The sequence below is a fragment of the Ambystoma mexicanum genome, chromosome 8 (genome assembly GCF_040938575.1).
Source record: "Ambystoma mexicanum isolate Mex_15411 chromosome 8, UKY_AmexF1_1, whole genome shotgun sequence".
NCBI classification, from domain to species: Eukaryota; Metazoa; Chordata; class Amphibia; order Caudata; family Ambystomatidae; genus Ambystoma; species Ambystoma mexicanum.
Genome location: NC_090929.1, coordinates 639,875,936 through 639,948,024, shown reverse-complemented (window position 1 = coordinate 639,948,024; position 72,089 = coordinate 639,875,936).

Below are 72,089 nucleotides of genomic sequence, written 5' to 3'. Positions count from 1 at the left end.
GACCGGCTTGACACCTCAATCATTTTGGACGAAATAGTTGAGGCCATATCCAGTTTCCCTAAGGGAAAGGCGCCGGGCCCCGATGGGCTAAAGGCAGAATTTTACCAGGAGAATGTGGCTATACTAGCCCCCAGGCTACTGAAAGTATGGAACAAATCGCTTTGTCTAGGGTCCCTTCCCCCAACACTACGTGAGGCCATCATAACGGTCTTGCTCAAGCCCGGTAAGCCCAGCGACGAGTGCGGCTCCTACAGGCCCCTCTCGCTAATGAATCTGGACACTAAAATCTTTACGAAAGTAATTGCCACTCGCTTCCTTCTGGTCACGTCATATATGGTCCACGATGACCAGTCAGGTTTCGTGCCCGGAAGGTCCACGTCCCACAATATTAGAAGGCTGCTTAACGTTATGTCATGAATTGACCAGGGTATGAGTGCGGTTGCAGTCACACTGGATGCCCAGAAGGATTTCGATATGGTGTCCTGGAAGTACATGTGGCTAGTATTGGAAGCTATGGGCATAGGGCCCAATATGAGCGCTTATATCAAGCTCTTATACACCTCCCCTGTGGCCAGGGTACGCATCAACTCCCAGACGTCTGGTCTGATCCCCCTATTCCGAGGCACCCGACAGGGCTGTCCGTTCTCCCCGATCCTGTTTGCCCTGGAAATCGAGCCAATGGCGGACCATGTCAGGGAGCACCACTCGCGTAAAGGGATATGGCTGCAGGGCGCTCCGGAAATTATTTCCCTTTACGCTGATGACATGTTATTGTTCATTAGAGACCCCGTGGCCCACTTTGACCCAATCCTGCGTGACATCACCCGCATAGGCACATACTCCGGATCAGGGGAGTTGCTAGGTCTAGAAAAGACCCGGGGCTAAGCTGATGTCAGAACTGTTGGGACTGGGGGCTAGCTCGTCTTTTGGCTGTAGCTCCTGCGATTCTATCTGGGGCTACAACCAAAAGATCAGGGGCTGTAGCCCCCTTAGCCCCCCCTAGCAACGCCGCTGCTCCGGATTCACTATAAATTACACTAAATCCCAGCTTTTTCCTCTCACCAGCTCCACTTCACAACTTGCTACTGAGTACCGGCTCCGCTGGTCCCCTAATGGTATTAAGTACCTAGGAGTTCATGTGTCCCTGACCAAAGACACGATGCTAAAAGACAACTACCTGGCCGCGGCTGAGCAGGCCGAAACCAAAATGACGTGCTGGCGCTCACTTACACTATCTCGAGCTGGGAGACTTTCACTTGTAGATGATACTGCTCCCCAAACTGCTGTACATATTCACCAACGTACCTATTTGGCCCGGTAGGCGATACTTCACAAACTTACATAAGCTGTGCGCTCAGTTCCAGTGGCACTCTGGCGCTGTGCGTAAAAAATGGTCTGATATGACACTCCCCTACGACAAAGGTGGGTTCACCGCGCCCGATATGCTACGGTACTGGGTCACAGCACAGGCACAGTTCGCTTTCTACTGGTACCCTGGGCCCTCTCCACGGCCCAATGTCAAACTGGAAACCCTGGCTGTAGCAGGTATCAACACTTTGTCATTAATATTACACCGGTGGTATGAGCCGGACTCGCCCATTGACCCGGTCCGAACCACTGTGCAAGCCTGTGGTAGGATATTTGAAACATGCGCCGAACAACATCCATATTACAAGTGGCTCCCCACCTGGGGATTTCCCGGGCTGGAACCCACACATGACACAGCCCTGATACAGCATTGGGAGACCTTAGGATACCTCGCCCTAACCGATTTTTACCCAGATGGGCAGTTCATAACACCACAGACGTGGAAATCGGGCCATTCTGGCTCAGCAGTAAAATTACTGCAATTCTATAGACTTCGTGCCGCCTTCCGAAATGCCTGGCCCGACTTCCCCAATGAACCCCCGGACTCCCCTGGGATTGCATACATCGCCAATTCGAGCGGCGCCCGCGGTGTTGTCTCTTCACTCTACAAACTCCTACAGGTTGCTGCTACACCCCAACCCTCCAGGGCCCGGGACAACTGGGTGACTGAGCTGGAACTAGAGCTCACCGACCATCTATGGGTAAAGATGTGCTCTCACACTAACAGAGTCTCCCTAAATTTCTATTATCGCACCATACAGTACAAACTGTTGAACAGGCTGTATTACCCCCTGCGCAGGATCTCTGAGTTTGCGCGATCTGACCCACGGCCCTGTCCTCGCTGCGGCGCGGAGGGCGCTGATCACTTACACATGTTCTGGGACTGTCCTAGGCTGCCCGTGTTCTGGGAAAAGATCCTGGAAACACTATCCAAGATCAGTGATGCTGTTGTTGACCCCGACCCAATGGGAGTTCTGTTTGGAGTGTGGCAGTCTGAGGGGGCTAAACGCATGGCCAAATTCCTGAATGTGAGCTGTATAATTGACAAAAAATGTATTTTTACAGAACTGGAAGTGCTCCCCCCCCCGCATTCCAGAAATGGTTAAACTTACTCACATGGTCCCGTAATTGCGAAGAAGAGTTCCTTAATACAATTCCTGCTCACTCCCGCCCCTGAAATATATGGTCCGCCTTTAACAGCTACCTGAATAGATTGGACGAGCACTCTTCTGCGGACAATTCATCCCAGACTTCTCCTTTTAGTGTTGAAATATTAGATGCCCCATGATGTCTTATTCCCCACCTACTGATGTATTATTCCTTTTGTATACCATTGTACTCATCTCTGTATATACTGGAAGTATTGGTTGCTCTGATGTCTGTGTATGCTGTATGCCTCTGCCAACAAAAATACAAGTTTAAAAAAAAAGAAGAGGGACAATCACAAAGCAACTCAACCTACTCGTTCAGGTGACTGAGAATACATTAAGAAGTGTACAAATCACAAAGGAACTCAGCATCCTCGTCCCAGTGAATGTGAATAAATTAAGAAGAGTGAGAATCACAAAGGGACTCAGTCTACCCGTCCCAGTGAATATGAATACATTACAAAGAGTGAGAATCATATAGGGACTCACCCTACTCATCCCAGTGAGTGTGTACTAAGAATGAGTATCACACAGGGAAACAGTATACTCGTCCCAGTGATTGTTTAAATAATAAGAAGAACACTGTTCAGGAACTCAACCTACTTGTTCCAGTAAATGGAAAGCTTATAATAGAAGTGAAACAGGTCACTGTGTACATCTCAGAGATCCCAATGTGAAGATAAGAATACCAACTGGGGTAATAAATATGAATCAAGGAGCTATGCAATTGGAGGAATTGGTGTCAGGAAAAGAACAGTTTCCAACAACAGTTGAAAGGAGGAGAGTAAATAAATATTCAGAGGCCAGAGCGCCTAGCGAGAGGAACTTGAGAGCTCAAACAGAACTAACGAAAGAGGCAAGAAAGAATTGTACGAACTGGTACAAGAAATAGCAAGAAAGCTATTTGAAGACCCTATACTGAGAAAAACTTGCTGGAAAAACAAATCCAGGCGAAAGGAGTCATTCTCCTGGTCTTTGCTTATTTGGGATAAGTGGTAGGGTCAGTAAGGATTAGATTTTGGATGGAGGACAGACTTACTTTGGACTTTACACCAGACAACGAGCACCTTAGTTTAGTTGTGTTAGGTAGGGAAGCCCTTAGAATCGAGAAAGCTGGGCATGTTTCTATTGTTTTAAATTAACATCCTTTAAAATGGAAAATATTGGTATGCCTCCCTCTGGCCTACCATAAGAGACTTGGGAACGTTCAAAGGCACAGACATATGGCAATGAATGATTCATTTTCTATATGTGTCAGTCAATCGAGCTAATTTATAAAGAAACCATTTCTAGATTATGCACAGGTTATATTGCACCTTGCTGAAGCTACCAAAGGTTTACAAGACTCAGAAGGTGAGGTGCAAGAAATGTGTTCTGGAAGAAAATGAGGAAATTCACATATTCATGATTTGTCCCAGGCTAAAGGGGCTTTGAAATATTGTACATAAATGTGTTTCCAGGTGACTTTGGGAAACTTGAGGTGACTCTTTTGGTGATATTGGACATTTCAATTAACAGAGAAGAGTATGATATCATTGATTTGTGTTTGATTTTTTGTATGGTACTTGCAAGAATCTATATATGCATACATTCAGTTAAACGGGAGCTGACAACTGTAAACACCTCACTAGACAATGTATTGAGGAATATGTGTATTGATTACAAAAATACAGCTTTGAGACAAGACAGGATTTTTAGTTTCCAGCCTTTCTGGTGTCTTTCTTCATATCACAGACAACGACATCGAGGAAGAGGTTTCTTTTTTATTATAGTGCGGTACAGTTAAACATGTTTTTTAGGGTGATTTGCTGAAATACATTTCCTCAAAGGAGAATTAAACAAATTTTGTTTTTTTGACAGGTTGATTGTGCTGCATATATATGCAGAGGCAGACCCCCACAGATCCCCCTGAAACACCCTACATTCATTATTTCCCTAAAAGACCCCCACATATATATGCATCAAAATCCATTGCGAAAAACGTGACGAATTCTCATTCGTCAAAATATATTGAGGCAAAACCTCTGATTCTCGTTTAAAGTAACTTTTTACACTGACAAAACAGAACAAATCACTTAAACAACATACATTATCAGACCAATAAAATATATAAATTCATATTAGGTTATATCATCAACTTTTTATACAATGTCTAAAACACATGAATAATATCTTTTGCCCTTCAGGTATAAAATTCATCATTATTATTGCCTCACATGAAAATTAGCTTGCAATTAATTATTCTATCATATATATTTGAGACCTGGGCAAAATATTGTGTTAAAAATCTAAGCATATATCTATCCTTTACTGTTCATCAATGATTCCTATAACATACGTCCATAAGCCACATAAGGCGTTGGATAAAATTATCGAACCACCAGACACACAATATGCCCAGAAAGCATAAGATTCTATATTTTGAATATCATGTACACATTTCTTTGAGAAACTATAATATGCATCTCACAATGATGGGCATTATGAATGAAGATGTCTGGTAGTCTTAAGAACAGTGAGCGAATCACATACTCTACATAAATGTTTAGAACTTGGGAGCTGAAGACTCGAGCCAGTCACCCCCAGCAATGGTAGTTGATTAAACTGTAGCAGCATTATTTATTTATTTATTTGAGATTTATTAAGCACAAACTATGGGCCAAAAACATCAAGGGGCTGAGGTAGAGCAGTTTTACAGAAACAAGACCACGGCCTAAGGAGCAATGAGGAGACCATGAATCTGCGTAGTCTGATGTAAGGTACAACACTTACATAACTTTGCGGACAAACATGTTTAAAACCTTGAGTAGCATACTCAGCTAAGGTGACTTTATCAGCAAAATATTGAATATTATTTCTTCGTCCCATAACAGAGCTTTCTTCTTCAGTTCCTTCAGATCACATTTTCAGCTGATCTTAACGTGTCCGTGCCTGATCAAAGTCGTGAAGTAGCTTAGACTTTCTGGAATTCTGTCTCAGAATACACCGAAGCAGATTCAGAATTGGATCATCCACTTCCAAAAGCATTTTAAGATATAGTACACTTTTCTTAATCTCTAAGATCATATTAATAGAAGCCTAATTTAAACCTAATGGGCTATATTGCAAGGCAAGGCCGGAGTCCTAACGTTGGTCTCCATAACTTGCTGTCCATATGTGTCTCCCGACTGTAGAGTATCTCAGGTACAATGCTTGTGTTATGCAATTTAATTCGCCCCGGTATGGAACATTCACCCTTATAATTAATACACTTCTTTGCTGCCATGAATTCGCTCACTACACTTGCGCATATCGCTGATTGAACATTAGTGGCTTAGTTGTTTGTGCTAATTATATCTCCTAAATATTTAAAAACCTAAACTTGTTCCATCTTTTGCCATGCTGATTTAAATTTCATACAGGCATTCTTAAAGGTAAATATTTTTGTTTTACCAAGATTGATTTGAAGACCATAAACTGTGGATTAAGTGGACAAAGCATTTAAAGAATTTTGCAGTATGACAGCATTTGATCCATTAACACAATATCATCAGCATATCCAAGACATGGGATATGCCTAACTCCTAATTTGGGTAGAGAACGGTGTGCCTGCATTTGTGTGTCAAGTAGATCAGCTGCATATAAATTAGAAATAAAAAGAGGCAGCACACACCCCTGTTTTAATCTCTTGTTGGTACGTATGGATTTAGATAAGGTACTGTCGTTATCAAGGCAAACTTAATCTATAAAAGGTAAATACTACGTCTGACCGGGAAAGCTACTTGCTATCTCAATCATTTGTTATATTCTAAGGATATTGTGTAATGTTCCAAAACCTGGCCTGAAACCTGTCTGAAAGGTATATATTATCATTGCTTTTTTCTCTCTCAATCTCTTAACTCCTTTAATAAAAAAAATTGGCAAAGATCTTACTTGGCACATCTATTATGGCCAGAAGACTGATTTTCCTTTTTAGACCTGGAACCATTCTTATGAAATGAGACTATTTATTTTTATTTTGCATAGAGTGTTATAGTTATGACATACCTTTCACACAATTAATACTCATTAAGAAAACATGTTAAAATCGCAAACAAGAAAATAACATAATAAATCACAAAATAATTTAAATAAGTACAACATTATCTAAAAATCACAACCCAATTAATATGATTAATCTTGTTAAAGCTTTATCATGCATAGCTATTCTAAAGGAGTTCATCTACAAGGCAAGAATCTGCTACCAGTCTTCTAACTAACCGGAGATATACTTCCTATTTATTGAGCAATTTGGCACCAGCAACTTTCTAAACTTTCACTATTGCTAAAACCATTGCAGGACTGCAGCCTGAGACAGATGTGAAAAACCTGAAGGTGTCTCCCTGTCTAGTCCCTGGGGATCTGTCATCCAGGTGGTCAGGACACGGCCATCGCTTTTGGAACCAGTTCTTGGAGGTGGACCAGTACATAAGCATCACCAGGATGGAGGGTCCTGTGGGAGTGGGTCCTCCTGTGATGGGTGAAACGCGTTATCCGCCTTCTTTGCACACCGTTTCCTCATCCTCTTCTGTAGGACATTCAAAAACACTGCCCCCCCCTTTTCTTACATGAACACTTTCGCACAACAGGAAAGACAACGGACTAACACCAGAGCCGTCTCCATGACGTGTCCTAATACCAGGGTCAGGCAAAGTCAGGCATTTGACCAAATTCCCACACACCTGATGGCCCTTCCCTATCCCCACAGGGATAAAAGGTGGAGCAACAGAGCACAGTACGAGCAAGGCAGACTACACGATGAGACAGCTAACCAGGCACGGCAGTTCAAGAGAAGGAGAAAGGCTGCGGGAATAGAGAGGGTGGTGAGGAGAGAAGCAACCTTGCCCTTTTCATCCCAGGCCTGCAGAACCTTCGTGGAAGAGAGCATAAAACTGCGAACAATAGCTCAAGTGTCTTGCACCAGATGTCAACGGTACACAGGACAAGCCTATGCTGATAAGGAGGAGCGAGTAAGATTCCTGCTACCATGGTATCTGCCTTGTCTCCAGAATGAAGGAAAGCCCAGCGGTGCATCACAGCCGGTGAGTCGGAGAGAAGAACGATAAGAACCGAGCTGTGTTGATTGAAAGTCACTAAAGGGACAACTTGAAAGAAGTTCACGAGAACTGTAACAATTGTTAGAGGGGAGGACCAGCTACAGAAGGAACTGGCACCACGTGGGTGATAAGTAGAGAGACTCTGATCAAACCCCATATCGATGGAAACTACAGATACCAGAAGGCCGTAAAAGAGCTGCCAAAAGATAGGTCAAAGTGGTCATATAGGAGGTCAAACAAAATACCCATACAGTCGAAAGCCTTTGACCTACGAACTGTAGTGAAAGCTAAGGGAAGTAAATCCTGCATGTTGAAATAGCACATTAACTCTGTTTCATGGAGACTAGCTAGATTGAACCCGGCCAAGGCATGCTAATGGAAAGGGGCGAAGTCTAAAAAGCCCATGAGGAATTGTTGATGAAGATTTGTGCAAGCATGAAGTATTGCATTGGGGTCCGAGACCGACTGAGGGAGATCAAGGGGTGGAAAGTCACCACCTAAAGCTCATTGAGAAAGGAACTGTTTTGGATAAAGTTGTTGAACTTGACTTGCGAGGATTCTGCGCCGATAAGAGGGGGACCCAGGGGTGAAGCCATACCCCAGTTTATATTTTGGAACAAACTATTATTTTGTGTCACTGAGACATCCGGCCCTCGATGGCAAGAGACTCTTGGGAGCAAAGGGACTTGGCCCTTGAGGACCTGATACCTGAAACAGAACTGTCGACTCGTGCTGGAAAGGCTTGAGTGTGTGATATGCTCCAACGTCCCACTTTGTCCTGTGCTAAAACATGAAGAAGGGAGACCTCGAGGCAATCACATGCTGACTTCTTTGTGAACACTTTTCTTCTTTATTTTGAATACCCTATCCCACACTCGTTTGTACTTAGTGTAAGGAATTGGCAATAGGTTTTTCTTAGTGTAGGCTCTTTTATTTTGACACAATGCCACTAGGACTGCCTTATTTTCATTTCATGGTCAACGCTTGCTCCCATCTTAGATTTAGGTTTAGTTTGGGCGTTTTTCCACCCTGCATTTATAGTTCAATAAACACCCTTGAACTGTGATCACTTGTGTATGTCTTTACTGTTGTCACCATGGGTTCCTTACACACATCTCACCCAGAAGTTCTCACTTCTAATTACCTGCATGTGCTCCACATGCTTACTGAAATAGTGTACATATATCCTCTGCATAGCATGACATAATGTTATTACATGTCTAATTGTTTCTATTTGGTGTTGATCTCAGCACGGCCTGCATGTGTTTTTACTGTGAAGTATGAACAACTATGCTCTCCTATCAGCCAATACCTCCAGTTTGTTGAGCCTAATCAGCATAAAAGTTCTTCTCATTGAAGGAGACGGGAAATGAAATATGTATCTTTGGGGCTTTTTGTAAGGGAAAAACATTTGAGAAAAAGTAAGACGAGATTTCAATTTGGCTATTTTCTCATGGTTAATATCCCGGTCCCATTTTTCAGCACAATTCTTGAATAAACTCTGTGCTATGCCATTACCATGCTCATACTATGCCCACAGCAGCCACTAGCCTCTTCTTCCCTTTAAACAGCCTCGTTCTGCCATCTAACTACCTGGTGGAACGCTAAGCACACATGGAGCACTCAGGTAGTCACTCCAGCGACTTGCACCTGGAATGAACCCGGAAAATGGCCCAGGTATTGCACTCATATGAGCTTGGAGGGCGGCAATGGATTGCACTTAAAATGTACCTTGGGAACTCACGCTGATCGTGCTGTAAGAGGACAACCAGGCACCTCAGACCCCTTGCTCAATTTTGGGCATGACAGGTACATCTAATGCACAGGATGATGGGCCTTGCCACTGCATTTAGTCAGGAAACTGTGTCTTTGTCCTCGCACTAGAAGGAATTGGGGATGGGAATCTCTATCTCTGAGACACTCTCGGAGGGAGAATATTATGCATTCATCAAGCAATTAAATTTCCTGTGAGACGCACCATAGTCCTTGTACATAGATGGAACCCAGGAATTAGTAATTGCTGCTTGTACAGCTAACCCATTTCCTCCCTGGCAAACTGCACCTTTGCAATTTAGTGGAAGGCACAGCTTCACTCCACAGACTCTGCACACACATACAACACAAACACTATTGCACATCACCTCTGTCACAAGAATTAAGCTACTTTTAATGACTCTACTTTGAACTCTAACTTCCCTCACAATGCTCTATCGCCGTATACACAATCCCCCCTTTACTCCATAGTATTCCTCCGCTGCACCCATACACACTCCATTGAGACATGGGTGACTAACAGGGTCTTGGCCACCCTCGCATTACTTTAATGGGTGAAATGCACACACGCATAATAGCTCCTGCCAAATTTTCCCTAATGTTTGGACTATGTTTCCTCCAAGGGCCTTCAAATCAAAGGCGTGTTTGGACCATCATTATAGTGAATGGTTCTTTAACAAAGTACAAAATGAATAATTGAATACTCCCAGGCTGGGCTCCAGCCAATGAGTTTAAAGATCTTGTTCAACCTTTTGAAAACTTGCAGCACAGTACTCTTTTTTTACACAAGATGGCTGATTTCATTAGCCACAGTAAAGTACCTTCCCCAGCGCACATGATTTTAATGAATAGATTACCTTGATTAATCTTAATCTGTGTAGACAAACACATTAGACCTAACCCTAGTTTTATATCGTCAACAGAGGCAGAATTAGACAGTCCCAAAACTTTTCTCCACACATATCCCTCTACTTTATTTGGCCAGGTCATTAAATCTTTATAGGATGTCGCTAAGGCATACAAGATGGAGCTGACCGGTTGCTGCCTGTAAATTCGTATAATTCCAATAAGGCTTTAACCAGCAGTGTGTCTCACAAATTGTTTAATCGCCCTCATTATATCCAATGCCTTAGTGCATCTTTTGCAAAGAAGTATTTGGTCCACTCTTCTGGTCTCTAGCTCGTATCCCCGATAGCTTTCAACCTTCTCAATAATTCCTTCCCTGCACTGTGTACAATTCATACTCTTCTTTACCCTACCAAAAACCATAAACAAATGTCCATCATGTTTACCTTTCGCTCATTGATTTCAGGATATTCAAGGATGGCCTGGGCACTCCGGCTATTGCCTATAAGGGTTCTATCATCAGCTTACCCAAGCGATCTAATCTTTGTGTTGCCCAGTCTGGGGGGAGCATTGTTAATCACCTCAAGAGTGAATCATATCGGCCACAGACAAATTAAACAGAAGGGGGCCAAGGCACACCCTTGTCTGACGCCCCGACTAATAGGCACCAGGCCAGTATGCTCACCCATTTCATTCACGATAATACAGGCTACATTATCATGGTACAGTATTTGACAAGCGTACAATAATCCTAGATTCATCCACAGTTTTGATCTGTCGATCATGTCAAAAGCGGCTGGGAATTCCACAAAGAGGGCATACAGTGGTAATGAGTCCTTGGTTTTTGCTTGCTCAATAAGCGAGTTAACTAAAAATATATTCATAATCGTTGAAAACCCTTTTCTAAAGTCAGTCTGCATGCAACTCATCATCGATCTACTTTCTACCCAGGAAATGTATTTCTCCCAATAAGCAAGTTGAGAAGATTTTACTGGCGCCGTCCAGCATGGCCAGTAGCATGTAGTTCTCTGGGTCTTCTATCTTGCCTTTTTTGAAGGCAGAGATTAAATGAGACATTCTCCAAGATTCGGGCACTTCTACCCTCGTTACAACTTTTTCAAACAACCTGATTAGAATCTCGGACCAAAGTATGGTATTTGCCTTCATGACCACATTGCAAACTCCACCGAGGTCTGGAATGCAAGACTATTTAAGCAAGGCCATGTATGATTCTAATCAGTTTGTTCTGATCAAACTTCAATGCAACATCAGTTTGTAACAGTTCAGGTTGCTCATCAGCAGTGCATTTCTCAATGAGATGCCTGCTACAAGTTTCTTCGCTAATACAGCAGGCTAATGCAAGGGACGACTCTTGGGTTGCCCTGCTAAGTGTTAACCAGAGCTTTTTAGTATCAACTGAGTTCTCAATCCCGTACATTTGTTGCCAGGCCCATTATATAATAAAGCTTTATGTCACTTAACCCAAGTCCTATACCTGTTTCTTGCTGGAACGGGACTATAAATGTTTGTTTCCATGAAGTTGGTATTTTCATTGTAGCAGTGATCCTTAGATATATCTTATGCAGAATAAGAACCCAGCACCAAGGGCCCTTCTTAATGATGGGGTTGGCGAGTCTTTGTGATCCAGGTGTCCTTGATACCTTAGATTGTTTAATCATACATACAATGTCATCCTCATAATAGTGAGAACAATGATTGGCGTTGGGAGCTGGGGATAACACCCAGTCACATTATTCCTCATAAAACCTTTTACTGATATATTGCATCCCACTAGATTCTGATATGACGTTGATATCCTTTGGGCTACCTATAGCCATATATTTATTATACAGCAGCCAAAATTTGTTTCTGTCATTTTCTTTCCTGATATTGTACATGAAATGCTATTTGGCCGTATGCAAAGATGCTTTGTGGTAACAAATCCAGTTCCTAAAATGTCTTTTTAACTTAGGGACCAATTCAACTCGAGTCCTCGGGGCCATATTCGGATCTTGGTTGATTCTTCTAATTGAACTATGAAGTTTTCTTTTGTTAACTGCAATTATAGCGTTGTAAGTAACAGTTGTTTTCCACTGATTAACAACTACAATTTTGCACATCAGTTCTCTGTGGCATTGTGTCAACCCAGAAATTATGTCAATGACGTAATCAAGACTCAAGCATTTGACAGACTGTATTCACTTTTTCTGTAACTTCAATACGCATGCATTTAGTTTGCTGGTGTCTACGTTATTCCATATAATGCGGGACCCATTTGCCGAGATAATGAGGGTACCTTTTAGGCCTAGCCTAACCTTAATATTCCCAAAATTCATTTTCATAGACAGAGTTGTATGATCACTCAAGGTATTGTGTTGCACCAGCAAATCACTACTTGATTGACTAATACCATCATGCACATGATTTGGATGACAGACTGACCCAGGGAGGATATCCACGCCACATCATATCTAAATTCAAAAAACGGGCCAGATTTTACAATAGGGAGGCACTACTGGCACCTGAAACCAAACCTCCTGATGCCCACCCCAGGATCACCTGTGTCATTACACATGGCACCCATTCCATAAAAATTAGGAAACTAATCTCTAAATACTGGCCGTTGACTCGCCTTTGCTTGCAGGATGAGCCAACCCCCAGATTTGCTTTCAAGCGTGGCAAGAATTTAAGAGACCACCTCGTACATTCTAGGTTTGTTAAACCTGCACCTAGAGTGGATCTATGGAACCTAAGAAGCACAGTGGGCCACTTTGCATGTGGCAATTGTACCGCGTGCAAGTTTAGAAGAAAAACTAAAGAGTTTTTGGTGAATGGCAAACCTTGGACTCTTCACAATCTGACAAACTGCAAAAGCAAACAAGTAGTGTATATCATTGAATGTCCATGTGGTCTTAGATATGTGGGTCAGACTATGCGTGCTGCGCACATAAGAATTTGCGAACACAGGTCAAGGATTCGCTGTAAAACCATGAGTGCACTATTGGTAAGTTACTACCTGGAACTCCATCATTCTGTCGATGACATGACTTGGTGGATCGTTGATGTTGTTGTCAACTCCTCCAATGCCCTGACAAGCCTTTTGTCCAAAGAGGCCAGATGGATCCATCGACTTGATACCTTTCGCAATGGCCTCAATGAGGAATTCATACCTCCAATATAACAAACTGTAATCTTTAATTGGGACCCTTGTGGTTGCACATATGCCCCTGTGATTATGAGCCTGTACCTCCTCCAGTTTCTCTGACTCAAGCTCTTTGAAGCTTGCACGACCTGAGATGGCTGCCACAATATGGCCCCCTTTTTCTTCTCATTGGCTCTCCAGCATGAGCCTTCTCTCTGCTCCGAGCGCCTAGCCCTGGACGCTTGATGCACCCTCTGTAAGGGTTATTCCTCGTCCTCCTTCCCCCTTCCACCCTCCCCCCCACCCCACCACCCCCAACTACCCTCTAGCAACTTTTCACTTCTAAGCAGGGTCCCAGCTACACACAGCTTTTCTTCAGGAGGGACTTTGTTTACTATCGGGGCCGCTGCCCTGCCCTCCTTCTCATTGGCTCTCCAGCTTGAGCCTTCTCTCTGCTCCGAGCGCCTGACGACGGACGCTTGACACACCCTCCGTAAGGGTTATTTCAGGCTCGGAACGTGGTTGCCGTGACAACCCTACCGCGACGTGCAAGCCGGCTTTCACCAGCCCCAGCTGCTTGTCTCGAGAGGGTCTCATGGTAATCCGTCTCCCTGAAGCATGACGCAGCATTTTTTTCCCGCTGGCTCTGACTGCGCGAGCCCTGCTCCTTGAGCCCCCTTTAACAGCTACTGGTGAGTTGTCAATTACACATGCCACACGGATCTCTTCGCCTCAGGTCCGGGGCCAGTTTCAGCTCTATTCTGGTGCCTAATCCTGATAGCGCCGTTATATGTTTTTTACATGCTGCCATTTCCCACGCCTCATTTTTGCTATGTTTGGTGTGCTTCCTTCCACAGCACCCATTGTGGCGCCTTCTTTTGACCAACATTTACCATACCAGCGGTATTTTCATTCCTATCTGATTCCATGGACCAGCCCCACCTGGAGTACAATTATATAAGGTATCCCTCAGGTCTATTGCCATTCCTTTGGGTCTCTCTCCTTTTTGCACACTTTACACTGACTTTGGTGTTCACTATTATATATATATTATTTTTTTGAACAGTCACAATCAATTCTTCTTGATTCTAAGTATAGGCAGACGATTCTATCCACCTGTAATTTACATGCCGTAAGCTTTTATGGCCTCTCTGCCCTGCAGCCCACCGTTCCTGTTTAATTTAATTTAATTTTGTTTATACAGTTGGCAGACTCCCCCACAGCGAGCCTAGAACCGTCAATCAGGTTCACTCTCTTCTTAATACCAGGTTGCACTGTTATTCCATGCAAGAAGTTTAATAAACTGGAAAAGTAGCTCCCACGGACTGCACCAGGTCTTCTCCAATCTGTACTGGGTGAGTGTTCCGCATACTAAAAGACAGCTACTCTTGAACTTTGATATTCCTTTGAAGTTGTCCCAACAGAAGCTTGTATGTATAATCTATGTCCCCTCTATTTCTGCCCCCTTTAGGGTGATTTTATCAAATTACTCCAACCCTGCCCTGAGGAAGGCCTCTACTATTGATGCCAGTCTGGCACGCCGAAACGTGATATCTATGTGTGTTGTTCCCTTTGGGAACGAGTTTATGATTTCCTCCTACACGTTGGCAGATAAACATGCGAATTTAGCTAATTGAACTTTTTCTCTACACCTACCAGGGTAATTTTTCATACACCCTGGAAGGCCCCATGCTGCAGGAACAATTGGTATCCTGCAAGAATTGTTTTATTCTTCTCATTAAATGATCTTGAACAATCCACGTTTGCGATTTGATGAATATGTTGTTCTTTTGTACTCTATGTATTCATGATGAATGTTATGTTTTATGTTTTTCTTCAATTTTTTCCAATTGCTTTTATTCATTTTTGTCAAGTATATAAAAATTCTGATCCATTAAAAACTGTGCTTTCAACAATAAATGTATTGTCAGCATACTTTAGACTTCTTCTTTGGAATAACGGTGCAACCTGGTATTAAGAAGAGAGTGAACCTGATTGGCGGTTCTAGGCTCGCTGTGGGGGAGTCTGCCAACTGTATAAATAAAATTAAATTAAATTAAACAGGAACGGTGGGCTGCAGGGCAGAGAGGTCATAAAAGCTTACTGCAAGTAAATTACAGGTGGATAAAATTGTCTGCCTATACTTAGAATCAAGAAGAATTGATTGTGACTGTTCAAAAAAAATAATATATATATAATAGTGAACACCAAAGTCAGTGTAAAGTGTGCAAAGAGGAGAGAGACCCAAAGGAATGGCAATAGACCTGAGGGATACCTTATATAATTGTACTCCAGGTGGGGCTGGTCTATGGAATCAGATAGGAATGAAAATACCGCCGGTACGGTAAATGTTGGTCAAAAGAAGGCGCCACAATGGGTGCTGTGGAAGGAAGCACACCAAACATAGCAAAAATGAGGCGTGGGAAATGGCAGCATGTAAAAAACATATAACGGCGCTATCAGGATTAGGCACCAGAATAGAGCTGAAACTGGCCCCGGACCTGAGGCGAAGAGATCCGTGTGGCATGTGTAATTGACAACTCACCAGTAGCTGTGAAAGGGGGCTCAAGAAGCAGGGCTCGCGCAGTCAGAGCCAGCGGGAAGAAAATGCTGCGTCATGCTTCAGGGAGACGGATTGCCATGAGACCCTCTCGAGACAAGCAGCTGGGGCTGGTGAAAGCTGGCTTACACGTCGCGGTAGGGTTGTCACGGCAACCACGTTCCGAGCCTGAAATAACCCTTACGGAGGGTGTGTCAAGCGTCCGGCGTCAGGCGCTCGGAGCAGAGAGAAGGCTCAAGCTGGAGAGCCAATGAGAAGGAGGGCAGGGCAGCGGCCCCGATAGTAAACAAAGTCCCTCCTGAAGAAAAGCCGTGCGTACCTGGGACCCGGCTTAGAAGTGAAAAGTTGCTAGAGGGTAGTTGCGGGGGGGTGGAAGGGAGGAGGGGGAGGCCGAGTGGAGGGGGAGGAGACGATCGGGGAAGGGGGACGGGGAATAACCCTTACAGAGGGTGCGTCAAGCGTCCGGCGCTAGGCGCTCGGAGCAGAGAGAAGGCTCAAGCTGGAGAGCCAATGAGAAGAAAAAGGGGGCCATATTGAGGCAGCCATCTCAGATCATGCAAGCTTCAAAGAGCTTGAGTCAGAGAAACTGGAGGAGGTACAGGCCCATAATCACAGGGGCATATGTGCAACCACAAGGGTCCCAATTAAAGATTACAGTTTGTTATGAAACCAGGCAGGGAGTGGGTGCATCCCCACACAGATCCTTGCTCTACTGTCCTTGACGCCGGCCACCTGAGCCTGAGTGAGGTGCTCGGCAGGACCGAGACTGAGTTGTAGAGCACCGAAGCTGGGCAGGACCCTGGTATTCGCGATCCGAGCGAAACACCGACTTGGAGGCTGAATGCCTCGAAGCCAGTAACGTGCCCCGCGAAACTGCTGGAGCTGCTGGAATCTCCGTCATCGTCGGAGCAGCACATGGAACTGGTGACAAGGTTAGAGCGAGAGCCTGGTCTTTGAACTCACGTCACTCTGCTGGAGCAGGGAAGACCGCTGAGCGACGAGGAACAACACCGTATGGCATGAGGAGGTGAGTGTACATATGCATGTTAACGCAAGGAACTGTGGGTTGGGGGTGATGACAGATGACGCCGACAAGGGGCATGCATGATACGTGAGAACTATTGGCAATTATAAGGCCATGAAGAGTAGACGGCACGACAGAGGTGGCGCACGAGGCAGCTGTGCGGGGGTTTAAATCACTAGCAGTATTCCGCCTGGCGCGTTCAGGAACGCTATACTGGACCCATCCCTTAGTCAACACACGAACTTTAGGAACGCTGCTTGACCACAAGAGATCCATATGAGAGCGCTGTCACACCCCCGCACCCTTAAACTCCCAACATATTAGGAACAGCTGATTGATGCAGGATAACTGGAACAAGGAATTAACTGCGTGTGATAAACAGGTTGACGGACGCAGACACGAATGTGGATGCAGGTCTGATGATCATAGCACAATAGGAGCTCACCAGGGACATCCATTGAGGTCACTAATCCACAACCACATGCCACATGGTCCACAATAAGAGCACCCCCACAGCCTAAGTCTCACAAATAAAGGGATACGCTCCCGACCTGGAACCTGAACCGGCGTCAGGTATAGCCCGCTGACCCGCACCGCGAGGAGACAAGCTCACTCCGGAGCGCACAATATTCTGGGCCTGCCCAGTTCCTGCACTGCATCAACACAGGAGTAAATAAGCCAATACCCTGCCTGACCCCCGCATGGCGGGCGCTTCGCGGCACCACAACGAGGCTGAGTCTCGCAAGTCCAGCATTTTTGAAACTAAACATCCGCCGGCAGGCGGATACGCTGGCAGCCCAAACTAAGGCCATACAAAGGCCTGTTCAGCGCCCTGGACCCCCACTTCGTCTTCCTCACCAAGGGAAGAGGGCAGGAGCCCTTCCCCATCATAGAAGCCTGAAAAAAACAGCTGTTAGCTGCAAAGCATCACCCGATGCTCAACGCAAGGCCTGCCTGACCTTGTCTCATCACCCTGCCTGACCCCCGCATGCCGTGCGCTTTGCAGCGCCACAACGAGGCTGAGCCTCGCAAATCCAGCATTTTTTAAACTAAACATCCGCCGGCGGCGCATGGGAGGCGCGGCATGGCCCACTCCTTTGTTCCTGTTTTCCAAAGATGCTTCGGAAGGAGCCATGCCCTCCGCTATGATGGGCCCCCACAACCACGGTAAGCCTTGGGGCCTTATCTAGCACCTTTAGCAGGGAAATTAAAATTCTGCAAATTTGAGATTTACCATCCACTTGCCACTTAATAATAAAGGGCCACTCCGTAACCAGTTTTGCGCTTCTGCGAGTTGTGCAGACTTGACTTTACCCACTATCATGCAGTTTATACAGTCCCAATGCATGTGTTTTGCCATTCCATAATGGTTGCTTTGCTTCACTTAGGTGCTCCTCACCTGTGTTGAAACCAGCCTCTACATAGCTGCTTAAGATTGCCCACCACAGTTCAATAGGGAACTATACCGTGCTATCCCTTCGCCTGGCCAATCTCCTGACCAGCTTGTAAGTCTATACGATTGCTGCATTCCAGTTACCCAATGCCCACAAACTTTGCAACCGAACTACTACATCTACCATGCCCTCCTACTAGTCACACGCCTCACCTGGTGCATCCTACGTCACCATATATTCATTGTCAAATCCAGTAATACTTCTAGTTATCTTATGTTTGTTATTTTATGATCCTACACATGCCTAATTGCATTTCTTCTGCTTATGCATCTACCCTTGCTTTTGCCTTTGTTGCCTGCACTGTGCCTATGCCATTTGAAATGTAATTATTATAGACCATTGTGCCTATGCTACTTGAACCTTAGTCACTGCAGCCCACTGTGCCTATGCTGAACTTTGCCCACTGTGCCTCTGTATAATTCAGTTACTGCAGCCCACTGCGCATATCTTAAATTTTGCCCACTGTGCCATTGTGTAACTTAGTCTTTGTAGCCAACTGTGCTTATGATACTTGAACCTTAGTCTTTGCAGCCCATTGATCTTATGCTACTTGAACCTTAGTCATTGTAGCCCATTGTGCCTATACTACTCGAACCTTAGTCACTGCAGCCCATTGTGCCTATGCTGAACTTTGCCCACTGTGCCATTGTGTAACTTAGTCTTTGTAGTCCACTGTGCTTATGCTACTTGAACCTTAGTCATTGTAGTCCACTGTACCTATGCTACTTAAACCTTAGTCATTGTAGCCCACTGTGCCTATGCTACTTGAACCTTAGTCATTGTAGCCCACTGTGCCTATACTACTTGAACCCTAGTCACTGTAGCCCACTGTGCCTATGCTATTTTCTGCCCAGTGTTCCCATTTGAAGTAGCCTATCCAGTTTACTGTGCTTATTGGAACTTAGTTTCCACATCATGAGTAGCACACCCTGCAGCCTGCTATTGTACTTACTCCTCCTAATTATCTTCCACCATAGAGAGGAAGGTAGCTTCCCCTCAGCGTTCACGAAAGCCCTAAACAATTCTTCCATGCCCTCCCTAGCTACTTGTACCAGTATGGAACACCCGGATCTGAGTCCGTCGACTGAGTTTCCTAGTGACCCATGTAGTCTACTCCGCAGAAATTCCAGGTTAAGAGCTAGACTCTCGAGACTTCATGAGCCCCTGACTAGAACCCTACCTCCCACCAACAAAAGATCTAAACAGAAGGCAAATATCGTCCATCTCAATAGCCGGAGACCTCTCTCCACCCTTACCATCCGACGGCCCTCCCCCTCAAAGGAGGACTAATAAATGACAGATCCCTGACAGCACATGCCACAGACATCTGCGATTTGATAGTGCTCGATAACTTGGACTTCATCGCTATCACAGAGTGTTGGCTGCATGACGCAGCAGGAACCCTACTCTCCTTAGCAATCCCAGAATACTATACAATATTCAGGCAAGACAGAACCAATATGCACGGTGGCAGCATTGCTATCATCGCAAAGACTAGCTTAAGCATGAGAATTACGCCTACCATAGCATCCGATTCATGTGAAACGCTCACCATCAAACCTCCATTAGCTAGCTCCCAAACATTGACTATCCACCTCATTTATAGACCAACTGGACCCATAGGGACATTGTCCTAGGGGACTTCAACTTGGGGTTCAATGACCCTCTAGATAAAAAGGCCACCATCATTGCCAATTCCCTTTCCAACTTGGCTATAACGCAAGTAAAAAACTCTAGAACCCACTCACAATAAAGGGAGAATCCTTGATTGGCTAACAGACTACAACTGCACCGCCAATATTAAAGCCATTGTCCCTCAACCTTGGACAGACCATTTCTTCTTGTCATTTGAATTATCTACCTCCAGACCACCTCCACCAGTATCTATCATGGCCCCGCCATGCCTGACAAGAAATAAAAAGAGCATCACCAGAGATAAAGTGATCCTGGCGATCCTACCCATCCTTAACAGTTTAGAGGATCATTCAGACCCAGAAACAATAGTCAACAAGTATAACAAAATCATGTTAACCACCCTTGATAACATCGCACCTCTGAAACTCAGACCAAGTAAACCTAAATCTCACCTAAATAAATGGTTTACCCCTGAACTAAAGGATCTGCTACTACTTAACAGGAGTTGCGAAACAGCTTTGAGGCTTATCCCTTCAGAAGATCACAAAATTAAATTAACAGAAATCTCCTCCCAATATAAAAAAAGAAATCCACTTGACCAAACAGAACTCATTCAATAAGCGTATATCCAATGCCAATTCAAGCATGAGGGAACTGTTCACCATCCTCAAGGAACTAGAGTTACCCACCCCCATTCTGGATATATGCTCCAAAGATAAAACTTGATGCTCTGATATTCAACAAGCCTTATCAAATAAAATCGCCTTACTCCAAACGAAAATAGCCAAAAAGAAAGCCTCCCTCACACAACCATCTAAGATTCACAACCTAATTATAGACCTTGCTCCAAAGGTACAGAACCCAGCTGCAAGATTTATGTTCTCCAAAACTTCTATCCTTGAGGTGGAGAAAGTCATCCTCTCTCTCAAGCCGTCAAATTGTCCAGCGATACCTGCCCTGCCCAGCTCATAAAAGATGCTGCTAGGGATCTTTCCCCGTTTATTGCAAAACTTGTCAACTCCTCATTCACGTCCGGCACTGTGCCCACCAATCTAAAACAATCTTGGGTACTACCACTGCTCAAAAAGCAAACGCTAGACCCTCTTATACCCACGAACTACCGCCCCATCACGACAGTCCCCTTTCTGCTTAAAATCATGGAAAAGATTGCCTATAATCAAATCCAAAGTTTTCTGGAACAACACAAACTTTTAGGAGAGCGCCAATCAGGATTCCATCCCCAACACGGCACAGAGACTGCCCTCATTGATCTGAAGGCACAAATAGATGAACTAAGAGATAAAGGAAAAATGTCTCTCCTCTTGCTGTTGGACCTCTCGGCGGCATTTGACCTTGTGGACCATGGGGTACTTTGCAGCCATTTAGACTCTGCCGCACATTTCTCCAGAGAGGCCATTACTTGGATTGAAGCGATAGGACCAAGAGGGTGTTCTCCCCATCTGCAGCGGCAGACCCAACCCCCATCCTGTGTGGAGTTCATCAGGGCTCTTGTGTCTCCCCGACTCTATGCAACATATTTACTAAGCCCCTTTTTGATGATCTGGACCTTCTCGGTATCACCTACACTAACTATGCAGATGATACCCAGATTCTCCTCCCACTTTCCGGGGATTATAATAAGGATTTGGGCTTGGTAAATAGGGTGTATATCATCGTCCAGGCATGGATGGCAACCCACGGTCTATGCCTAAACGATGATAAAACAGAGCTTATTATCTTTGGGACTCATTCTAAACTCAAAAAACTAAGCCAGGACTACACCTCATTCGAAATTTAAGGTAATATCATCAAGGTGTCTAAAGAAGTGAAGACACTTGGCTTCTATCTGGATGCCACCCTCTCTTTTGACAAACAGGTGAAGTCTTTGGCATCGGCCACCGCTTACATATGTAAGCTCATTAGAGCAGGCAAACACTTTCTCTCTGACAACAACTGCCTTATCTTAGCGAGAGCATTAATCCTCTCACGGCTCGACTATTGTAATGCCCTCTACATTGGAGCCAATATATCCATCACCCATCAAATTCAAATCTTACAAAATAACGCCTTGCGAGCTGCCCTCTGTGTGTCTAACAGATCGCATATTTCAAAAATCAGGCGCCAAAACAACTGGCTGCCCACCCAAAATAAAATCCACTTAAAGGAGAGTTCCGGGACTTTTTTTTTATTGTCCCTACGGTTCGGCCATGTGTTTTTAAGCATAACTCGGTAGATCGTGGAAAACTTTCCTATGGACCTTACCCGACTTTTCGTCCATTAACGCACTCGAAATCAGCCGCCATTTTATGATAATCCTATCACTTGCCGCATCGCCCTGGCTCACCTGCTTTTGCGGCACTAAATCAAATCCCCCGCCCCTGAAACAGACTTGATCAAAACATTCATATTCCCCGCCTCTATCCGTGACGTGACTGAGCTGCGTAGGCAAACGCGCCCAGGCGTCTTATACGCGACTCCACACAGAACCAGGAAATCAACACAGATGAGCTCAAACAACACAGCGCGCCACAATTGGGAATATGAAACTGTACTTTTAAATTAAACCGCAAGATTGTAAATTTGGTAAAGTAAATTTATTTGACATCAAATGTTTTGAGAATATTCAGCGATTTGCATTTTTATTTGTTCACGTTCCGAAAAGTTCGTTTCGAGGCACACGATGTTCCTTTGCTGTACACAGGGTCTTAGATCATCTCACAATACAGCGCCACAATTCGGAATATGAAACAGTGGTTTAAAAGCAAACGGCAAGATTGTACATTTGGCAAAGTACATTTATTGGACATCAAATGTTTTGAGAATATTCAGCGATTTGCATTTTTATTTGTTCACGTTCCGAAAAGTTCGTTTCGAGGCACACGATGTTCCTTTGCTGTACACAGGGTCTTAGATAAATGAATTTTTATTTGCTCTCGATCCAAAATATTTCGTCTTGAGGCAAGCGATGTTCGTGTGCAGTAGACATGGTGTTGGTTTACGATAAAATAAGCTCTTCGGTCGCACTGATAATCGCATGGCTATTCCAACAACGAGGCACTAGGGCACCACAACGGTCTGTATGTTGCATCTAGCCATTAGTACCGCGTAAGGGCATACTTGTACTTGGCGATCGTCCCACAAAATGGTCAGGGTGCTAACGTTGTTCACGCGGAGAAGCAACTGGCGATTATAGAAGCCATCCGCCGGTGTCTGGTACTCGTGACACAGACAATAATGGACGATGTATCTATTTGAAAAACATAAAAAAAGGAAATTAGTCTCACCATCAGATCTTTATTAAAATTATTCATTTTATATATTAGGTCTGGAAATTATTTCATAGCTAGGACAGTGCAACTGGGTTTTAAACGTCAAGGGGGGCTGTAGGATACTGAGACAGTCCCCCAGTGCAGGGGTTGACAGGGAGTGCAGGTGGAGAGTGGAAGGGCCCAGGACCGAGATCGCAGACAGTGGACCAGTTGTAGCAGGGGAGAGGGAGAGAGAAAGCAGAAGCAAAGGTTTTGAGGTGCTTCCGTAAAAGTATGATATGATATGATATGGTATTTGTAACGCGCCTATACACAAGTGTTTCAAGGCGCGACGAGGCAGGGAGGGAGGGGAACAAGGGGAAGACAGACAAACGATCCTACTAGGCCAGGTGTCATTCAGATCGCGCAAGTGCAGAGGTAAGGGGAAAAGGAGAAAGTGCAAGGAGAGGAGGTGGGGGGGAAGTGCAGTACAAGGTAAGTAGCGTAATAAAATAATAAATAATAAATAAAAAGGGCCCGCTTGAGGCCAAGGACAAGTCTCGCAGTTCTGTTCTGGATAAGTTGCAGAGGGCGGAGAGTGGAGGCAGGCAGATTAAGATAGAGGCTGTTACAGTAGTCCAGCCTAGAGAGAACCAGGGCTCGGGAGACAGTGAGCTTCTGGGGGAAGGAGAGGAAGGGAAGAATACCTCTGAGGAGGTGCAGCTGGTAGTGTGACTTCTTAGAGACGTCAGATATATGAGGAGAGAAGGAGAGTGTGGAGTCGAAGATGACCCCGAGGTTTTTAGCCTTGCAGGTAGGGGCGGGAAGGGGGCCAAGTAGACGGTTCTCCCCAAGATAGTGCGCGGTACAAAACAACATGCCACATAGAACGAACAAGTACAACTTAACCCGTCTTTAAAGCAACTGTATAGTAATTAAATTGCGGTATAAACTCATCTAAAGAGTTACTTACATTATATTTGCATTTTCCATTGCGTCTGTGCGTAGGGCAGCCCCGAAATACCACTCCTTCTATGCCGACGTTATTTCTTCTAATGAACGAACATGAAATGGCTTTCGTTTCTGAAATTATATTCATTATCGTTTCTTACGTGGTCCAGGCCTGTCAAGGTCAAAATACAATAGAACCTTATTCTGAGTCGTGGGCCATTCTGGCACCCGAGAAAAAATCAAAGCAGCTGACCTTCACTTCGAACGAGCACACATTCCAAGTTAGCTACATTCAGTGTAAGGCATTCTCACAGGACTTGAAATTTACACTCCATCTTTGCATTTTGTCTGCGTGCTTTGCAGCCACACAGAACCATAAATACGGAGAGATTCTATATTTATTGAAAAATGATTTATATTACTGTTTGGTTTAATTTAATGCGCAAATGAACAAGGGTGGAGAGACACATTGCATGTACACTGAGCAATCACTTTTATTTACACAATACATAGATACACATATTCAATGGGCCTGCGACATGAGGAGACTTGAGAGAACAGACAATCAAATTACAATCATTTAAACCGTGATGTGTATTTCTCAATGAGTTCTTCTTTAGGTGGACATGGAACAGATGCAATGTTGGGTGGCAATGCAGTTGTCCCCTGCACAGGTTCGTTCACAGCTCCATTTATGTGCCTATCTAGGACGTCAACAATAAGTTTCTCAATAAACTCATATTGCATATCCTCAAACACTGGTTTGATCACCCATTGTTTACTTCTTTTAGTGAAGGCCTTATTGTAGCGAAGCGTCCCTAAAGTTCCGGTCGTCCTACTTTGTTGACGGCCAACATTATGGTTATGTGCCAAGACCGCTAAAAGAGTCCGATTTATCATGCCCTCCATGCCAAAATGCAATCGTTTTGGCCTGTACTTTAGGCACATATTGTGGAACACCTCCAAATCTCCTGTGTGGCAGAATTCCGTGAGTCCCCTCAAAGCTTTTGTTATAGTTTTATCAAATACAATCTTTTCAATGGCTTTGTGAGTGGGTGATGAAGGAATCAACCACTTCTTCTTCCGTGCCTCCTCTGTGGACAAATGGCCATGTTCACAATTGTGGAAATGTTGGTTCGTGTTCCATCGGTGAACATTTGTACAGTGTGGCATTACTGACCGCCATTTTTCCAGTAGAATTTCCAACGACCCTCCACATGTTTTTGAGCTCCACCAAAGATGGTTGCTGATTGACTTGGACCACTGTGAAATACCTTGCAATTCTTTTTTTTTACCTGCAGCCGACAATTTTTTATTGATTGATTTTGCAAGATGCCAAACGTCAAATTGGTGATTTATATTTTTGTACTGTTCTCTCATTGTCTTGGCAATTGAAACGTGTCTGTCCGTGGCTATCAGGTCGATCACCATTCCCCGCGATTGTAGTTCTTGCAATGATGCTACAAAGCCAACTTTCTCCATGGCCACTGAGGATGTACTTTGTGACACCTGCACGACCACCGAACTCACAATTTTCTTACTTTCCATGTCCTGAAAGTGGTAGGTGCAGTACTTGGCTGAAAATCCTGGGCTGTCGCACTGTCCATCACCGGCTAGCCTGAACCGTTTGCCCGCGAATGTACTATCAATAGACATTTTTTCCATTCTCCAAGCTTCGCTAATGGCTGGAAATAGATAATCGGTTTGGTATTTGTAGAACTGAGTTTTCGCAATGAAATGGATTCCCACAAACTGAAAGAAAGACTCTAATTTTTTAAAACTTGAACCACTAAAAAGTGCAGCCGCTGCACAAAGTAGATTGCCTGCTGGCAGTTGTCCCAGCATAGGTTGTGCAGACCATGTGAAAGGATGATATTTTGTACAGGTGGCATGTATTTTAAGGTTAGTGCCTCGAATTGCACGAGTCACATTAATCAATGGCTCCCCACATACTTCCCCACCTACCAAATGCCCACATTTAATCCGAATAATAATATCAATCAAACAACTATCGAATACAATGAATTTGGCCTCTTTCCTTATACTGTCACTCTGCATCCCAGCTGGTTCGGCCTGTAACGTTGAGGACATGTCACTCACATGAAAGGTAGAATCTCTGATATCGTCTTCCGCTATGTTCAGTGATATTGATGGTGTTTCATTGTCGTCTACTTCATTCTCTTCCATTGCAACATCTGTTCCTTCTCCGGCGATGGGTGAATAAAACAATTTCTTCAACTTTCTCGCCGTCTTAGTTTTTGCGGGTGTGGATTCTGTGAATTGATCTCCGACTGCATCCGAACTACCAGGAGGACATTCACTATCAATGGCTGGTGGTGGTATAGCTCCGTTGTCAATCACTTCATATTCTTCCCATTGGCACGATGCTTCTCCAGTCTCAAGTCCCTGCCAAAAGGTTTGACAAGCAACATCTCTCGTTCGCTTCACTGTCTGTGTAGATCTAGTTCGTACACCCACTCGCAACTAGAGGACAGATTGGAAAAGGGGTGTTCAGTTTAAACACAACTTACAGTATTGAACTATTAACAGTGAAAAACAACATAATATAGTGACCAGGACACTAACCTTCTTTTGCTTTCTTTTCTTTGAAACTTTCTTGCCTCGAACTTCAACATCAGGACGCTGTTGCTCCGACTCGTGTGTGCATGTCTCCACTTCCTCTTGCGCTGCAACGACTATGTTTTCCTGATAAGCACATCCATCACGCACTGACGCTCCATGGACTCCCTGAAACATAGAACTTTCATTAGTATGTATAATAATATCGAAAACACAAAATGTACTTGGGGACCAATACCCACGTACATCTCAATAGCAAAACACGAATGAACGCTTTGTGTAGAACATTCAAACGACAATTATTCACGCATTGTTGATCTAGTTAGATGGAACTGTCAAGATCCATACCTCGGGCTCCTCATAGACTTCCATTGATGATATTATTGAAGATGATGCTTCAGTGACTCCCTGAAACACAGTAATTGCATTAGTATGGTTTTCTATTTTGATAAAAAGAACAGAAAGTTTGTGCAGGCGTGAACGGCTCATCTAAATAGACCTGCACAAATGATCAGTTGTCTAAAATAAATAATGGATATCTAAATATGATTCGATTTGCTCGATCGTTGGAAGTGTCACCACCCAGAAATCTGCATCAACTACTAGGGGTGATGTTCTTGTAGAAGAAGCTCCGTCATCTCCCTGAAACATAGTACTTGCGTTAATAAAGAAGGAAGTATAGCGGATGTAATCACGTCATATGATCTCGCTTGATCGAGCTGTCAGTATCCATACCTCGAAATGCATAAGAACATCAAGGGACGATGTAACTGCGGTGCACACTTCTGCAAGCTGTTGCGCCGACCCGTAACTGCACGCTCCCCCTTCTTCTTGGACTAATGCTCCATCGACTCCCTGAAACATAGGACTTTCATTAGTAATGAACACAATATTGAAAAAAGAAGACACATAGGAGGGCGACGACAGAAGGACATATCAATGGCTAGAAACAAAAGAAACATTGTGTGTAACAATCACGCTACAAGAATGCAAGATCTGATGATCTCCATCGATGGAACTGTCCTGAAACGTACCTCGAGCATCTGAGTGACATCAACGGTAGTCGTCAATACGTTGGACTCCTCAGCATCTCCCTGAAAGACAGTACTTGAATTATTTTGGATAACAATAATTATAACTGAAAACAAAGACTAGAGGACGAGTACAAGGGTGTACCATTAGGTAAAATAATTACACGATAAATTAAAACTATTGATTTACATGCCTAAAACAAGTCAGTGGCAGAATAGCCAAGTAAGATTACCAGATAGGCGCTTGAAGTGGCTGATGACTGCAATAACGACACGGATGGAGAATCTTCCGCCTTCATATTGAGTGGATACATAAATGGGGAAATTATTGTTAGCTAATGCTACACACTACCGCAAGGCCGAGAGATAAATACGTAAACTTGACTCACCAGTGGAGGGATGTGGACGAATAGAGTGGGAATAGCGGTTGAGAGCAATTTTCGCCTCGCTCGCGGTGTGTTCTTCTTTATTAGCAATGATGTGGAGTACATGTCAGAGGTAAAGTGCCTGCTGCAGATGCGGTATCGATCACCCCTCTTGTCCGCAAAGACTTCTAGGACTCTACTTTCAAGCTCAGAGGGTGGATATCCGCAATATCGGACCCATTCTCTTATCTGATCTATTGTCTTAGGGAAAACATGCATTATAGTACCTTCAGATTTATTATGGGTCTTCGAAGGACAACCGCCAATGGAACAGGCAGGCATTGTGGAAAGTTCTGAAAAGTAAAGATCAACAATTCTCTATGAATACCATTGTGTTAAAAAATTAAATACATAAAAGGTTCAATGCAAGGTATGTTTTGGTTCTTGGAACTATACACGTTATTCACATGCGGATAAGTATTTGAATAACTTTAAAAAAATACAAAAATAATTTGACTAAACTCAGAACATGTGACTAGTTCCTTGCATGTACTGTCTTGAACGAAAAGAAATTGGACGCAAAATGAGTATGGTACATGGCCTTACCTTGACGAGCAAACAGTTAGATGCAGGGATCAGAGTAGTTTCTTGTCGTAGAACAGGGAGCAGTTCACAGGTTGCAAACTGATGAGTTTGCTCAAAGTGGTCACGGAAGTTCACAGAGACGAAGAGCAGACAACCAGCACCTTCACGGGTTGACTAGCAAAGCGCAAAGAAGTTCTCATTAGAAATATGAAGTGGGTTATAAAGAATTCGAAACAGGGGTGTGTTTGTGAATGAATGACGTGTATATGTCGTGGCATTATGCGGTTTGCAGGGGGGCGTCCCGCGTGAGGGGAGATGCTTGGCAGGAGACACGGGGTCTGGCGGTAGACATGGGAACAACAACCCATGCTCTATAGACCACTTTGAAGTGTACATGGTCTTTGGCACCTCTTGGCCTTTATCGCTCCCTGACAGCTCCACTTGCCAGCACAAGTACCCCGGTGCGAACTGCCTTTGATAGGGCGGGGGGTGGATTGGGGCGGTGGTCGTGCAGACAAGACACAGGAAGACTCGTGAATGGAGACACACTTATGTGGATTGCAGGGGGCCGTCCAGCGTGAGGGGAGATGCTTGGCAGGAGACACGGGGTCTGGCGGTAGACATGGGAACAACAACCCATGCTCTATAGACCACTTTGAAGTGTACATGGTCTTTGGCACCTCTTGGCCTTTATCGCTCCCTGACAGCTCCACTTGCCAGCGCAAGTACCCCGGTGCGGGCGGTGGTCGTGCAGACAAGACTCGTTTGCCGTAGGGCCTCACCAAGGAGAGGCCATCTAACTGCATGTAAGAGGCAGGCTGCAGGATCTAGTACATGGAAGGCAGGGGGGTGAGTTTATAAATACCTCAGCCTCCCAGGAGAATATATGGGTGCAGTTCACCCTGGAGACCCTGAACAAAGTGGTGTGGTAAGTATTTTTGGGGGAGGAGGCAAGGCCGGGAGGCTTGATGCCAACCCGCAAAATAACATATGTATGTCTGCTGCATATGGGTTCAACGGTTATGTGGATTGAAGGTGGGCGGCCAGCGTGAGGGAGGATGCTGGCCGGAGACATGTGGTGTGACAAGACAAGGCACAGGAAGACTATTCAATGGAGACACACTAGATTCATTTAAAAAATCAAAACAACCATTGTTAAAATATATGTTGGGTTTTATTTTAGATCTTAATTTCAATTGAACATAAATAATAAACATTACACATTGTAAAGTTGCGGTTGCAGCACATCCCGGGAAAAGCCGCGGTATTGTCCACTGTCGCTGGGGAAATGTTGTCTAATGGCAAGTACCGCACAGGCAGGTATTACTCTCCGAACGCGGTGTCCGAGCCTCCCGTGAAGCCACCAAGTGAAGCAACGATAGGCCACCAGCCTGTACCACCTGTGAAAATGAAAGATGCAAACTGTATTAAAATGACAACTTTCTTATCACTGTCGATTCAGGTACAAAAATGTCATTCTGCTTTGAAAAAAATTCTATCTAGAAAATGCACAACATGGAACCAATTTACATGCATTCGAATGATATGTAGATGTAGTTTTATATGTGGGAGACGACCATGAAATAGTAGTGGCATCACTGACATCACAACCAGAGTATACTTACTCGTTACTCGGATTACGCGGACGAACAGTGCCGCAAAGTTCGTGCATAAGCACCATCATCATCCTCAACACTGTCCGTGAGAGGCAGGCTTCCCTGAACTCTGGCAGCTCGGTGATGCATTGCGGACTTGGCTCGCCTTCCGAAATGTAGGCCAAGCACCCGGAATTTTCACGGCAGCAGCAGTTCTCCTCCTCAGTTGGCATTAGCTCGCAACGATTGCACGTGCACCAGGTGGAGACGCCGTCCATGCGACATGGTCCAGGCTCTTCATCCGTTGACTGGTCCTCCCAACTGCCGTCCGAATCCCCATCGTTTTCGCGTGCTTGCCTTTCCAGTAGTTCTTCCTCGGTGTACTCGGGCTCGTACATATACGGCATTATTGTAGCCATTGTGTGGTAAAGAAAGTAAAATAATTTATAGCGGTGGTACTGGTATCTGTTCACACGGGCTACAATCAACGAAGGTATTTGACCAGAGCACAGAAACGAGTCACAGAATACTCAAAGTAACACAGCGAGAGTAATGGAATCGAAAATCTGCTGCTGTGTGTTGTGAAACGGTGTGTTTATACTTATTGAGGAAAGAGGCGTCCTGCCGTTTCCATGGCGACACTTCATTAGCTGAGGCGCAGCGATTGTTGACACGAAACGTGCTTTGGCGTTGGGAAATGGGCGGTACGCGTCTGCTGATGTCAGCCTCGGGGGCGGGGGATTTGATTTAGTGCCGCAAAAGCAGGTGAGCCAGGGCGATGCGGCAAGTGATAGGATTATCATAAAATGGCGGCTGATTTCGAGTGCGTTAATGGACGAAAAGTCGGGTAAGGTCCATAGGAAAGTTTTCCACGATCTACCGAGTTATGCTTAAAAACACATGGCCGAACCGTAGGGACAATAAAAAAAAAGTCCCGGAACTCTCCTTTAAAAGTAGCGTCCCTTGTCCACAAAGCCCTGAACAATGCCGCACCAAGCTATCTCACTAACAAACTCACAAAAAGAAACCACACGCGCCCAGCTAGAACCTCAAATGCCAATAGCCTTATCATACCAAGATTTAGGCTAACTAAGGTGGGGGGTAACAGCTTCCAGGTTCGAGCGGCCCAATTATGGAACTCACTGCCCCACCCTCTACATGAGGAGCAGCCCTTTCCGAAATTCGGATCCAACTACATTAATCTGCTGAGGTCTGCCAATGATTAGCCCATTAGCGCCCACTCATCCCACCAAGAGACCCTAGCATAGACAAAATACTATCCTGCTTTCTTTTGGTTTTATGGACCTCCTCACTCTGCACACCTGGCTGATGAGCTAATGTCCATTTAGTGCCTGTACATATACTGTCCTTATTGTACTTTGTACTCATTTTGCCTGTTTGTAAACTGCAATTGCCGTCTACCTGTAATATATTGTATTTTGTATTTTGTACTCTGTATGTAACCCATGACCCTACACTGTAACTTAAGCTTTGCATTTTCTGTACTTCTGCGCCCGGCTACCTTCGGGTCTGTTGTGGATTATAAGTGAATGAAAAAAAAAAAAAACCCAGAAAGAGCCAGATGGAGACAACAGGGATGGACAAGTACTGGAAGCAATCACCGCGCTAAGATCCCTTTTCGACACAAAGATTGAGGAAGTCAATTCTGACATGCAATTAATGCGCCAAGATGCACGCAATCTGACGGAGCGTGTCACTAACGTGGAGACGACACTCCAGGAGACTACTGAGAGCATTACTGACCTGAATCTCAGGGTCAGTGAGCTTGAAAATAGAGTTGCTATGCTGGAAACAAGATCCGAGGAGGCGGAAGGACGTGCCAGACGCAGTAATATCAGGATTCTGGGGGTGCCTGAGGGAAATGAAGTGTCCAACCTGACCAGATATGTGGAAACACTACTGCCGCAGGAAATTGGTGTGGGCAGACTCTCGCAGGGCTTCGCTGTAGAAAGGGCCCACAGATCCCTCCAGAAAAGATCACCGCCAGGCTCACACCCTTGGCCAATGATCGCAAAGATCTCAATTTCCAAGACAGGGAAATGATCCTCAAGTACTCCAGGGAGGGTGGAGTAATAGAGCACGACAACTCCAAGATAACCATCTACCCTAACTACACTGTCGCAGTGCAAAAAGCAAGGAACTCCTTTATACCGATCAAGGCAAGGCTACGGCAACTGAACTTGAAGTACACGCTTCTCTACCCGTCCAGACTCATGGCGATACACAAGGGTAGAGCAGTGGTCCTAGAAACACTGCCCGTGGCCACGATGTGGATGGAGCACAACAACCTGGCAGATGGGGAAGAAATAGCGACTTAGAAGAACCCACGGCTGCTACAGAGGCGCACACCAACAGCCAAAAATATGTTTGGCCACTACTGAAGAATTGGCTCATTGATATTGAAACACTACTCGACCATTGCGCTGCTACGAAATGGCTGGTGGCCAAGCTCGGTTTCCCCAACAGAGCACACTGACCCACCCAGCAGAACGACGAGTGCAGGCCAGTTGCTAGCACGAGAAAATTTGCGCTTGAAACCCATGATGGGAATTGACAGCGCGAGGGCGCCTGAGCACTGCAGGAGAAATGCAGCAGCTGGGCGCAACAGTTTGGTAGATGTTATTTGTTCCACATGTTGGTCTGTCTTTGCGCTGTTGAATCCAGATAACTGGGGAGAAGTGAGCACTAAAGGCGCAAAGGCTAGAAAGGGGCATGCTCTGGTCAAAGGGATGCTGAAAGGGGGTGGAACTGCCCAGGATGGAGGGTTCTGGAAATGGGCGGGCAGATCCACAACAACATGGCGCAACATCTTAAGGTATTGACATGGAATGTCAGAGGTCTGGGCACATCCTTGAGGAGAAATAGGGTTAATTCCTTCCAGGAAAAGAATCTCAATTGTCCTACTACAAGAGACCCACCTCACAGCTGAGACCACGGCCAAACTAAAGGAACGCTGGGGAGGGCAGGGACACGGAGCCTCCAACTCCAGATATGCCAGAGGAGTGTTCACGTGGGTGAACCCAGACGTTCCTTTCCAGTTAATCGGCACAGAAGCAGACAAAGAAGGTAGATATTTGATAATGTGGGGAATTATCGAGCAAACCAAGGTCTGCATAGTGAATTCCTGCTCTCCCAACCAAGGCATACCTGCACACCTCAGGCTGTTGTGCGACAAGATAACTCCCCACCAGAACGGCCTATTCCTGTGGGGGGGGGGCTCAATTGTACAAGTGATTTGGCACTAAATAGATCTCACACCCCTCAATATCAAACGCACACGACTTCCCAATCACTGAACACGATGGTGGAGCACTTAGACCTAGTAGATGTCTGGCAGGAACTTCACCCCACCGACAGATGCTATTCGTATTACTCCTCTCCCCACGGACTAAACACTAGGTTATATTATTTTCACACGGATAGGGAATTAGTTTCACAAATAGCACACGTGCAATATCTGGGCATCTGATCACTCTCCACTGCTCATCCACTGGACCATTAGAGGCCCTAGACCCCCTATACCAATGTGGCGGATGCCCACAGGCGCCCTTACAGATGAGACTTTCAGGGAGGAACTAGGGGACAAGTTGGAAGTCTTCATTCGCATTAATCAAGGCAGTGTGTCATGCTGGGGAACACTCTGGGAGACATTGAAGGTGTCTTCATGGAATTTGACTCACTGCAGACACCAGAGGGGGTGGTGAAGGGACATTTCCTATGGTATCAACGCATTAAACTCACAGCTAAAGGGAAGTGGGACAGCTGACCGGAGGAGCCGACACTGAACCTCCTGCTAAATGAGATGTATACCCTGAATGACGGATGGTGACCTGTGTCCAGAATATACGGTCATCTGTCAGATAGGCCCAACCCCTGCAGTGCAGCATTGAAAGAGAAACGGGAGGGAGACCTTGCAATCATGATTACTGATAGGGAATGGAAAAGGGTGCTTGCGTACCCAAAAGAGGTGTCAAGGAACGTCAGATTCAGGTTAATACAGTCAAACGTACTGTATAGGACTTACATGACCCCCCTAAGGGTGGCAAGATTTAACAAAAAAGCACAGTCAACTTGCCCGTGGTGTAAGAGGGAGGAAGCTGTCTTGATGCACATGTTCTGGGGGTGCTGTAGAGTACAGATATTCTGGGCGAAGGTGGAAAGCACCTGCCACAGAGCGGGGTTCAGCTGATACGATTGGACTCCGGTGAACTGCCTCCTGGGTGTGTATCCCAGGCTGAGCAAGCATAAGCATATTGTGAAACTGATGGATATTGTGTACATATTAGCGAAAAGGGCGATCGCATTGGCATGGAAGCTGCCTGGGGGGCCACAATATGACAGATGGTTTAGGGAACTGGAAAGATGGTTGGCTGCTGAGACTGCTGCCTGGGGTATGGGAACTCACATGTCCGATGTAGTTGTGAGTGTAACTTTCGGGGCATGGAAGGCACTAATCAGAGACATGTTCCTCCCAGCGGATGACAAGCCTCCCTGAATTGCATTGTTAAATGTTGCATATAGGCGACACAATGGTGAATGGGCTTGGACATTACTGACCAGTATGGTCCCCTGAACTGAACGTTGTGATACCAGAGTAAAGCCCCCATGCACTTATGGCCGAGTTAGGCTTTGATAGGCAAGAAGGCAGACACTGTTTGTTGTTGTTAATGTTTATTGTTATTTGTTGCAACAATCCTGAGAGATGCATTGTAATTATGTGATGTAATCGGAAAAACAATATTAAATGTATGTCTATAAATGCAAATAAAAACATTTATAAAAAACAATACCATTACTGCTACTTTACGGTCTCCCAAGACTAACTAGCAATTGTTTCTACTACATATGCCATGATATTATTGGTATAAACGCTGCCGGGGGCACCATATAAATTGATAAATGATATGGCTTTCCTCTTCTAAATCAAAAGAAGCTATAGCACCTAGTCGCAATCCACAACAGAAGTGTATTCAACTAATGTATAATCATTTAGTATACCAGTTACTAACCATTCCTGAGGTCTGCCTTTGGCTTCCTTCAGCGCCTTCTCGCATAATATGTGATATCCGTCAAAAGAAATGTCAGTAGTAAGGCACCTTTCCTATAGCAAGAAGAGGTCATGACTTTCTAAAATATTTAAGCCCTCACTTCTGTTCGTATAGTAGGCATTGCCTCTGGTATTCCAGGAAAGTTGGTTTTGCAGGAATGTATGACTAGACAGTGGGCCTCATTACGGCCATGGCACTCCCGTAATGAAGGGTGCCGGTACGGGACCGGCATCCTTCATTACGGGACACCCTATTACGAGGTTCCCTTGTGGGACCCTGTAAGGACGCCGATGTCCTTAGCGGGTCCCGCGAGGGGACCAGGGAGCTAATAACGGGCCCGTTATTAACGGGCCCGTTATTAGCTCCCTTCCCATTCCCATTGAGCCCTATGGGGGCGCGAATGGGAATGGGGATGGGTTTTTCCAATGAGGACTTACCGAGTCCTCCATGGTTGGAATAGCCCGGTAAATCCTCATTGGATGAACCCGGTACTGGAACCCGGTAATGAGGCCCAGTGTCTCGCTGTGATGGGAATTCACCAATCATTTGGTGAAGCCGCGAGGAGAAGGCCAGAGGACAAGGCCTGCCTTCCTCTTTGCAGCTCTGCTGCGAGTGCCTCCATCAGCTGTGCTCGATCAGCTGTCTGCTGACTTCCATCTCCTTTTCGGAGCCCCAGCTGATCCAGCGCGTCCCGCGCATACTACAAAGGCAATCTCTTTTGAATCTCCCGCTGCTTTCGAATCTCCGATGCCGCTTCCCGCCCGCAGCCTGATACTTCCCGCCCTGCCGGCTCCACCCCCCCACCATAAAGGGAGACGGGGCTCACCGCCAGGCGAAGCCGCGAGGAGAAGGCCAGAGGACAAGGCCTGCACTCCTCTTTACAGCTCCGCTGCGAGTGCCTCCATCAGCTGTGCTCGATCAGCTGTCTGCTGACTTCCATCTCCTTTTCGGAGCCCCAGCTGATCCAGTGCGTCCCGCGCATACTACAGAGGCAATCTCTTTTGAATCTCCCGCCGCTTTCGAATCTCCGATGCCGCTTCCCGCCCGCAGCCCGCCGCCTGATACTTCCCGCCCTGCCGGCTACACCCCCCCCCACCATAAAGGGAGACGGGGCTCACCGCCAGGCGAAGCCGCGAGGAGAAGGCCAGAGGACAGGGCCTGCACTCCTCTTTGCAGCTCTTCGCTGCTCGGCTGCCATTTGCCACGATACCATGCAACATCACAGAGGTAAGGAGCTCGCCCACTGCCTCTTCCTACACCAAGACTTGTCCACCAGGAGCTCCAGACTACGTGCTCGCACCATAGAACCCACCATCAGCTCCAATCCCCTTCCCACCAACATCCGCAATGCGCGGCTATGCTCCTGTATCCCACAACCCACCCCACCCACCTACATGGCCATACTCAGGCGGTTAACCACAAAGCCTAAAGCCTTCTCAATTACCCCCTATACAGTAGCAAATGATACACTCCACCCCACACCTAACTATACCACCTCTACCCGCAATTTCTCCCCATTCATGCCCACCACCACTGAAACTGCGCCCCCCAGAGCAAAATGTGTGATATGCAATTCTTCTACCCCCATTGTGAATGCTATTGTGCCAAATGTGATCTCACCTGTGCCCACCACCACTGAAACTGCGCCCCCAGTGCAAAATGTGTGATATGCAATTCTTCTACCCCCATTGTGAATGCTATTGTGCCAAAAGTGATCTCCCCTGTGCCCACCACCACTGAAACTGTGCCCCCCAGTGCAAAATGTGTGATATGCAATTCTTCTACCCCCATTGTGAATGCTATTGTGCCAAATGTGATCTCCCCTGTGCCCACCACCACTGAAACTGCGCCCCCCAGTGCAAAATGTGTGATATGCAATTCTTCTACCCCCATTGTGAATGCTATTGTGCCAAATGTGATCTCACCTGTGCCCACCACCACTGAAACTGCGCCCCCAGTGCAAAATGTGTGATATGCAATTCTTCTACCCCCATTGTGAATGCTATTGTGCCAAATGTGATCTCACCTGTGCCCACCACCACTGAAACTGCGCCCCCCAGTGCAAAATGTGTGATATGCAATTCTTCTACCCCCCTTGTGAATGCTATTGTGCCAAATGTGATCTCACCTGTGCCCACCACCACTGAAACTGCGCCCCAGTGCAAAATGTGTGATATGCAATTCTTCTACCCCCATTGTGAATGCTATTGTGCCAAATGTGATCTCACCTGTGCCCACCACCACTGAAACTGCGCCCCCCAGTGCAAAATGTGTGATATGCAATTCTTCTACCCCCATTGTGAATGCTATTGTGCCAAATGTGATCTCACCTGTGCCCACCACCACTGAAACTGCGCCCCCAGTGCAAAATGTGTGATATGCAATTCTTCTACTCCCATTGTAAATGCTATTGTGCCAAATGTGATCTCACCTGTGCCCACCACCACTGAAACTGCGCCCCCCAGTGCAAAATACATGATATGCAATTCCTCTGCTGCCCCCCACCACAACACCGCTGGAGCCCCCAGCCCCACACCGACCATACCCATCACCTCACCCCCTCCTCCCACAGACCCCTCCCTAGTCGTCACAGAACCCCACCTCAAATGTGCCTTGATCAATGCCAGATCCATCAGCGCCCACGCTCTAGACATTCACGACCTCATATGACCTGCTCATGATATCTGAAACCTGGCTACACGAGGCCTCTGGCCCTGCGCTCTCCCTGGCACTCCCTTCTGGCTACTCCATCACCAGACAAGATTGCCCCTCTAAAGGTGGAGGTGTCGCAATCATTGCTAAGGACTGCTATAGTATTAGAAAGATAGATAAATCCCTACACAGCAACAACGACTACCTCCAAGTCAAAATTGTCCTCTCCCCCAACTGCACCATTACCGCTCATATTGTCTATCGCCCTCCTGGCCCAATAGAAGACTTCCAAGCCTCCCTCATCCATCTCCTATCTGACAACCTCAAAAAACATTTGAAAGCCATTCTCCTTGGTGACGTCAACCTAGGCCTACAGGATAAAAAGGACCCAGCAGCTAAATCCTTTGACTCAGCCCTAACAACACTAGGCTATAAGAACACCATCTTTAGCCCAACGCACACTCAGGGCAGAACACTCGACTGGATTGCTCAGCACAACTGCCCACTCATCATCACTGGAAACACTCCCACCCCATGGTCTGACCACCATATCATCACATTTAGCATCCTCACCACTTGCTCTTCTACCCCGCCACCCCAACCCCTACCATCTTGCCTCACAAGAAGCTCCCGCCAGCTTACTAAGGAAAGACTACTGCCCTTCCTCCAAGGCCCAGCCTTCAGACCACCTTTTTCCACAGACCCAGAAACTCTTGCATCAACCTACGATGCTGCCATTAAAGCAGCTATCAACTCCATTGCCCCACTTAAACTCCGTAAATACAAACCCACCACCCACTCTAACTCTTGGTTCACCCCAGACTTGCTCGCACTCCGAAACGAGAAAAAGGCAGCACTTACTCAGTGGCAAAGACAAGCTGCTCTTTAAAGCCTGCTCAACGGAGTACAAAAAAGCTATCACCCGGGCAACATCCAAATCATTTGAATCCAGAATCTCGGAAGCCCAATCCAGCACTAAAGAAATCTTTGCAATATTTAGGGAGCTAGAGACTCCTACTCCCACCCCCCAGAACTTCACCAAAGACAAAGCCTGGTGCGACGAAATTCAAACGGCAATGCTAACTAAACTGAGCCGCCTCCAAAGCAAAATACCAGCTACCAAACAAGCCCTGCCCAATACTCATATCCCTGTCCCACCACCAGCCCAAGACCCTCCCCAACCCTTCTCCTTCAAATCCATACAGGAAAAGGACATCATTAACATAATGAAGAACATCAAAGCATCCAACTGTAAAGGTGATGCCTGCCCAGCCACTCTCATCAAGGACTGCACTGAAGCGCTTGCTCCCTTCCTGACAGCATTTGTTAATGCCTCCTTCGCAACAGGGAAGGTCCCCACCTCCCTCAAGGAAGCATGGGTCCGCCCCCTCTTAAAAAAACCAACTCTCGATCCCACCTCCCCCAACAACTATAAACCCATAACCACTGTCCCTTTCCTCCTCAAAATAATCGACAAAGCAGCCTATCTGCAGGTTCAGCACTTCATCGAAGAAAACAAACTCCTGGGACTCCGCCAATCTGGCTTCCGCCCTAGACATGGGACTGAAACCGCCCTACTGGACCTGAAAAACCAAATGGACGATGCCAGAGACATGGGCAAACCAGCTCTTCTCCTACTCCTTGACTTATCTGCAGCGTTCGATCTCGTAGATCATGACGTCCTTTGCCATCATCTCTCCTCCACTGCCAAGTTCTCCCCTGACGCCACAGCATGGATCACATCCTTCCTACAAGACAGAACCATGCAAGTATTCTCCGACCTAGCCTCTGCCTCACCCACTACCATACTCTTTGGCGTGCCCCAAGGCTCATGCCTCTCACCCACACTCTACAACATTTTCACACGACCCCTCTTCCTCATCCTCGACGCTATGGGTATATCCTACACTAACTACGCGGACGATACCCAGATCCTCCTTACCCTCACAGGCAGCTACGACACTGACGCCATGACCCTTAACAACCTCTACAACACCATCCAAGCCTGGATGGCAGACAATGGACTATGCCTCAACTCTGACAAGACAGAACTCCTACTGATAGGTTCCCCCGAAACGCTAAAAAAACTTGACACCCAATTCAGTCACTTCACCATCGACACCATCAAAATACCTGTATCAGACTCAGTCAAAACTCTTGGAGTCTATCTAGACTCTAACCTTTCCATGGACAGACAAGTCAACGCCATTGCCTCCTCAGCCGCATATCATGCTAAACTGATCAACACAGTCAGGCCTTTCCTCTCCAAAGAGAACTGCACAAACATAGCCAGAGCCATCACCGGCTCCAGGCTAGACTACTGTAACATACTCTTCCTAGGAACCTCTAAAAGAAACTTGGAGAGGCTACAAATCATCCAGAATAATGCTCTCCGAGCAGCCCAAGGTATTGCCAAAAGGGACCACATCTCAGAAGCCAGAAAACTAGCCCACTGGCTCCCAATAAAGGAGAGAATAATTTTCAAAACTCTCACACTGACACACAAATGCATCCATCTCACTGCCCCCGACTACCTCTCACAAAGAATCCACCCCGTCGCCTCTAAAAGGCCAACAAGATCACCCTACACCAACATGCTCTCTGTGCCACTAGTAAAAAGATCCAGAGCAGGTGGATCCAGCTTCCCCTATCTCGCACCCACTCATTGGAATGCCCTACCTCCCACCATCCGCAGTGAGCCCTCCCTCCTAGCCTTCCGCAAAGCATTGAAAACCACCCTCTTCTCATAAGGTCCCTCGCAGCAGCATGAACACCAACCATAGGACCCACTGCTTAAATTGTATTTACCAACCGCATAATCTGCAATGATAACCGTGCTTGTTCCTTTCTGTAATATGCCTCTTGTTGATACCATGCCTGTAACTAAGCTCATGCAAGTAACAGCGCCTCAATGCCCCTGGGCTGCTTGCGCGCTATACAAATTTAAATAAATAAAAAAATAAAAAAATTTCCTGTGAGGTCTTTAGGCAGCCACTTCCAGTTTGTTTCCGACTCTCTGTCCCCCAACAAAGCACCTTGCTGTTTCTCATTCATGACATGGCGACCTAGGGTGTTGTGTCTAATTCCAATGCTCCCATGCATATCATGTGCTACCTTTTTACCATGCAAGAGAGGACTGCAAACTCTCAAACAGATATCCCATTTTTAAAAAATTGTGTACGTATTATAAAATTAGGTCAACAATTTGGGTGGAATAGCAATGTATTTTTGTATCAGTTGTCGTTATTTCAATGATATCAATATCCTCAGATGTTACCACTTTCAGTAAAGGAATCATGGCTATCAGCCCTAAAATTGCAGATCGATTCAGCAGGACTTGGTCTGAGTCAGTATAGAGTTCAGAGACAGATGGCACAAGATTCTGCACTTAAATTTCTATCACAAGAAGGTTGGCTCTTGAGATGACTGTTTGCTTGCAAACATTTAGCCTCATCAGCGCTAGGCGGTTCGACAGTACTTTGATGATTACCTGCGTTATCAGCCAATTAAACAATTTAATCTCTGGGTTCAGTGAATGACTTGGAATTTGTGCCGCTGGCTCTGTACAAACCATTCCACTCATACCGTATTTGCCGTCTTCTGTTTCAGTGAGTATATATTTAGCAGACTACGATGCTATACCATCACATTTTGTACACTGCTTGATTTTGTTTGCTTCGTCTTAGAAGTGTTTTTTCTCTTTCGTCCATTCACCTTCTAGTTAGATCGGTTCTTGGTGGACGCAACATGGTGTGCCTCGCTCTCCTTCCTCTCACAGTTATTTCTAAATTGGGATCCATGAGCGTGCACTTGTGCCATATTACTGGCTAACAGCCAGGCTAATGCTATTTTACGGCTCAAGATAGACCATAGAATAAGTGATTTTTTTTAGGCCCGCTGTATACTGGGTAAGACTGTGGTCTAGGGGATGCCATACCCGACCTCCGGTCACAGGATAGAGGTCGTTATTTTCCCTGGTGCATGCACCTTGATGAAATTCTGGGAGTTTCTGGGCTTTTGACATTTGTGGGACAATCCTCACAATTTGGCAGCTAATTTGAAGGCTACTCTGAAAACAGTACTTTGCACTTTTTTGCAAGATAAGATTATTTACCCATTGCGTAATTTAGCCCTTGCTAGTTCTTATTCGTGTTGTAAAATTAATTTTAGATTTGAAGATTACTTATATGAGATGTCCCCTCCTTAAATGCGTACATTACTTTTGAAATTACATTTTTGTTTTTTTACCTTTAGCATATAATTAAGGCTTCCAGTTTTCTGTGTTTACTAATTTTTACACAGACGGAAAACAATCTGCTTTCGGTCTGTTTTTATTTATAAGCATGGAAAAAAAAAGGAAAAAACTGTCTTTCTTTATGGTTCTGCATGATGTCACTGATACGTCGCAGGCCAATCACATTGCAGATTGGCAGCATGGAGAGCGTAAAAGATGTATACAAATAGCATTACATTTCTTTAAATTTCTTACCGCAAATAAGGCAGCAGCAGTCATAGGAGAAACCGTTTCTTATGGAAAAAATTGAGCTAACAATTCTTCCCTTTATGGCTGCATGTGTGATTTCATAAATGTATTTTTTAATTAGAAAAAATGCAGAAAACTACTGGTTGCGAATTATCTTTTTATATGACAAAAAATAAATGTGCATAAGTACATAAAAAGGGCAAAAAAGAAATATGGATAAATACAGACGGAAATGGCAGAAAAATAAATACCATGAAACCGGAAGCCTTACATATAATCAACAGGCGTGGAAGGCGTGATTTACTGATCTCGCTCCAGTATGTCTCTTGAAGGGAGAATATCTAATCCCCCACACTAGCGTGAGATGGGGGTTTAGATTCTATAAAAGACAAGGAGGCGAGTATTATGCATTACAATCTTTACTGAGAACCACAGCAGCAAAGAATGAAAACTTTGTAAAACGAAATTTTTTGTACCATAACATTATAATAAAGCAATGGGAAACATCCCAGTCCAACATGGAGGGCAGGTCCTGCCCTGGGGATAGCCAATAGGGATCCAGCCAGTTCCATATAGGTCCATTCCTCTATCCACTCCCCCTCTTTCTGAAGCTGAGCATTTCCACACGACCACCGAAACATTCCTCCATTAGAGCGAAGAACAAACTCCCAAGGAGACTTCTGCGCTGAACCTTCCGTAAGTTGGATCGAAATCGCTTACTTCTTCCCGCATCGAAGCCATCAACTGGAAGCTGAAACAACAATCAAATACCAGTAAGGGTGGGTGGGTGGGATAATACTCGCCTCCTTGTCTTTTATAGAATCTAAACCCCCATCTCACGCTAGTGTGGGGGATTAGATATTCTATGGCAAGACAGGAGGCTCATATTATGCAAGTTCAAAGCCCTTGCATTACGTTCACCGCTACATGAGCAATACGCTTATGGTAAAACGTCTTAAAAGTGGATTCCCTAGACCAGTCAGCTGCTTTTAAAATCTGTTCCAAACTACCCCCCAGAAAGGCTGCTTTTGAGGCCATAGCGCCTCGGACTGAGTGGGGACCAAAAAAGGACGTGTCAACCCCCGCCTCCCGCATGATCCATTTGATCCATCTGGCCAAAGTAACAGGGGAGACCGGTTTATGGGGTTTCCTGTAGGAAATCAGCAGCTGAGAGGTATTGGGAGGTCTAAAACCTTCAGTTTTAAGCTCAAAACATTTCAAACATTGGACCACACATAATTTACAATCCTCAGGAAAAGCTGGATATGATATAGAGGAAGTCATGCACTTAGTTCTTCGTGAGATAAAGAAAGTAACCCCCTGAGGGGTAAACATCTTATTATCCACATCCAGAGCTCTGATGCCAGAGACCCGTTTAATAGACACCAGACATAGTAACATAGCAAGTTTAGCAAACAACTGCTGCAGGGACAGCTCTTCATTAAGAGGCCAGGACCTAAAGAGCTGTAATACCATATTAACATCCCAGAGAACCGAATACTTCGGTTGTGGTGGAACCTTAATACGAATAGATTTAAGGGCTCTCCGCACCAAAAAGTGCCTACCCACTGGCTCTCCTTTAACCAAAAGGTGACCGGCTGAGATAGCAGAACGAAACCCATTAACAGTTCTGTAGGCTTTCCCTACTTTAAACAACTCTACCAGAAAATTGACCACTTCTACGGGAGGGGCAGAAATGGGATTGAGGTGCCTAGCCACACACCAGCCAACCCATCTGTTCCACGCTGCGGAATATCCCACCTTCGTGGAGGGCGCCCAGGAGTCCCTGATGATTGCCATAGAGTCTTGCGAAAGTCCTCTGAAGCACCAGGAAGAGCTTAAATCTTCCAAGCCATAAGGGCCAGGTGTCCCTGCAAGACCAACTCGTGAGGGAGACCCTCCGGATCCACCAGCAACAGGGGATCGGGAGGGAGGAGACGGGGAATATCTACCGCTAATTCCAGAAGGGCCGGGAACCAAACCTGAGAGGGCCAAAAGGGGGTAACCAGAACCAGAGGCACCATCTGTGAGCGAAACTGGACCAGAACCCGAGCTATCATGGCAAAGGGGGGGAAGGCATACCCCAACGGACCCGACCAATCCTGGAGGAAAGCGTCGGTGGCCAGAGCCAACGGATCTGGTCTCCAGCTGTAAAACCTGGGAACTTGACAATTTAGCCTTGAGGCAAACAAGTCTATGGTCAGGGGACCCCAGAGGGACGCTATGCGGGCGAAAAGAGACCTGTTCAACATCCAATCGCTCCTGTCCTGCAGGTGCCTGGAGTTCCAATCCGCAACCTCGTTGCTGACTCCCGGAAGGTATTCCGCCTTCAACAAAATATCCTGTCGAGGCAAAAATGCCAAAACTCTCTTGCCAAATCCGCCAGGACTTTGGACCTGGTACCCCCCAGGTGATTGATGTATCTCACCGCAGATATGTTGTCCATTCGGAGGAGAACACAACAATTCCCCTGATCCTTGAGGAGACTCCGAACTGCGAAGGACCCCGCTAATAATTCTAGGCAATTGATATGGAGCTGTTTCTCCGACTCTGACCATTTCCCACCTGTGGAAACCTTGCCCAACCTGGCTCCCCAACCCGATCTGCTCGCATCGGATTCCAGAACTACATCCGGAGATGGGCCAAAAATTGCCTTGCCATTCCAGGCCTCCATGTGCCTGAGCCACCACATGAGTTCCAACCTGGCGTCCGGCGGCAAATCCACCATTTGGGAGTAAGAGAGAGACTTGCGTAAATGTTTGGCTTTCAAGCGTTGCAGAGCTCTGTAATGAAGGGGAGCAGGGAAGATAGCTTGAATGGATGCCGACAGCATCCCCACTACTCTGGCTAATTGCCTGAGGGAGATCCTCCCCTTCCTGAGGAGGAGACGAATTTCTTTCCTTATTTTTGAAAGCCTGCTGTCTGGGAGAAGGAGGATGCAAAGCTTTGAATCTATATTGAAGCCCAGAAATTGGATGCATTGTGTAGGCGTCAATATGGACTTTCTTACATTTATCACAAAACCTAAATCCTGTAAAAGGGTCACAGTGAATTCCAGATGGGAACATAGGGTTTGATAATTCTGGGCTAGGAGCAACATGTCGTCCAGATAAATTATGATCCGAATCCCCCTGGATCCGAGGAGAGCCATCACCGGCCGCATGAGCTTGGTGAAACACCACGGGGCTGAGGACAGACCAAAAGGAAGGGATGCAAACTGCCACACCCAACCCCCCCATTGGAACTGAAGAAACTCCTGATGCGGGGGAAAGACGGGGACTACCAAGTAAGCGTCCTTGAGGTCCAACTTGACCATCCAATCGGCCGGGAGAAGGGTGTCCCTGAGCAAGTGAATTCCCTCCATTTTGAAATGGTGATAAACAACAAAAGAGTTTAGGGCCTTCAGGTTGATTACTGGGCGAAACCCCTGGTCTGGTTTTGGGACTAGAAAAATGGAACTCAGAAACTGAGTGGCCCTGTAAGTGGCCGGGACTACCGCCCCCTTGGAGATGAGATCCCTTACCTCCACATCTATGAGGGATTGCTTGACTTCGTCGAACACCAAAGGAAGGGGAATGGATAACTGACAAGGAGGGGCATAGAATTCTATCTGATAACCTTGCACCGTTTGCAACACCCAAGGATCCGAAGTGAGGACCTCCCACTGTGGAAGAAACCTATTTAGTCTGCCACCTAGACTTTTGGGGGAAAAAACACTTAGCACCTGAGAAAGTACCTGCATGCCCTCTTGATCTTCCGGCACCTCTGCCGCCACGTCCTCTCCAACCTGAGTTTTGTTGTTGGTAGAATTGGTTATGTGCTCCTCGAGCAGAGGAGGTATGGTATGCGCCTCGAGGCGCGAACTGACGGGGACGGGAGGAGCCCTGGGAAAACCGGCCGGAGGAGCGGGCCCTACCTCGTCCAGCCTTGTTAAAAACCTTTGGGGCAAAAACCTTTTTTATATTAACCTGCGCTTTATCCAGCGCCGTAAATGTGTGCACATATGCTGACAAATCTTTCAGAAAGGAATCCCCAAACAGATTGCCCTGAGCTGAGGGGCCACCTTCCCTCTCAGACATGTCTGCCAATTTGGAATCCAACCTCATTAATAATGATTTCCTCCGTTCCCTACATATGGAGGCATTAGCATTGCCGAGCAGGCATACCGTACGTTGGATCCAACCCCTTAATGCGTCAACATCTATCGGGGTATTAGAGGACGCCGCCTCTTCTGCCATTTCAAAAATCTGCGTGACTGGACCCAATATGTCCAACAGTCTGTCCTGACAACTACGCCACGCTTTATCGACCCCTTTCTTGGGGTCTTTCCCCTTCTGGGAAAGAAAAGCCGCCATAGACTGGTCTATTTCTGGAGCCAGAGCCACCTTGTCGGCGATCAAAGGTCTGGGACATTCCGACCGTAATTTATTACGATCCTCCTTGGCCATAGGACGTCTGATCCAGAACTTGAGGAACGCTGAAACCTCCTCAGAGGGTTGCCACTCGGCTGACCTGGGGTGTTGTATCAGGGCAGGATCAAAGAAAGGAACCCCACTACCATCCAGCAGGGGGCCCTCCAGAGGGGCTACTGAAGTCACCTTCCTTTTCTGCCTCTTAGGGGGCGAATCAGAGTTATCTGAACTGTCAGAGGAGGAGACATCAATGGGGAGCTCCACCGGCGCACAAGGCGCGGGGGCTGGCCAGGGGGTAGAAGATATAGGCTGACCGGATTCAACCCATCCTCGCTTTAAATTACCCTTAGGGGATATGGCTACTATGGGACTGAGTTGTCCCTGGGTATGCTTAGTTTTGGCCTTACATTTCTTGGGGGCTTGGGATGCCGTAGATAGGGTAGCATCCTGGGACGGATGAAAATCCGCAATACGGGTAATCAACCTGTCAAAGGCGGACGCCAAGGTATTATTTAAATCAGATAAAGCCGAGTCCAGAGAGGACTGAATAGCTTGAGCCACCAAAGGCTGGGCATGACCGGCTTGATCCCCTAAATTATCAACCACTCTATCACTTTTTTTGGCAGCGCGCACTTGTGTGCTGGCATCAGCAGAGGAGGGGAGCACTCCTTTATCCATGACAGCACCAATCTTACTCGGTACAAAATTCAAATATATATATATGAAAGTGGTATAAACAAAACAGCAGGGTCTCTGCTGAACCAACAGAAGCCAAGCAGGCTGAAACTTTCACTTCAAAACCGGGGTGCCACAAACCCTTGGAAGGGCCACCCAGGCAGAGTATGTACAAAGTCTGTATCCCACAGACAAACACGCGAGCAGCGTGTGAGGGCAATGAAGAAAAACAAATTGTAACTCTGTTAAACAGTACACCTGGCAATATGAACAAAAGAAAATAGAAAGACACAATATGGAAAAAACAGAATAAGAGGCGGAGAGCAGGCACGAACCGCCAACCTTGCCTCTTGTAAACAGCACACCTAAAGCGAGTGCCAGTGAGTTTCACAGAAACAGCACGCGGTCAGAAAGTATCCTAACTGCCGCGTGCTCACAATGCCGAAGAAACACGAAACCTGCCTTCTCTCAGGCCCACGTGGAAAAAGGAACGCGAGCGCGTTCGCATCTGAAAGGTCAAATGAAGTTAAACAAACAAACTGTGCAGCTCCCGGCTGCACGCAATACAATTGCAACACTGAGCGGGCTTTCTACACGCTCCAGTAATTAAACTAAATCCCCTCAGGGGCACGCGGCGGCTAAATAAACAAACGCACGCTGCCGCCTGAGGAACCAAATACATTAACACAATGTATCCATATAAAGGAACGCGTTCATTCGAACGCTATTTCCTGAAACTAACGTTCCACAACTTTCTTCTACACAGACTAAGGAAAAAACCATAGGTGTGACTTAGCTGTGGGTCAGCAGCAAAGAAAGAGGGGGAGTGGATAGAGGAATGGACCTATATGGAACTGGCTGGATCCCTATTGGCTATCCCCAGGGCAGGACCTGCCCTCCATGTTGGACTCGGATGTTTCCCATTGCTTTATTATAATGTTATGGTACAAAAAATTTCGTTTTACAAAGTTTTCATTCTTTGCTGCTGTGGTTCTCAGTAAAGATTGTAATGCATAATATGAGCCTCCTGTCTTGCCATAGAATCAGTTGAGCACTTCTTTTTCTTCTGCACAAAATAAATTCCCGCTGCGATCTGCCCATTTAAAGCCAATATTACGAGAGTACTCTGTGAAACGGGTTCATGATGCATTCATTTTTTGTAAAACGACCGAAAAAGGGAATGTTGTTTTCGCCGTTGCTAAATTTCAGCATAGGGCCTAGCTTGTTAGGTCAAAATGAATTGATACATGACCATGAGGTCATTAATCATTATGCACTTTAGAATAGTTGTGCACTTTAGATTTAAAGTGCTGTTGCTTATAACATGTATATGCCTTGGCTTACTAGGTACACATTTATTGGTATTTGAACCCTTATTAACCATTATGAGCTTTATAGTTCTAAATACTAGCGCAGAAATAACTGCTTAATTGAATCAACAAGCAGGTGGAGAGGTAACCATTGCTGAGCACAGCCTCGCGCTTCGCGCGCACTCAGTGGTCGAAGGGAGCGGGAGCGATTGAGAGCGGTGCTCCTCTACATTTTAGAATTACATTTTACTGCTCCTATACTTTCATTTTAAAAATAAACCGTTCCGGAAAGGTTTTATTTTAAAATAAAAGTGTAGATAGAAGTTGAAACTTTCACTTTCAGTGCACTACACTGAACGTTCTCTTAAAATGCAGGTGCATGTGTTTGGGAGTTTGCATTGTGTTTGGGAGGGGACGTGGTGATGGGGTTTGTGGGGAGTGAGTGGGTGCAGGCCAGCAGGGAACATAGTTCCACTACTTCTTTTCGTACACTTTGACCACTGGTTCTCATGCACCTTAGATTTAAAGCTTCTGTGTTCTAATTATGTAATCTAATAACACACCCTGCATTTTTAAGGTGTACCCTTCCTATATTGTTATTTATTTAATGTAATATAGTTGACATTACTTTTTTATATTTACGTGTAAAATTGCATTTTATGAACTGTGTAGATGATGTACTTCTATGGCATATGTCAAAATAGACTCTTATATGATGATGATATTGCTGATGTTAGGATCTTGAGCTACCATCTGGATTTGCACGTGATTTGTAGTCCAGGCTAGTACCAGTTCTAGAGGTATTATCTACTGTGATGTTTAGGTTCGGACGTGACGAAAGGGTATTTGTGGAGAACATCTGCGTGTCTTCAGTGTTTTTTACTCGCATCGTGCCCTTTGTTAGACTCCCATCCGTTCACCTCTTGTTGCAAACTATAGCAAAGATTCAACAGCGAATTGTTGTCAATTTCACTGCCATCAGAAGGTATTGGGGCCAATTCATCCGGTAACACAGGGTATGAATCGTTCCCAGCCGCTTGTTGCATATAAACATATGCCCCAATTGTACCCCCTAGTGCCGAGGAAACAGACCTGTGTCCTATATCTAGACTCAAGGCACCAATTAGAGCACTCGAAGGAGCGTTCTGATTATTGCTATAACTGCCACTAAGCGTGCTCCTGGGGTTGCATTGCATGCTTAAGGCTTTCCAAAAATTGCTTACAGCTAGTAAACACCAGGGCAGAAAGCACTGCTTAATTGAATCAACAAGCAGGTGGAGAGGTAACCGTTGCTGCACTCAGGCTCGCGCTGCGCGCGCACTTAAGTGTTTTACCGAGTCTAGAGGGGGCGGGACTTCTGCAGCGTCAGAGCAGACACACAGGCAAAAGTGTTCCAGGCTCCGGGCCTCCAAAGTCAATGCGCAGACGGCACTTGTCCGCACTTCTCCACTCGACCTCGTGAAGAGGTTTCTAATGATTAATGTCTGACACTGGTGGGATTCATTTGGCAGTTATAGCCTGGAAAATTACTGAACGTTTGGAAGACTTTAATATTACGTCCTATAAATGAAATTGGGCAGAAATATGTAGAAATATGAAAACATATATATAAAACAAACACCATTAATGTTATGGTTGGTTTAAGAAATGCAAGAGAAAAAAACCGCTAGCGTGACATTTACCGAGTATGAATGAAAGAGTGATGAACTAGAGAACATCATGTATTCAATTATTTATTTAACTTTTTGCACACATTGCTAGCATGGCACTCAGGACCACTTCAGCGTTCTCTCAAGACCAGGCGCACATTGTAGCTCTCATTTAGTCTTTGCAGGCTTTCATTTCTGTTTTTGGTTCCCTTGTATTATTTGGTGCTACCAAATTCATTATGTGACTTGATCATATGTGACTAAAATGACTTCAGATCAGGGGTGTACTGAATAATATTTTTATTTATTTATTTAATCGCTAATGGTTTACATCAAACCTTTGCAATATGGCACAACGCGCAATACACACATTCTTCATCAAAACCAATGTCTGCATGCCTCAATCCCTAAAAAGCGGACAGTCAAATGTTTCCACAAAAAGCATTCTTTAAATACTGTAAAATACAATTACAACACCATTTTTTTTAAGTAGAAAGAGTACTAAAGGGAAGGAAAGGCATATTTTGACAGTAAATATATGTTTAATATTCTACCGAGTGCAGAATAGGCAAATAGTTGATTCATCTAAATATCATGCTCCAAACTTGAAAAACACACCTTTAAAAAAATGTTTTACAAAAAAAGGAAGCGCTATTCTAATTGCATTCCCAGGTTTAATTCATATATGTTCATTTTAATCCGCATATCATCTTTATTTAAAGTGTATATGCCAAATAAATAATACGTCAATAAAAAAGCAGGGACCAAACACAAGAAAGGAGGTTAAGTATGCAAAAGGTACACTGCTCAACTTTCCAAGCTTTACGAGTTCCACGTGCTGGGTTGCCATGAACTAAGTGGATACTTGCAGTTGCCATTGCAAATCTCACACACATTGCAATCCCTTGCAAACTGCAAAGTAGTTTAGATGGAAAGTACGTTACAAACCTCCCTTGAGGGCAAATAGAAATGTATAAATGGCTTCTCCCCACTCCTGCAGGACACAAGTTAGGAGTACATGTGAGGTGTGTGGACTCGTTTTCTACTATTTGTAAAGAGAGCACTCTCTCACCCCTAGGTCAAAAGCGAGAAAGGTCTCGCCCAGAGAGACATATAGGGCTGAAGCAAGTGTAATCACACATTGCAAAGCCTGACGTGTGACTGAATCGTCCCAAACTCAACATGTACTAAGAAGGCATTTGCCTCTTAGGCAGTCACCCAATTCCACCAAATCTCAATCAATCCATGGGCACTTACCCACCAGGGGCGGAGTCAGCACAACATTTGGGGGGGGGGGGGGTGCTGCATGGCAGTTTTGAAAGCTGGTATTGAGTCAGGCCATTAAACCTATTTTGCAGTTGCTCCCCACCTGGAGCCCAGGAGCCTGGGTAAATATTATGCCTTCCTTTGGCCCATTAGATGCATCTTTCACCCCAACTCACCAGGGGCATCTCGAGGATTGTGTAACAAGTGGGGCCTGGAGCCAGTGTAGTAGGGCTCACCCTAAGTGGCAACTGGGCTTGTTCTGTCGCCGACCAAATCTGCAGGAGCTACCAAGCAAAGCGAGGGAGAGCAAACTAACCCATAAAGTTTCAGAGGGGTTCTCTTGAAGAGAAACATTTTTAAATAAGGAGTTGACATGGTGAATTTCACAGTACCCTTTCTGTGATAAATTAGGTAAAAATGCATAGTTTACAATCGGTTTTGTAGGGGAAGACATGAAGAAAAGTCCATTAGATGCCAAGTCACCTGTATGACGGTACCCTGCAAGTGTAAACAACATGTTCCTACTGATTGTGCCCAAACACGTCCATTCTGGTGCTGCTATATATGCCAGTATTCCCACATCAGAAAATGCTGATGTTTGCTTTGCCCATGATGCCCGTAATTATATTATAACAAAACATGTTCATGCTGGCTCTGCCAATATATGCTGTATCCCCACGCAAGAACAAGTTTGCTTTGCCTTAATGCCAGATAAAGAAATTGCAGGAGCCATTTTTTGTTCATTCTGATAAAAATGTTGGCGATGTTTTGAAAAATGACAATAAAATGATATCTAGTCCTTTTATTGCAAACAAAGCAGAGTGGTACACAACATAGCAGACAAAAACACCAAAAATCATTGACAAGATTAAATAAATATATAAAGGGTAGTGGTGTAAGGGGTTAAAATGGGCCAGGATGGGGTTAGGATGGCTTTAAAAGAGTGGAAAAAAAGGGGATTTGCGGGGGCCCAAATTAAAAAAGCAAAAAAACAATCAGTGTTTGGTCCTCTCTGTTATGTACCACTCTGTAATTGTGGTTGGTAAGATCACATATTACCAATAAAAGATTTTAAAAAAACAACAACTTTGGTAAGGGTGCATAATCTGGTAAAGCCACCCCTCATGGTCCAGGGGCTGCTTCGGGTATATAAACAGAGCGCAATGCAGTGGGTCGAATCAGCTAGTTAGATAGTTGCAGGGAAAGCATGCACCGGTATGGCCACTCCAGGGGTGCTGGGGCCACATCGGTGGTGCAGAGAAAATATAGAATTTAGGCCTCACTATAACCTTGCCGGTCCAGAAGCCGATGTGCCTGACAGGTTTGACCATTATTGCATGTTACTTTGCCATCGCCTTCCTCCAACAGTAAGTTGTCTTGTTTCAAACTGCATTGCTCTTTCCTAAGCTCTGTCTAAAGTCCATTTAGGCAAATCTTATTAGCAGGTGAAGCTGTATCCCCCTAGTACTCTCACTGGTCATTCTAAACAGAGAGTGTGAGGGGTGGGGGGGGGAGAAAGGTCACCAAAGAGACTTACTGCAGTGGTTTCTAGCATATTCACCTAAAAAGTACACAGTAAAAAGTAAAAAGTACACATAACTATAACGTAAACCGGTACCATGCTCCATGCATATGCAGCCCAGCCTACAAAGACTTTGGGGCACCCCACATGCGGCTGCTACTCTGCCTACCTGCAAAACACCCATGGGCAGTAAAGTGCAGACCTGCAGCGAGAAAGGACCTTCTCCCAAGGCCTTCTCCCAAGTAAGGTTTGTGTACTATAATTACTTACTGTGCCCTAAAAACTCCATTTATATATTTTTTAAGGACTGTGTTTTATATATTTAAAGCACTTTTAATATTTTTAAAAGGACTGTTTTTAATGTTCGCTGCTTAGGTAAAGTCATGGTGTACATAGTGTCTTGTGAGTCACCCTTTTTCTAATAATGTTTAAAAACTTCTGGTGTACTAGCAGAAGGAAAATGTCTAAATACTAACTAAAAGAACTGAACACCGGCACCTGGTTGGCTGCCTTTCCTTGTGTGGGTTTAAAGTTATTATAACCCAGTGTTTCTTCCCTAAGGAGGAAGAGAATCCTAACATTTGCATTGTTATCCCAAATCCAGTTACCACACAGGTGCACCAAGGTGATCTTGAACTCAGGTATGCAGAGGTTGCTGGAGACAGGTAAAAGGTGGGTTAAGTTTTAAAAAATAAGATACATTGTCAGAAAAGTACATTGCTGTGCCCACCTACACCTGCCTAACATTCAGTCCATTAGGACCATCCCCACGCTATTTTTGTTGGAGGCACCGCTGAGATCACCTTTGGTGTGCCTATACATACCCTACACACCTACTTACCATATCATTTGTACCCATTTTCTTTCCCAGAGTTATTGCAAAGATTACTACACTAAGCTTCATTTCTTTGTAAATAAGTTATTTTGTGCACATTTCTATATATAGTTAAAATCAATGGTTGTGATTTTTAGAAGATTTCATAACACACCTAATTGACAGGCACTATTCCCATGGATCGGCTTCAGGTAGTCTGCTGGGCTGAGCGTCAGAGTGTTAAGCATTAACATTTCTTTATAATAGGTGACGTCCTGTGTAGCACACCTAATATCATATTCTTAAGTGGCCAGAGTCCCTAGATTCCCTCTCCAGCACAGTAAAGGGCCTGGTAAAGATTCTGGTATAGCTATGGCCCTAAAGAAGTCAACTTTGAGAAATTGCTACTTACCATCCATGGGGAAACTGTGTGGAGTCAGCAAAGTGAAGCCGACAACTGTTTGATATTTGTTCAAAATATGCCATTTTATTAGAATAGAAGTAATATCAAAACGCCCCACTTGCCCTGCTCTATTCTGGGTTTCCCTACCTACCAAAACGAAGGGAAAACATTCTAACACAGGAGTTCTGGCCCTAACACTAAGTATCAAATACAAAATAAAATATATGGCAATTCAATGAACATCAACAATGACATTCACAATATATTTGTAACCTCCCTTTCCCACGGCACAAGGTATATCCCTCTTCAATGTTCAACAAAAAGAATATAAGGAAAGTCCACATAGTGTCATGATTCCTGCCCCTCATGTCCCCAGCCCTCTAATGTCAGGCTGGAGCCAGGCCACATTCACCTACATGGCCCTCAAGGGCCTCTCCATCCCTCCAAAAACCCACTTGGAGTCAGACTTGGCGCTTGTGGCACCAGACTCACTCACTCCCATAGGATAACATTGGGGATTGGACTTGAAGTGCATTGATGGGGACAAGATGGATGCCCCCACATATTTCGGTTCCCAGAACTGCATGTGCAGTCTAGTCTTTTGGGTGCGGTTCAGCCCAGAGACACCTGGGATACCCAGAGACTATTTAAGCCACACCCAGGCTGAGAAACATGCTTTGTATTTTCTGCACCTGAAGCGTGACACTCACCGTGTTCGGATCGGTCTCCATTAGGCATGCGTCTTTCTTCTGCGCTCAGCTTCTGCAAGAACAAGAACACCGTTAGGAACAGCCTTACCTTGCGGCGCTTCTGGCCATCATTCATCGCTCCTTCTGTTCTGCGGGCATCTTCGGCGGTGACATTCCCATCCCGGCACGCCGCTTCCTAAGTAAAAGGGAAACGAACAGAAAAAAGGCATTAGTAAGCATTCAGCAAATCTTCGCTTATTTTTAAAGTCTGTACGAGCTTCAAACGCTTACCTGAATCCCAGCCGCTCTAGGGGAACTCTGTCTCCAGAACTTCTCATCCATCTGCAAGAGGGAAAAGACACTCCAGGTTAGCGTGGAAACATCTAGAGGCGCCGCATACCGCGCTTACTCACTGCATTTCTTCTTCATAACCGGCATCCATGCTGAAAACATTGCAGCACTTAAAAGACACAGAAAAAGAACTCAGTTCAATACAAATACGAAAGGGTTGCATCGCGCATCATGCTCTCACTCACCTTCAGCGCTACTCATCTCAGCAGCACGTCGCCATCCCCGGACGCCAGCCATCATCTAAGGAAGGAAAGGAGCGAAGTTAGAGAACTGTTCAAAAGACTCTTTATACTTACCTGTCAGACTCTTACCAGTGAAGTAACTAGGCAGCAACGAGCCCGCATCAATCAACGCGCCGCTGCGCTGAAAGCAGGATGGAGAGCACACTTTCCAAGAAAACAATGTGAGCTGTGGATCAAAGGGAAGGGTTGGACCCCGGGGAAGAAGGGGTTCCAGCACACAGAGACAATATGGAGTTAAACTCTACCAATCCTGTGTTTCAGGCCCAGTCTCCAGTCGAGTAGACTCCAGGGAAGGGTTCGAGGTCATAAGAGGTCAGAACAGGCTGAGTGACGTCCCGTAGATACCAGTTGAGCGTTACAGAACACAAAGCCTCACATCAAAATCCACCTGGGCGTCATGGAAACGTCAGAAACCGACCAGTTAGCCCACATGTTGGGGCAGCTACGTTCCGAAGTACATGCAGCCAGGCAGGAGACCAACACCCTGAGGAGAGAGCTGATAGTAGCCAAAGAACGCACTGATGATTTAAGCCGGCAACTTCTCCAGTCACAAGCAGGGCATGCACCATTGCTGGGAAGCGTGCCCTCGATGCCAGCACCATCAGCCAATCCGTTCAGATAACCCTTCCTGGGGCAGTTCCCTTGGCCCCGCCCGAACGATTTACGGGGGATCCCAAGAGGTTTGCAACGTTCATGAACCAGTGCCGCCTGCACTTCCTTTGTAGACCAGGGGCCTTTCCGAATGACCAATCATGGGTCGCTTTTGTGCTATCCTACCTGAGTGGTAGCGCCACGGACTGGTCTGTACCCTTTGTGGCCCAAGACGATGCTTTGCTGCATGACTTCAGGGGCTTTTATCAGAAGATGGAAAAGCTGTTCGCCCGTCGTACTCATGGGCAGGCATTAGACAACGAATTTCTGTCCCTACGCCAAGGGAATCCAGACCTATTAACATACATAGCCACTTTCAATAGACTCGTAGTTGAAGCAGAATGGCCAGTGGAGAAGAGAAAGTAACTACAAAAAAGGAGTCGAAAGGTGCTCGCCTCCCGTCTATACCTTAGTTGTAACGCTCACCTGATTCCCGCAGAGGCGCCGGTCTTGACTGGGTGAATGCCGTATCTTCAAAGGTGATGTGTAACACACGGTTGGCTCTTTGGGCTGGACCTCTGTGCACTGTATGTCTGACTCGAAGAGTAAGATGTCTGCAGATAGAAAATATGGGATTAATGAACTGGGGTTATTGGGTGCCTCTCTCCTCTTCCCTTTCTCTTCTCCTGTAGAACCCCAAAGGTTAACGCCCTCACCTTAGGTAAGTGAACGCCGAGCTCTCCATCTGCCTCGGGGCAGGGTGCCGTAACCAGTTTCTTCACTGGATAAGGGTGCAGGCCTCTTGACCTCAGAGGACTGCTGTCCGTCGTTAACTGCACGAACGGTAAGTTCTGGGCACTTCAAATGTCTTAAAAGTCTTTTGTAATGATATCTCTTGTTTTGCAGGGTTCTGGCGATGGCAGATGGCGGGCTGATGAGAGTTGAGGATCGAACCCGCGTGAGGAATAGAAGCGCCTGGAAGCACGTAAGTAAGCGCTTGTAGCCTGCTTCACGATGCGCACTAACTGTCCCTTTTATCTTGCAGGTACAAGTTCGGAGCTTTAGAGAAGCTGAAGGGTGCTGGAATACCCACTGGATTCGGCGTGGGAAGGAGTAATGGCACGTGAGTAATAAAGTTGCCCAATGTCTTTAAACGCACCTTCTTTTGTCTTTCAGATGCGGGTTGCAGCGCCGAAGGCCTCCGGAGCGTGCGAAGAGCTGGTAAGCCTTTGTCTTTCAGATGCCGGAATGCAGCGCGAGGCGTTGGTGACAGCCGATGGACCAGGTAAGAGATGCGCTGCCACTGAAGACCGTAGTGCTAACCTGTTCTTTCTTTGTCTTTACAGGTGCTGCTGAAGACTGGATTCCAGGATGGTAAGCCTTTGTTCCCTTAGGCCCAGGATCAGAAGCAGAAGACACGATGAGCGTTCTGCTGCAGAGAATGCAGAATAACACAAAGCAAGATTCATCCATCGGGTGTGGTTTAAATAGCCTCCTGTAGTGCTTAGGTGTCTCCTTCCACAGCCACGCCTAGGTAAGAAAAGAGTTCCTGCTTTCCAGAAGAGTTCCAGTGTTCTGAACCTAGGGAGTGGCTCCTCCCCCACCCAACAGGAAAAATAGTCCCAAACAGAAGAGGATCAGGGGTTCAACTGGCAGGTAAGTAAGCAGCATGGTCTGCTGCAGGTAAGTCCACCCAAGCATTATGAGCCCGGCGCTTCCAGCGCTGGGACTGGGCATCTTTATGAGCCTGGTGCCACTGGCGCCAGGACAGGGTCCAAATGTCCCAATTGGGACTGGCTGGCACTCAGAACCGGGGTTATGGGTCTGCTTCCAAGGGAGTCGGGCAAGTCCTGATCTTTTGGAAGCAGAGATCATGACATTAGTATTTTAGCACATAAATGACAGAAGGCAGGTTTATTAACAAAGTTATTCCTAACGCTGAGTCCCTAACACAATTTAATTATCCCTATCTGTGAACAATCTCGTATCCAACCTTTCCCGGCCCTAGTTAGTGCTGGTGTGCCGACTACAAGGGGATGTCGAGATCCTAACCCTATCCTCTCTAAACCAATTTCCTAATGTCTAAAAGTAAGTGCACACCAATTGGGGGTCGGTATCTATATTTAATGTTTCTGCCTCCAAAGTGTGTATCTTATCCATAAAAACACAAAAAGAAATAATTCTATGACGTTATTAGTCAGAGGAAGTATATAGAATTATATAAAAAAGCTCATTCACTCTATGTTATATGCAACTATAGGGACAATGAGTAATGATAACTCAGTTAATTTCTTTATACAAGCCCTTTACTCAATATGTCAGGGTATCGGAGTATGGGTCTATCAGCCAGTACTACTTTAGAAACAGTCAACCGGTTTCAGCGGGATTCATCGGTGGCCGCTTTCTTCAGGACGAATACTTTTGGCTCTAGTATTCTTTTAATGATCTTCAATTTTATGAATTTTATGAAGATATTTTTTTTGAGGATGTCTTCAGGTGTCCAACAGGGCTATTTGGATCAATCCCTGAATCCTAAAGGATAAAAACAAGAGAGACAAGGGGACTATCATCAGTCTCAAAGTACCTCTAAACTCTACTTAATTGGGTATTTGGTTGTTACGGGGCAAGACTCTTCTTACCTCGTTGTGCCCAATCTCTTGGTCATGCCTGATATGCGCCGAGTGTATCTTCAACTCAGCTGCATCTATTCTTAACAGGAATATGTAAAAAATGCGAGACAACTGCTATAGTCCTTTTCTGTTTGTTGTATTACCAATTTGTATATAAATAAGGCCTAGTCTGTCTATTCACCTGTCTTCACTGATTCTTCCTGTGGGTGAGCGAAGGCACTCAATCCCTTCTTTTTTTCTTTTTTTCCGAAGTTTTCTTCCTGTGAGAGAAAGAGGGGTCCTTAGATAGTATTGTGTGTTGTTATTTAAGAGTATACATTCTTCCTGCTGGTCACTCAACCATTAGTCATTATGCTCTCCTTTATGAGGTGGCAACTGTGGTCATAGCTGTTGGCTGCGCATCACAGTATCTCCCAGCACACCACTGCTGCCATACCAAATATATGAGGCTTCTAAGACTCGCCACAGTTACCCTCTGTTTGAATGTGGTCCTATATTCCTATTCCTTTTCCAGCATAAATTTCTGCACGGGCCGGAATGTGACCGTTCAATGGGACTAAAACGCATGCCAGATAACACGTTATTGCGAACGCTTACCTTGCTGTCTTGACTCTTTGCCACCTCTCCTACCGCGGTCTGATTACGCCATTTTGGCTCGATGTTTGTTTATGTAGTTGCGTCGCGATCACATGATCGCGCGCAAACTACCAATCAGTCCCAGGCAGTGGTGGGAGTTGTAGTAGATGGCCAGTGTTCTGCTTGATGTTTGTTTATATAGTTGCGTCGCGGTCACATCATCGCGCGCAAACTACCAATCTATCCCAGGCAAAGCTGGGAGTTGAAGTAAGTGGCCAGTATTCTGCTATGTGTTTGCGCTCGCATCCCAAGTGTGGAATATTAGACGATTCTTCCTAATGTTTGGAATTTGTAGTTCCTACTTATTTACTTGTATTATGATTCTTATTTTTTCCTTCCTTCTTTTGCTATTTTTTCGAATTTTGCTATTTTTCGAGATATTTGTGTTATCTCGCAATTGGTCACAAAAATGCTTAGTGAGTACGAGCCATGTCCTAATATCTACCAGCTGATCGTTTTATGCTGGACAGGTGTTACTCCAGTGACTTATAGTTGCTGACCATGTTATTGTTATATATGTGTTCGTGTCGCCAGATGGTCACTATGCGGCAGTTCCTAGTGATATTATTATTAGGATTGGTCAGTCATGATCATTTTGTTCTCTTGGTTTTTATCACACTATATGCACTATTTCGCAGATACTCCCATGTGTTCCTAAAGTCTATGAGCCATGATTGTAATTGCTGTCAGAAGGTCATCTTCATGCAGTGGTGGTCTAGTCGCACTCGGGAGGTAATTTTGTGCAATTACTAGCCCACAAAGTGTAGGTTTTTCTAGTTATTCACAATACTTCAATGATGTCTTAGAATGCCTTCATAGGACTGCCAGCGCTTGCCAACATATTTCCTCATTTAACCCTGTTAAGTGACTACGTGTCCTGTAGATCCATTGTTGCTCTCTTCTCAGTAATAGGGCTGATAAGTTCCCCCTCTCTTAGGTATTTTAACCCTTTCCAAAATGGTCCAAGTTAGGTCATTTTCAGTATGTTTCATTACTATGTAGTGTTCAACTAATGGGGCGGTTCGCTTTTTAGTCCTGATGTTGGATCTATGTTCCCCAATGCGTATCTTAATAGCTCTTGTCGTCATTCCCATGTATTTTTTGTTACATGGACATTGGATTAAATACACTACATTGGTGGTATTGCAGTTTGTGAAATCCCGCTGCTCCCAGGGGTATTTACAGCCTATATCTATGGCTGTAGTGCGTCGGGTGAAATTACATACAGTACAGTTCCCGCATGGTGTGTGGCCCAAGGGCCTAGATGTATTCCACAGGGTTGTTGTGTCAGTAGGAAGAGTTATATCTTTATAAGTATGGACCAATGAGTCCCTTAGGTTTTTTTCTCCTTCTTATGGCAAACAATGGCTCAGTTAGATGGTTATCATCAATATTCAATAAATGCCATGCTTTCCGAATCTCTTTTTTCAAGCGGTTAATAACTGGAGAGTGACTAAATACTGCTGTAATTGTATTATCATCTCTCTTTCTTTTGCCATGTTGGTTGAGGGTTATCTCTCTAGGTATATTTCTCGCCCTCTTTTTGGCTTGTTTAATTATTCTGTGTGGGTAGTTTCTCTCTTTTTAAATTATTACAAAGTCTTTCCGCTTGTTGATCATACTCGGATCGCGTTGTACAGTTCCTCCTAAATCGGAGAAACTGACCAAAGGGTAGGTTTTCTTTTAGTGACCTTTGATGGAAGCTGGTATAGTCCAGTAAAGAATTTCTATCAGTGGGTTTTTGAAAAACTGTAGTCTCAAATGTCTGGCCAGTCCTTATGATTTTCAGGAGAAGGAAAGTTGCTCCTGTTTTGCTTGCCTCATATGTGAATTTAAGGAAAGGGTTAAGTCCATTGATCCACTCTATAAATCTGGTCAAAGTAGCGCCGTTTCCATCAAACAGTAAGAAAATGTCGGCGATGTAATGGCGCCAGCTCACAATGTTGCTGGAAAAGGGATTGGTTGTAGGATATATATGTTTCTGCTCAAAATCTGCGACATACAGGTTTGCCAAGGTGGGTGCAAACGTTGCGCCCATGGCCGTTCCGGCTATCTGTTCATAGTAGTCTTCTCCGTTCAAGAAGTAATTCCTCGTTAAAGCTATTTCTGCCAACTGCATTATCAATGTAACTGGCATATTGATAGTTTTTGTATGTAGTACACATTCGATGACTTTCAAAGTTTCTCCTTGGGGAATCTTGGAGTAGAGTGACTCTATATCCATAGTCACAATATAGATGTCTTGGCTCTCAAGTGTAAGGTTATTCAGATATATCAGGATCGCTGTTGTGTCTTTTGTATAAGAACGCATTTTACTCACTTCCTCCTTTAAGAAAAAGTCAGTGAACTGAGACAATGGTTCTAGAATGGAACCAATTCCGGATACAATCGGGCGTCCAGGTATTGGGAGGATTCCCTTATGTATTTTGGGCAGTGCATAGAAGGCGGGTCGCCTAGGATATAATGGGCTCAGAAAAGCTTCTTCTTTTATACTTATATGGCCCTCTGCCTCTGCCTCTTCGATGATAGGGTTAATCATATTTCTTAACCGTTCTGTTGGGTCACTTCCCAGTTTTTGGTATGTGGTCCGATCTTGTATTAGGGTGTTCACCATACCATCATAGTCTGTTCTATTCATAATGACGATTGCTCCCCCTTTGTCCGCAGGTTTTATAACTATATCATCATTTGTTTGTAGTTCTTTTAGGGCTATATTTTCCAACTTGGTCATGTTGTGAAAACTACCAACACTATCGTCTGCTTCAATTTCTTCAAGTTTTTTAAGGATCAATTTTTCAAACGTCTGGGATTCCACAGTTATTGCATGTGGTGGTGGATAATACGTAGATTTATTGTGCAATCCCGTTACGTCTGATGGTCCTGTGTAGATATTCTTTGAGAAAAATTGTTTGAGACGTATTTTCCTCATCAATTGTGTGATCTCAATTCTCGTCTGGAACGGATCGTGTGAAGATGTTGGTACGAAGGAAAGCCCTTTTTGAGCACGTTCAAGTGTATGTTTGAAAGGGTAAAGGTAGAAAGATTGACTACCAAAGATTCTTTATTGAGTCTCTCATACTCTGTTCCTATTCCTAGGGGTCGTACTGTGGGTAAGCATTCTGCTGGTACCACCCTCTCCCTCTGTTCCTGGTAACCCTGGGTGATTGGTCCTGCCACCATCCTCTGGCTCTGCCGCGTCCTCTTGGGGCCTGAAAACCCCGAGTTTTTCCATCTCTATTTTGCTGTTGGTCCTCCAACCGTACATTACTGTTGGCTCTACCTGTGTCTTCGTCCGAACTTCCACTGGAGGAATTCCAGTTTCCCGGTCTTGGTCTGTTCCTCTGATGATTTTGTTTACCTCTCCCAGGTCCTGTGTATGGCATATTGGCATTTCTCTCTTGTTCTTCATAGTACAAGTCTGTTGTATACAGGTACTTTATTTCATGGGAAAAAGCTGCAATGTCTTTTTTGAGTTTCATCACCTTTTTGTTTAGGTTTAGTTCTTTAAACTCTTATATTGTTGCGTCTAGAGTTGCCATATTCTTAAGGTAATCACCTACAATCATTTGTGTTGTTATGGCATCCTGTTTGGTGATGATTTCATTCATCAATCTCTCTGATACAGTTTTCGCCGTGTTTATGATTAATATAATCCAGTCCCTTGTGCATTTATTCGAGATAAAACTCCATACTTATAAAGATATAACTCTTCCTACTGACACAACAACCCTGTGGAATACATCTAGGCCCCTGGGCCACACACCATGCGGGAACTGTACTGTATGTAAATTCACCCGACGCACTACAGCCATAGATATAGGCTGGAAATACCCCTGGGAGCAGCGGGATTTCACAAACTGCAATACCACCAATGTAGTGTATTTAATCCAATGTCCATGTAACAAAAAATACATTGGAATGACGACAAGAGCTATTAAGATACGCATTGGGGAACATAGATCCAACATCAGGACTAAAAAGAGAACCACCCTATTAGTTGAACACTACATAGAAATGAAACATACTGAAAATGACCTAACTTGGACCATTTTGGAAAGGGTTAAAATACCTAAGAGAGGGGGGATCTTATCAGCCATATTACTGAGAAGAGAGCAACAATGGATCTACAGGACACGTAGTCACTTAACAGGGTTAAATGAGGAAATATGTTGGCAAGCGCTGGCAGTCCTATGAAGGCATTCTAAGACATCATTGAAGTATTGTGAATAACTAGAAAAACCTACACTGTGTGGGCTAGTAATTGCACAAAATTACCTCTGGAGTGCGACTAGACCACCACTGCATGAAGATGACCTTCTGACAGCAATTACAATCATGGCTCATAGTCTTTAGGAACACATGGGAGTATCTGCGAAATAGTGCATATAGTGTGATAAAAACCAAGAGAACAAAATGATCATGAATAACCAATCCTAATAATTATATCACTAGGAACTGCCGCATAGTGACCATCTGGCGACGCGAACACATATATAACAATGACATGGTCAGCAACTATAAGTCACTGGAGTAACACCTGTCCAGCATAAAATGATCAGCTGGTAGATATTAGGACATGGCTCGTACTCTCTAAGCATTTTTGTGACCAATTGCGAGATAACACACATATTTCGAAAAATAGCAAAATTCGAAAAAAATAGCAAAAGAAGGAAGGAAAAAATAATCATAATACAAGTAAATAAGTAGGAACTACAAATTCCAAACATTAGGAAGAATCGTCTAATATTCCACACTTGGGATGTGAGCGCAAACACATAGCAGAATACTGGCCACTTACTACAACACCCAGCTTTGCCTGGGATAAATTGGTAGTTTGCGCGCGATGATGTGACCGCGACGCAACTATATAAACAAACATCGAGCAGAACACTGGCCATCTACTACAACTCCCAGCACTGCCTGGGACTGATTGGTAGTATGCGCGCGATAATGTGATCGCGTCACAACTACATAAACATACATCGAGCCAAAATGGCGCGTAATCAGACCGCGGTAGGAGAGGTGGCAACGAGTCAAGACAGCAAGGTAAGCGTTCGCAATAACCTGTTATCTGGCATGTGTTTTAGTCAGTGCACCAATAGGGCACTTTAAAAATATGGAATAAGTTACAAGATGAGATGTGGACTACAGATTTAAGTACTTTCTAACCAATATCAGATACCCACGCGATGGCAGAGGCAACATATTTGGCCTTTGCAGAGGAACTAGTAGAGGGAATCCTTGCCAACCCCTCAATATTAGGTGTAGAACAACAAGCTGCAATAGCCACAAAAGGCGATGATTGGAATGAATTGGAGGCACTATGCAAGAAGTTAATTAGAACCGAACTTCACGGGGCCATTATGACGGAGTACCTACAGGCACATATAGCCCCTAATGGACTCATCATTAGAATTGAACCCAGAATTTTCCTCGAGGAACTGAAATTTTGAAAAGATTGGAGTTTTATCTCGAATAAATGCACAAGGGACTGGATTATATTAATCATAAACACAGCGAAAACTGTATCAGAGAGATTGATGAATGAAATCATCACCAAACAGGATGCCATAACAACACAAATGATTGTAGGTGATTACCTTAAGAATATGGCAACTCTAGACGCAACGATCAAAGAGTTTAAAGAACTAAACCTAAACAAAAAGGTGATGAAACTCAAAAAAGACATTGCAGCTTTTTCCCATGAAATAAAGTACCTGTATACAACAGACTCGTACTATGAAGAACAAGAGAGAAATGCCAATATGCCATACACAGAACCTGGGAGAGGTAAACAAAATCAACAGAGGAACAGACCAAGACCAGGAAACTGGAATTTCTCCAGTGGAAGTTCGGACGAAGACACAGGTAGAGCCAACAGTAATGTAAGGTTTGAGGACCAACAGCAAAATAGAGGTGGAAAAACTCGGGGTTTTCAGGCCCCAAGAGGAAACGGCAGAGCCAGAGGATGGTGGCAGGACCAATCACCCAGGGTTACCAGGAACAGAGGGAGAGGGTGGTACCAGCAGAATGCTTACCCACAGTACGACCCCTAGGAATAGGAACAGAGTATGAGAGACTCAATAAAGAATCTTTGGTAGTCAATCTTTCTACCTTTACCCTTTCGAACATACACTTGAACGTGCTCCAAAAAGGACTTTCGTTCGTACCAACATCTTCACACGATCCGTTCCAGACGAGAATTGAGATCACACAATTGATGAGGAAAATACGACTCAAACAATTTTTCTCAAAGAATATCTACACAGGACCATCAGACGTAACAGGATTGCACAATAAATCTATGTATTATCCACCACCACATGCAATAACTGTGGAATCCCAGACGTTTGAAAAATTGATCCTTAAAAAACTTGAAGAAATTGAAGCAGACGATAGTGTTGGTAGTTTTCACAACATGACCAAGTTGGAAAATATAGCCCTAAAAGAACTACAAACAAATGATGATATAGTTATAAAACGTGCGGACAAAGGGGGAGCCATCGTCATTATGAATAGAACAGACTATGACGGTATGGTGAACACCCTAATACAAGATCGGACCACATACCAAAAACTGGGAAGTGACCCAACAGAACGGTTAAGAAATATGATTAACCCTATCATCAAAGAGGCAGAGGCAGAGGGCCACATAAGTATAAAAGAAGCAGCTTTTCTGAGCCCATTAAATCCTAGGCGACCCGCCTTCTATGCACTGCCCAAAATACATAAGGGAATCCTCCCAATACCTGGACGCCCGATTGTATCCGGAATTGGTTCCATTCTAGAACCATTGTCTCAGTTCGCTGACTTTTTCTTAAAGGAGGAAGTGAGTAAAATGTGTTCTTATACAAAAGACACAACAGCGATCCTGATATATCTGAATAACCTTACACTTGAGAGCCAAGACATCTATATTGTGACTATGGAAATATAGTCACTCTACTCCAAGATTCCCCAAGGAGAAACTATGAAAGTCATCGAAAGTGTACTACATACAAAAACTATCAATATGCCAGTTACATTGATAATGCAGTTGGCAGAAATAGCTTTAACTAGGAATTACTTCTTGAACGGAGAAGACTACTATGAAAAGATAGCCGGAACGGCCATGGGCGCAACGTTTGCACCCACCTTGGCAAACCTGTATGTCGCAGATTTTGAGGAGAAACATATATATCCTACAACCAATCCCTTTTCCAGAAACATTGTGAGCTGGCGCTGTTACATCGACGACATTTTCTTACTGTTCGATGGAGACGGTGCTACTTTGACCAGATTTATAGAGTGGATCAATGGACTTAACCCTTCCCTTAAATTCACATATGAGGCAAGCAAAACAGGAGCAACTTTCCTTGACCTGAAAATCATGAGGACTGGCCAGACATTTGAGACTACAGTTTTTCAAAAACCCACTGATAGAAATTCTTTACTGGACTATACCAGCTTCCATCAAAGGTCACTAAAAGAAAACCTACCCTTTGGTCAGTTTCTCCGATTTAGGAGGAACTGTACAACGCGATCCGAGTATGATCAACAAGCGGAACGACTTTGTAATAATTTAAAAGAGAGAAACTACCCACACAGAATAATTAAACAAGCCAAAAAGAGGGCGAGAAATATACCTAGAGAGATAACCCTCAACCAACATGGCAAAAGAAAGAGAGATGATAATACAATTACAGCAGTATTTAGTCACTCTCCAGTTATTAACCGCTTGAAAAAAGAGATTCGGAAAGCATGGCATTTATTGAATATTGATGATAACCATCTAACTGAGCCATTGTTTGCCATAAGAAGGAGAAAAAAACCTAAGGGACTCATTGGTCCATACTTATAAAGATATAACTCTTCCTACTGACACAACAACCCTGTGGAATACATCTAGGCCCTTGGGCCACACACTATGCGGGAACTGTACTGTATGTAAATTCACCCGACGCCCTACAGCCATAGATATAGGCTGTAAATACCCCTGGGAGCAGCGGGATTTCACAAACTGCAATACCACCAATGTAGTGTATTTAATCCAATGTCCATGTAACAAAAAATACATGGGAATGACGACAAGAGCTATTAAGATACGCATTGGGGAACATAGATCCAACATCAGGACTAAAAAGAGAATCGCCCCATTAGTTGAACACTACATAGAAATGAAATATACTGAAAATGACCTAACTTGGACCATTTTGGAAAGGGTTAAAATACCTAAGAGAGGGGGGAACTTATCAGCCCTATTACTGAGAAGAGAGCAACAATGGATCTACAGGACACGTAGTCACTTAACAGGGTTAAATGAGGAAATATGTTGGCAAGCGCTGGCAGTCCTATGAAGGCATTCTAAGACATCATTGAAGTATTGTGAATAACTAGAAAAACCTACACTGTGTGGGCTAGTAATTGCACAAAATTACCTCTGGAGTGCGACTAGACCACCACTGCATGAAGATGACCTTCTGAAAGCAATTACAATCATGGCTCATAGTCTTTAGGAACACATGGGAGTATCTGTGAAATAGTGCATATAGTGTGATGAAAACCAAGAGAACAAAATGATCATGAATGACCAATCCTAATAATAATATCACTAGGAACTGCCGCATTAGTGACCATCTGGCAACGCGAACACATATATAACAATGACATGGTCAGCAACTATAAGTCACTGGAGTAACACCTGTCCAGCATAAAACGATCAGCTGGTAGATATTAGGACATGGCTCGTACTCACTAAGCATTATGTGACCAATTGCGAGATAACACACATATCTTGAAAAATACAAAAATTCGAGAAAATAGCAAAAGAAGGAAGGAAAAAATAAGAATCATAATACAAGTAAATAAGTAGGAACTACAAATTCCAAACTTTAGGAAGAATCGTCTGATATTCCACACTTGAGATGCGAGCGCAAACACATAGCAGAATACTGGCCACTTACTACAACTCCCAGCTTTGCCTGGGATAGATTGGTAGTTTGCGCGCGATGATGTGATCGCGACGCAACTATATAAATAAACATCGAGCAGAACACTGCCCATCTACTACAACTCCCAGCACTGCCAGAGACTGATTGGTAGTTTGCGCGCGATCATGTGATCGCAACGCAACTACATAAACAAAAATCGAGCCAAAATGGCGCGTAATCAGACCGCGGTAGGAGAGGTGGCAACGAGTCAAGACAGCAAGGTAAGCATTCGCAATAACGTGTTATCTGGCATGCATTTTAGTCCCATTGAACGGTCACATTCCGGCCCGTGCAGACATTTATGCTGGAAAAGGAATAGGAATATAGGACCAAATTCAAACAGAGGGTAACTGTGGCGAGTCTTAGAAGCCTCATATATTTGGTATGGCAGCAGTGGTGGGCTGGGAGATACTGTGATGAGCAGCCAACAGCTATGACCACAGTTGCCACCTCATAAAGGAGAGCATAATGACTAATGGTTGAGTGACCAGCAGGAAGAATGTATACTCTTAAATAACAACACACAATACTACCTAAGGACCCCTCTTTCTCTCACAGGAAGAAAACTTTGGAAAAAAAGAAAAAAAGAAGGGATTGAGTGCCTTCGCTCACCCACAGGAAGAATCAGTGAAGACAGGTGAATAGACAGACTAGGCCTTATTTATATACGACTTGGTAATACAACAAAGAGAAAGGGACTATATCAGTTGTCTCGCATTTTTTACAGATTCCTGTTAAGAATAGATGCAGCTGAGTTGAAGATACACTCGGCGCATATCAGGCACGTCCAAGAGATTGGGCACAACGAGGTAAGAAGAGTCTTGCCCCGTAACAACCAAATACCCAATTAAGTAGAGTTTAGAGGTACTTTGAGACTGATGATAGTCCCCCTGTCTCTCTTGTTTTTATCCTTTAGGATTCAGGGATTGATCCAAATAGCCCTGTTGGACACCTGAAGATATCCTCAAAAAAAAAAAATCTTCATAAAATTCATAAAATTGAAGATCATTAATAGAATATTAGATCCAAAAGTATTCGTCCTGAAGAAAGCGGCCACTCATGAATCCCGCTGAAACCGGTTGACTGTTTCTAAAGTAGTACTGGCTGATAGACCCATACTCCGATACCCTGACATATTGAGTAAAGGGCTCGTATAAAGAAATTAACTGAGTTATCATTACTCATTGTCCCTATAGTTGCATATAACATAGAGTGAATGAGCTTTTTTATATAATTCTATATACTTCCTCTGACTAATAACGTCATAGAATTATTTCTTTTTGTGTTTTTATGGATAAGACACACACTTTGGAGGCGGAAACATTAAATATAGATACCGACCCCCAATTGGTGTGCACTTACTTTTAGACATTAGGAAAGTGGCTTAGAGAGGATAGGGTTAGGATCTCGACATCCCCTTGTAGCCGGCACACCAGCACTAACTAGGGCTGGGAAAGGTTGGATACGAGATTGTTCACAGATAGGGCTAATTAAATTGTGTTAGGGACTCAGCGTTAGGAATAACTTTGTTAATAAACCTGCCTTCTGTCATTTATGTACTAAAACAGTGGAGAAGAGAATCACGTTTTTTCATCAGGGGATGCGGGGGGAGCTCAAGGATGTTCTCGCACAAGTAGTGAACCCCCCGAAAGACTGCTCAGAATTCATTGACCTTGTTATTCAACAGGATCATAGGTTGCAGGACCGAAGAGCTGATCGAACCAGACCGAACGCTCGCCCTATGTATGTGCATTCAAAGGACAATATTGCCTGCACAACGGAAGGGTCAGGAGAACCAATGCAAATCGGGGGGTCAGATCCCCCTTGACTAAAGCGGAAAGGGATAAAGGAGACAGCAGTAGTTATGTCTGTACTGTGGAAGGTCAGGTCATTTCCTTAAAGAGTGCCCTGTGAAGCCACCGAGGAGGACGGCTGGGGCCACGGACAAGGAAGATACCATCAAGGAATCGGAAAACTCCCCAGCCCGGCAAGTGTAGGGGTCCACTTGTCGAGCGAAGAAAGTGAACTACAGACCTCCCATTTTGTACTATCTGTGGTCTTGATCAATCACCAACAACAATCTCGGATGCATGCAGTAAGAGCGTACATTGACAGTGGAGCCGTTGGGAATTACATCGACCAGGATCTTGTGGCAAAGATGGGGCTTCCGTTATGCCCTAAATCAACAACTGACACTGTTACCACTGTCGACGGCACGGAAATAGCTTCTGGTCCAGTATCCCAATGCACTGCAGCTTTAACCCTTCTGTGCCAGGATGGACACCAAGAATCTATTGTTTTCGACCTAATTAAGGCACCACAGTTCCGGTTGATTTTGGGAATGCCATGGTTGGTAGCTCACAATCCTCGAATCGATTGGCGAGCAAAAGAATTGGCCTTTCCCGAGACTTGCGCCCACAGATGTTATCGCCAAGAGAAACAGCCAATAGACACCAGAACCTCCAAGCTTGCGACTGTGGCAATCGGCACTCTACCAAGTGAATACCAGGACTTTCAAGATGTCCTTCAGAAAGAACAGGCTAATACCCTGCCACTGCATAGACCATACTATTGCCAAATCGACCTGATACCCGGCACACAAATCCCTTGTGGGTGAATTTACACACTCACGGAACCAGAAAACCAGCACCTGAAGGCCTATCTTGACCAATACCTAGCCAACGGGTTCATCCGTACCTCGAAGTTTCCAGCAGCCAGTCCTCTATTCTTTGTAGCGAAAAAGGAGGGGGATTTGAGAACGTGCATCGACTATCACGCAGTGAACCAGATTACCGTAAAAAAACGCTAGCCCATGCCACTGATCCCTGAATTGCTTGATCAAGTCAAAGATGCCCAAATCTACACAAAACTAGACCTGAGGGGGCATATCACCTTGTTCGCGTAAAACAGGGGGACAAATGGAAAACTGTTTTTTCGCACCAAATACGGCTTGTACGAATATCAAGTAATGCCATTTGGCCTTTGCAGCATGCCTGCAGCATTTCAATACTTCATGAACGATGTCCTACGGGAATTGATTGATGTCTGTGCTCTAGTGTACATCGACGATATTCTAGTATATTCCACATCAAAGCAGGACCACGTTAAACACGTCCGATCCGTATTGGAGAAACTCTGTCAACACCAGCTCTACGCCAAACTCGAAAAGTGCTCATTCCATGTCTTTGAGGTGGAATTCCTGGGCTTTATTCTCAGTCCGAATGGAATCCGAATGGATGTACACAAGGTAGATGCTATCCTGAACTGGCCATCCCCAAATTCAAAGTATGCTGGGTTTTGCAAGCTTCTACTGCCGGTTCATCCCAGGATTTTCGCAAATCGTGCA